Genomic DNA, 69,241 nt, shown 5'->3' with positions numbered 1-69,241 from the left:
CCTAACACGCGTCTATAGTAAGTCGCCGGCGAGGGTCGCCGATCCGACGAGGTCAACACGCGTCTGTAATAACTAATAAGCTATTAGTAAGAACTAAGAAGCATCTGTAGTACTACGTATTGGTATTATAGACACGTGTTGAAAGGCGCGTCTGTAACTAGATGACATACTACAGACATGTGTTGGTATTATATACGCATCTTGACAGGCGTGTTTGTAGCTATATGACATACTACAAACGTGTGTTTAAACAAGCGTCTATATTACTTCTTGAAGCCAAATTATGAATTTTCAAATAAGTACAACTTCAAGTTAGATTTTTTAATACTAAATAATCTCAACTCAAAAAGTCATAATTACAAAAGTTGTTGGACTTGTTAAGATCTACAACTTTTATGTTGCTCATTTTTTTATTTGACAAACTTCGGGCAATTCAAATTTTGAAATTTCAAAAAAATACATCTTCAAACCGGATTTTGAACCCCCAAATGTTTTCAACTGAAAATAATGAATACCAAAGTTGCAGAACTCATCATAGTCTACAACTTTTATATTGATCATCTTTTCATTTGATAAATTTTGGACAACTCAAATTCTGAATTTCAAATAACAATGACTTCAAACCAGATTATGAAGCACTAAATGATCTTAGCTGAAAAAGTCTGAATATAAAAGTTTTTCAACTTATGAATATCTATAACTTTTATTTAGGCTATTTCTTCATTTGACAAAGTGTTAGGACACATTATTCACAAAACTTACATCTTTTATGTAGTTTAAGAAACCATGTGAGAGATACATAAATTTTTTGAACATTGCTATTACCACTTTATTAGATGAATAAATGACCAAAATAAAAGTTGGAGACCTTGATGAGTTATTCAACTTTGGTATTTATCACTTTTTTAGCTAAAATCATTTAGGGTTTCAAAAATCTTGTTTGAAGTTATCTTTTTTACTAGGCTTGGATTAGTTCATTTAATTTAGCTGCTCTATACTATTTAGCTGATTAATTGTTTAGTCAATAAAAAGTGATGAGTTTATTTGCTTGGATATACAAGGGGCATTGTTTCAGTATGTTCTCAGCAAAATGCGGGTGCGTAAGGTGAGGCTCTATGCAACACATCTAAGGAATGCTAGAAAAAATGGCAGTACTACATTACGACTATGCCCAACTCGACATTAGGAGATATATCGGGCATGGCTTGATGGCCTAGTGATTAACGCAGCCAAAGAGATTAGAATGGAGGATCTATTAGTTCATCATGATGTTTTAGATTAAACTATATAATTAAATAAGCGCACAAGGATGCAGAATGTGCAGCTTCATCCAACTTTTGAAACTTGAGGAACCACTACAACACACAAAGAAGATGGATACATTGGGGGGGCTAAAATGAGAAACATCACATATGTAGGATGATTAGAGATGCGTGTATCCATCACATGTCTCTCTATAGTTTGCCAGATCCATGCAGCAACCATATCTGTCTCTGATGTGTGCGTATATCAGAGACTTGTCCATTTAGTAACCGTCTCTGAATATTTTAGAGACACGCACTTTCAAGTCCGTCTTTGTATAGTTCAGAGATGGACATATTTTTAGAGACTCGTGATTTTTTTGAAGAGTCCCCCGGATACTGAAGAAAGGTGAGGCGCCATGCGAGAACCAGCACTCGAACCATGGGCGGGCAGCCTGAGCCCCTGCTTTCTCAACTCACAAAATTTATCCCATGTCTTTTGTATGCTTCAGAGAATGGTAATTAATTAATGATGGTGAAAAATTTTTAACACCTCTCATTGGGGATTGTGTCAAGGACACATTCTCTCATGCCCTATCACTAGTACATCCTTAGGGCACTCACAATACAAGACTCTATCACAGAGTCCAAGACAATTAATTACATATTATTTATGGTATTTTGCTGATGTGGTAGCATATTTATGAAGAAAGAGGTAGAAAAAATAAGACTCCAAGTCTTATTTAGACTCTAAGTCCACATTGTTCGGGGTAATAAATAACTTTAGACTCCATGATAGAGTCTGCATTCTGAGTGCCCTTATATTAGAGATGTGTTATGTTAATACAAGTCTCTAACTAACCGCATGCCCTGCGCCTTGATTGCTCACTAGCTAGGTACCAAGGTTGATTGATCACCTGCCTGTCCAACGCCACTGCCCCACCGAGCCGGTCATTTCTTGTTCAGTTATTATCTCTGGTGTTGCATATCAGAGACGATTTCTTGTTCAATAACCATCACACTAATGTATATACATCATGAATCGTCACTAGTGTGTTAATTTTTCTGTCATAGCAGTGAATGCCTAGTGAGGTGACCTGCAGTTCAGTGTTCATGTAGTAGGATAAAATTGTGACATTCAGTTATGACATAAACCTAATTGTTGTTATGTTGTTCTGGGACTAGTAATTGAATACGCTGTTTTGTAACTGTAACACATACTCGGGTTGTAGGGCTGAACCTGAACTTGGTCATCAGGTTGCAACGGATACATGCATATATTGATTGTTTACATATACCTAACCTAATTTCAAATAGATTCATATTTTTGTTCACTTCTCGAGACCAATTTTTTCCTATGAGGGCTTATTCGGTTATAGCATGCATTTAGAGGCCAGTAACCAATCTGGTAGTGAAAGTTTATATAAGGGCCTGTTCGTTTGAGGCAGTTCAGGAATTGTTTCGGTTAATGGAAGCTTGTGTAAATTGACTAACGTATTCCCGTCGGAATCCTTCCAAACGAACGGGCCCTAAATTAGAATAACAATCTGGCCACAGGAATTCTTCCCGGAGCTCGATCGTTCCCGGTGAAATGAACGTGGCCTGAATGAGAACAACACTCCCGTCGACTCGAAACCCTCCGTCACGAGAGCCTCACCTTTCTTGGCATTCGTGCTAAACTGAGGCCTTGTTTAGTTCCGAAAAGATTTCGAATTTCGGTACTGTAGCACTTTCGTTTGTTTGTGATAAATATTATCCAATTATGGACTAACTAGGATCAAAAGATTCGTCTCGCGATTTCCAGCTAAACTATGTAATTAGTTTTTGATTTCGTCTATATTTAATGCTTCATGTATGTGCCGCAAGATTCGATGTAACGGGGAATCTTGAAAACTTTTTGCCTTTTGGGGTGAACTAAACAAGGCCTGAGAGGAAAACTTGACACACCGTTAGGGAGGCTAGTCCTGGACCCCAAAACACCTCCACCCACTCCTATGCCCTCATGACTGGGGTAGTGGTTCTGCAGGGGGGAAAAGTTGGCAGGGCCGAAGGCAAATGCCAACCTCATGTAAAAATATATAATTACTCATAAATATAATTCTATAAAATATATCTATTAGCTGACATTTATTTTATATAAAATAAATATTAATTTTTTGACAGGGTGTGTGTGTGTAAGGAGTCCTTTTCTTTCTTTATTTCTTTTTTTTATGAAACATGTACCCAAAATTTCAAACATGTGTCTAGAATCACAGGAAAACTACAAACAAAAATAGGAAAATTAGCTTGTTAGGAGCCCATCCAAGATTGTTGTAGACCCAATAAATTAGTAGTTCCTAACCACGGGTGGAGTGAAATCCAACAAAAAAAAATCAGTAAATAAAAGAATAATAAAAGCTTTTATTTATTGTTCAGGCCAGTTTCAACAATACCATTATAACCGTTACAGAGCCACAAGGTCGGGTCGTTTTCTGGTGCTTGTGGATTCAAGAGCTGAAGAAAAGCATCACCAGAAGTGACTATACGTGATGCATGCAGGATGCAGCAGCAGCAGCATGAATGGACTCGATCGGCAAATGCATGGATCCGCAACTACCACTTGAGATCAGTGTTCCGGGCGTTCCACGTGATCGTCGTCGCACCAACACCAACACCAATACCAACCCCAGAGGACGCGAGCCTGCAAGCTCCTATATTATGCCCACGAATCACACCCAGCAAAGCGAAGCGAAGCAAGCAGAGCTAGAAGCAGCTCACACTCCACACTCGTCTCGCCCGGCCATACCCCAAGGCAAGCAGGGGCACGGGCAATTAACAATGGCCACCACCGCCACCCCGCAGCTCCTCGGCGGCAGCGTGCCGCAGCAGTGGCAGACGTGCCTCCTGGTGCTCCTCCCTGTGCTGCTGGTGTCCTACTACCTCCTCACCAGCAGGAGCAGGAACAGGAGCAGGAGCGGCAAGCTGGGCGGGGCGCCGCGGCTGCCGCCGGGCCCTGCGCAGCTGCCGATCCTGGGCAACCTGCACCTGCTGGGCCCGCTGCCGCACAAGAACCTCCGCGAGCTGGCGCGGCGGTACGGCCCCGTGATGCAGCTCCGTCTAGGCACCGTGCCGACGGTGGTGGTGTCCAGCGCGGAGGCGGCGCGGGAGGTTCTCAAGGTGCACGACGTCGACTGCTGCAGCCGGCCGGCGTCGCCCGGTCCCAAGCGCCTCTCCTACGACCTCAAGAACGTCGGCTTCGCGCCCTACGGCGAGTACTGGCGCGAGATGCGCAAGCTCTTCGCGCTCGAGCTCCTCAGCATGCGCCGCGTCAAGGCCGCCTGCTACGCGCGCGAGCAGGAGATGGACAGGCTCGTCGCCGACCTCGACCGCGCCGCCGCGTCCAAGGCCTCCATCGTCCTCAACGACCACGTCTTCGCCCTCACCGACGGCATCATCGGCACCGTCGCGTTCGGCAACATCTACGCCTCCAAGCAGTTCGCGCACAAGGAGCGCTTCCAGCACGTGCTGGACGACGCCATGGACATGATGGCCAGCTTCTCCGCCGAGGACTTCTTCCCCAACGCCGCCGGCCGCCTCGCCGACCGCCTCTCGGGCTTCCTCGCCCGCCGCGAGCGCATCTTCAACGAGCTCGACGTCTTCTTCGAGAAGGTCATCGACCAGCACATGGACCCGGCGCGCCCCGTGCCGGACAACGGCGGCGACCTCGTCGACGTCCTCATCAACCTGTGCAAGGAGCACGACGGCACGCTCCGCTTCACCAGGGACCACGTCAAGGCCATCGTCCTCGACACCTTCATCGGCGCCATCGACACCAGCTCCGTCACCATCCTGTGGGCCATGTCGGAGCTGATGCGGAAGCCGCAGGTGCTGAGGAAGGCGCAGGCCGAGGTGCGGGCCGCCGTGGGCGACGACAAGCCGCGCGTCAACTCGGAAGACGCCGCCAAGATCCCGTACCTGAAGATGGTGGTCAAGGAGACGCTGCGGCTGCACCCGCCGGCGACGCTGCTGGTGCCCCGGGAGACGATGCGGGACACCACCATCTGCGGCTACGACGTGCCGGCCAACACGCGCGTCTTCGTCAACGCCTGGGCCATCGGCAGGGACCCGGCGAGCTGGCCGGCGCCCGACGAGTTCAACCCGGACCGCTTCGTGGGGAGCGACGTCGACTACTACGGCTCGCACTTCGAGCTCATACCGTTCGGGGCCGGCCGCCGGATCTGCCCGGGACTCACCATGGGCGAGACCAACGTCACCTTCACCCTCGCCAACCTGCTCTACTGCTACGACTGGGCGCTGCCGGGGGCCATGAAGCCGGAGGACGTCAGCATGGAGGAGACCGGAGCGCTCACGTTCCACCGGAAGACGCCGCTTGTGGTGGTGCCCACCAAATACAAGAACCGCCGCGCCGCCTAGTGAGCAGAGCCGAGCAGAGCAATGGTCGACGACGACGACGACGACGACGACTGAATAAGCGTGCCAAAGTTTAGTACTACGTACGTACGTACCTACTGCTACTACGTACAGCTAGCCAACAGTCAGAGTTGGACACTGTTGGAGCTATCATCCGGTCCTCTTCTTTTTGTGATACGTATTTGTTATGTGTTTTAGTGCCGCAAAGCACAAAATAAATAAAGCCCATCACAGTCGCGAGTTATATTATCCCTGATCGAATCCATTATCATGGCTCATACTAGTTCATATCTGAAATGCATCTATATATTATATATCTGCACATTGTTTGCTGAGATTGAAAATGCATGCATCTAGTTGCTGTCAGTTCTAATGAAATTGGCCACCAGTTAACTAAATTTTTATAGTTGTTACTTGTTAGGCCATCTGTTAACTGAAATTGGCCATCTATTAAATAGCAATCTGAAAACTGTCATTTTTCCTTCAGAACTGACAGAGTTAAACCAATTCAGAACTCATTACAGGAGCATACATTTTTCCACAGTTAAAACAACTGACAGAAAGCAACCAACTGACAGAACATTTTTCATTTGAAAACCGACAAAAAGCATCCAACAAAATTGCAGCAAGGATACTTGAATTGGACAAGGTACACTTGCTGAGGTGCAGCAAGAGATGTCTATCAGACTGATATGCAGAAATCACTCGCCTGCCCCAGTTATGTTGGCACCTTTGAAACAAGTGTTTCCTGTGGCAAGCGCCCCTTCTAAGTTGGCGTCTGATAAAATTCTGCAAAATGAAACGAGGCAACCAACCACGAGAGTGTTGAAATACAAATCACCATGCTGAAATCTATGGACAAATAGTTCAATCAGATGGGGAAACATGAAGGGACTTGTTTCATCATAAAAATGAACAAAGAGAGGAGCAGGAACAAAATGTGCCCAAATATAAATGCCCGATGTAATGATTTCATGTAAGGTATTTTGAATATAAACATTTACAACTCAGAATGCATATCCATTACAACTCAGCTCCCTCTTCCTCCCTCTTTGGCGACTCCCCACCTCCGAATCTACTGTCGTCCACCACTACCACGCTAACCTAGCTTGTCGGGCTATCACCATACGTTACGCCCCATCTTCCTCCCTCTTTGGTGACTCCCCACCTCCAAATCTACTGTCATCCACCACTAACACGCTAACATAGCTTTGTTGGGCGTCTTCCTCCCTTTTTGGCAACTCCCCACCTCTGAATTTACTGTCGTCCACCACTACCACGCTAACCTAGCTTTGTCGGGCTATCACCGTTACGCCCCGCCCGTCCCCTACCCAACCCAACGGCCTTCCTCTAGCACTCGGTCGACGGTGCCACGCCTCCTGCTGCCCCTGTGCCTGTCACCACCGCTGGTCGGGCCGTTCTCCCTAGTTTTTTTTTTTCTAAACCAACCGGAGTTGGAGAAGAAAGGGAACTCAACCCCAAACCTAACCAAGCTAACCACAAGGTGCAAGAAATCGAGTGTTGGATGCTCCAAAACAACTAAATGTTGTTTAGCATTTGTCTTTTATTACTTGTCAACCATTTTCAAATAGAATTTTGAAAACTAAAGCTCTCAAAAAACTCCTATTGAGACTGATCTAATGAACGACGAACGTAAATAGAATAAACAGAAAAAACATGTCAAAAATGGAATATGCGAGAAAGGGGGAAGGAGGTAGGCACCATCGGCTTCCATCAAACCAATCATCAGTTAAGATGTCTCAAAGGATTGTTACAAACAAAAAATAGTTGTAATGTATCTATGTTTCGGCGTTTAAGCTAGAGAGAGACAATGTAACATGGAAGAGCTGTTGATTCATACAATTCATGTACAATGCAGCAGCATCCTTAAATAAAAACCAACAGATCGATGGCCTACATATTTATAACTAAATAAATAGTCTAAAAATCAAACAACTTTAATTGGCGATCCAGACTCGCGAATACTAAAAGTGATCAGTAGGAGCCAGGCGCTAAGAACAGAGTTGCGATAAATGACCCACGATGAGCCCTGTTTTACCGCCATGTCCTTATTATCTCTACATGAACGAGCGCATGCGCGGCCGGACGATGGACTGAGCACCGTCCACGAATATGGTCGTGCCCGTCATGTACCGGGACTCGTCCCCGACCAGGTACAGCACCATGGACGCTAGGTCCTTCTCTGGATCCAGCCATCTCCGTAGGGGCATCACCACCGCCGTTGCCTTCTCAGCCTTCTCCTTACCCACAGAGACAGGGAACTTGTCCTGCAGATGCAGGCCGCGACAGGCTGCGTTAACCCTTATCTTGTGCTTGCCAAGCTCCATTGCAGACAGCTGAAAAAGGGGGCAAGATTCAGATTGACAAGAATTGGTTGTAGTTGTAGCAATCAAAAGACAAAACACCACTGAACAATACAGAGGCTAACCCTGGGAAAGACAGAGACAGTGATCCTCTATAATCAGTGGCTGTCTATGAAAGCTTTTCCTGAGCTGAACAATCAAAAGGGTACCATTGCATCATCCTAGAGTGGCTGTCTATGAAACTTTTCCTGAGCTGAACAATCAGGGGTACCATTCCATCATCCTTTCCACCTTGGCATATATGAACTTAGCAGTGTTTTCAGAAATTCAGAAACCCAGTGGATGCTGATTGTTGAAAGAGAGGCCCAAATGGTATGTGGGCTGCAGAATTCAGCAGCAGCTCCTTGAATTGATTGGTTATATAAACAGCCTGGGTTGTTTCAGCCTTTCAGGGTTTCAGCATTCTTACTTACTTTTGCTCCGCTGCTACTGTCTGAACATTCAGGGTTGTACATCTCAGGTGGTGGTGGTGTCTGAATTTCGTAGCCAATTGTTACCATGTTAGTGTGTCCATCTATTCGTTTATTATGTCATGTATGTACTTCAGTTGGTACTTTGGTCAGTTGCTCTAAACTGAATACAAGGAAAAATAGATATTCTGCATATCCCTGAAACAATCACCATTGAAGATGCTATTTTTCACGTGCATGTGTGGCATCTAGGAGTATTGAGAAATTAGTATGTCTGATTTGACAAATTGCATACCCACTGCCTCCTGTTTTTATGTGCAATTTAAAGGTGCAAAAACTCATAAACATATGAGAGTTGACTTGTCCAAACTTTGTTGATCATTTCGATGTGGAATTTTTTGCATTGCAACATGATCAGTTTCAGAAGTTTATTTGGACAGCACAGAAGCTGTCAACATAATAAGCATATAGAAAGGGCACGCGTCCAAGTAGTAGACAAGGATACTTACTCGGACCAATTGGTGAATAGCTCCTAAGCTTGTACCATATGCTGCAGCACCTGGATATAATCCTCTCTCAGCACCAATAATCTGAGTCAAGAACACAATAGATCCACCAGATTTTGTATCCTGGAACCGCTTTGCGATCGCCTTCATTAGAAACCAAGGTGTTACCACATTTACTTTGATGGTCTTCCTGTACTCATCTTCACTTATACTGAGACAATCTTGCACCTCCCCTGGTCACACAGTGACACAGACACACACAGTAATGGAACATTAAAAAAAAGAATCGGCTGAAGCAGGATGTAAATGTGGATAAAACTGGCATTTCGTTCTGGTGTTTTCAGTGTTAAGACTACATTCAAACTAGCGATACCCATAGTTCCGCTAGGCGGCGCCTAGGCGCGATTAGGCGCTGGGCGAGGGGTAACCACCTCGCCTAGGGGGGTAGGCGGCATCTAGGCGCTGGGCGGCGCCGAGGCGGTCGCAGAGCTGGGCGAGCCACGAAATTTCGCCCCCGCAGGCTGATGGCGCGGCGCGGAGGCGGACGACGCGGCCTTTCGCACGCGCGCGGATGGCTTCGGCCGTGGGAAATCACGCGAAATCCCCACCGCCTCCTCCGTCCTCCTGCTCCACCGCCGGCTGCTACCCCGCCCCAAGGTCAGTCCCCTCCCCTGCTCATCTTCTCTCCCCACGCCGGCAACTCCTCCCCTGCTCATTTCCCCTCCGCCGCCGGCAGCTCCTCCTCCCCTGCTCCACTTCCTCTCCCCTCCCCTGTTCCTACCAGCGCCTAGGGAAACGCCTAGAACACTTAGGCGCGATTACTCCTGCCTAGGCGCTAGGCGGAGGGTCACCGCCTAGAATCCGCCTAGCGCCTAGCTGAACTTTGGCGATACCACTAGAGCCTCTGCTTTATTTAGGATGCAACATCTCACATGCTGGACCAATGACAATTAAAACAAAAGGCACCATATCTGTAATATGGCACAAGTTATGTAACGGATCAATTCAATTATCAGGGTAATTCAGTTCAAGATATGTCTGAACCATGATATAATATGCAAATTCAGTTCACTGGACCCTGTATTTTCCCCACTCCCACAGTTTCCTACAGTCCTCTTTTTTTATTATTTTGCTAAAGGGTGCGCCCGGTTAAAAGCCATAGTAAAATTGAAAGCGTTAGTAATTGTATATACATGAATCGATTGCGATGTTCGGTTCATACGTGATCTTTGTTCTACTATGTCAGCCTCAACCCTTTACTTCACAACCTATGTGTATATATATATGTAGCTAGCAGCTTCAAAAATGCATGTGGCCATAGTACAGGGTGCTCAGGAAGCAATCTAAATGTTTCTCATAGTGTTTCTGTACCAAACATTAACTGCTACGCTCTTGCTTTGGTGCCTATATCCTGTAATCTGTATGCTCATAACAATTGTTGTTCCTTTCTTCAGTGTTGTCCTTGTCCCACACAACTGAGTACTCCATTTCAACTGATCTGCAGGTGCTCAGGTGGCTTACTAAACTACAGATTTCACAGATGGTCTCCAGCACTTTTTGCCCTGCGTACGTATGATCTTCTACCTGCCTCTATCATATACGCAGTACAAGAACAAAACCAGGGATTCTGTACTTCTGAATAGACAAAACAATTTTTAAATCATCCTGTTATTATGGAACTAAAAATGCAACATATTTCATTGCACTATTGACCCATCATAGTAAATATAGTTCATCAGAGTTCGCATGCCTTCATTTTAAAATTTCATTTACAGCGCTTCATATATATAATTTCCCACTTACTACATATGTGTCTCTGAAATTTCACTACACAACTACCTTTCTTCACCATGCTGCATTGCGACTTTTTTTTAGAAAAAAAATGTGATTACTCAGGCGACATGCTTCTTTTGGTTAATTGCTTCCGCATGACCTACTTAGGCTAAATAATGGATACTGCACTAAGCATGCTAATATATGACTGGGTTGTGTAGGATCCAGATGACCAAAACATTCTTTGAACCACAAATACAGGGTACACAATAACAGCTGAACATGCTGACTACAGAGGTCATGCTTAAGCAGAATATTGAATTGCTTCAGAAGTCATGCAAACTACAGAGGTCATGCTAACTACAGCTGCATTGGGTCATACCTTTCTAAATTTTGTATGGATTTCTGTGGGATGTCGATGCTTAGCAAAATTGCCACTCAAGGGATTGGCTTCATGCTAACAGTTTGCAAATCCTGAACTTCCTTAGGTTCCTCACTTGGACGTCGTAAAATTTTAGCTACAATTACATTCTCCCTGTTGTATTGACATTATACATTGTCTCCACAGGCGTCATACACGACTCGCTCAGAAATACATGGTCCCGCTCAAGCAGGGAAAATGCCATAGAAAGGATTAGGACATTAGGCCTCCTTAATGTACAATTTAAAATCACTAAAGCATTTGATGTAGATATATTTTTCGTGCAAAGATCAACGCTATATGTACCGAACTTTTGTTCCACTATGTACACCCACAACCAGCACTAAATGGTTGTTTCTTTTACCTTTTGGAGAATGAATCATCTCATATCTTGCAATCCCTATACTATGCTAACATTATCCTATAAAGTGCTCAAATCACAACCCATCTCTAACTAATTCTACTAATCTTTTTGTTCCATGTATGATCATATAATGTGCTATAATTCTGCCTTCCTGCCCCGTGTGAAGCACGGGGAGTACCTGCTAGTATTATTAGAATGTGTACTAAATTATAATATGGATTATACCAAATTGTATAAAAAGAATATATAATGGCATACCCTGAGTGAAACTCCTAGGTCCGTCACTGACTCCCAGTGTCCTACAGTCCTCCTTTTTATTATTATTATTATTATTTTTAATTTGCTAAAGGGCGCGCCCAGTTAAAAGCCATAGTAAAATTGAAAGCGTTAGAAATTCAATCCACAGTCCACGAGCATCCCCGTTCACGATTTTTACTGTGGCATAAGCAATGAGCTCAAGGATAAAGAAGCAAAGGCAAACCAACGGCCAATACGGTGTCAGGCGAGTACGTTTGAACTATGCGAATAGTTCATACCCTCGTAGGAGTAGCAGTTGACGAAGGCATCCAATCCAGCGAAGCAGCGCCAGGCCCGATCCACCGCCGCGTCAGCCGCCGCCTCACCGCACGCTTCCAAGTCCAGCCCCACCAATTCGACGCCTCCGCCTCCGTCCCCACAGCGCCGCGCCTCCTCCGCCGTCGCAGCCAGAGCGCCCTCGTCGCCCAATAAGACCAACCTACAAGCGGAATCAGAACCGAGCAATGAGGGGGAAAGTGGGGATCGGATCGAGCATGCGACGACGAGCGCGGGGACGCGGAGTTGTCGTAGCTACCTGCAGCCGTGCTTGGCGAGGGTAGAGGCGATCCCCCGCGAGACGGCGTCGCCGGCGGCGGTGAGCAGCACACGCTTCGCGTAGGCGTCCCCCATCCCCTGGACCACGCGATTCACGCACGCGGCGGAGGCAGATTTTATTTTTTTCCCCCTACTATCTCTCTTGAGCCACGCGCACGCTGAATTCTTCCGGGAGTTGGGCCGCACACCGGATACGGCCCAACGAAAAAGTTGGGCCACCGCACTGAGTTGGGTAGGTTGTTCTGGGCCTGCGTCCGTGGGCCGGCCTTCCTTCTCTCTTCTCGACGGAACAAATGGAAGGAAAAAGTTCACTCAGCCTCCCACAACAGTCGCAGAAGTTAGCTTTTGCTCCCTTCAACTCTAAAACCACATGACCACATGTAGTTCCTCCCTCGTCTCCCAAAACCGGTCACTTAGTTGTTTCCTTTGGTGATTTTTCTTTTTTTTTTCTTTTTATGTTTACTTTGGCTAAATCTTTAAAAAATTATTGTAAATCACTAAAAGAATCATAAAATACAAAATTTAATTGTTTTGAACTCTACATGAGTAGATCTATATAGTGAACATATAATATGCTATGTTTTAGCACAAAGTTTTTTATGTAACTTCTAATCTATGTTTTGTATAATTAATTACTAGTTGCGGTTTCTCTAGTCCAAATATGGTGAAAACTTTTGTGGTGAGCTAATCATTACATGCTTGAGTTGTAATAAAAATTTCATACTCACGGGATCACATATGATTGAGTTATAACTTTATATAGGTTTATGTTTACTAAATAGTTTTTTAAATCAAATTAAATCTATAACACAAACAAACATGATCCAATGAGCATAAACTTTATGTTACAGCTCAATCATGTAATGATAAATCCATCATAAAAATTTCACCATAATTGGACAAAGATAAACTGTAGCTATGAATTAGTTATAGAAAAACATAGATCTAAAGTTATGATAAAAAATTTATTTTAAAACTGTGGGGGTATAAACCCCTATACCCTCATGGGCCTATATGGGCCGCACCATCAGAGGTGGCTCGGCCCACAGGATAAAGACGTGTGGCGCACGACTAGTCGGCGTGCACCGCAAGGCTACAAGATATTGTACCAAATAAGATATTTTGCTTGTAACTCTGTCCCTTCAGGATATATAAGGAGGGGCAGGGGTCCCCTAGAGAACAGATCATACACATGATTATTCTCTCAATCTAATACAATCAGACGCAGGACGTAGGTATTACGCCAACTCGGCGGCCGAACCTGGATAAAAAGCTTGTCCGTGTCTTGCGTCACCATCGAGTTCGTAGTTTGCGCACCGTCTGCCGATAAACTACTACCGTGGGCATACCCCAAGGTAGACTGCCGACCAGCTTTCGTCGACAGTGGCGCGCCAGGTAGGGGATGTGCGTACAGCTCTCCCGACGAACAAGATGGCCATCATCCCCGACTTCGCGGCCATGGCGGACGGCTTCACGTTCACCGTCAGCTTCAACAGCTTCACCACGACCGCGAAGGAGGCGTAGATCCGATCTGTGTCGATCACTTCTTCACCGACGTCGGCTGCAGCTCCAACCACGCTGGCTACGGCTTCGACCACACCAGCAACGTCTCCGACCACGCCGACAACGCGTCGCCGCTTCTCTGCTACAAAGGGAGGCAGATCGACGACACCGACCTGCTCAGGCTATCAACCAAGTTGTTTGGCCTACTTGATCTGACCACGAGTCGCAATAATAATCGCCGCGAAGAACGGCGCTACGACAACCGCGACCACCGTCACGACAATAAGTCCAAAAGCTCGAGGGCCAGACAATTTTGTCGTCACCGACCAGACTTTCGTCCAAAGATAAGTACACTTCTAATATTTTATTTATTTTGGCATAATATTTTTTATTATCCTTTAAAACAACTTTTTGGTTAGCCGACTAGTTTTTTCTTCTACACGAGTTTTTCAGAGTCGGTACTGTCTCCGACTCCTCCCTACACGTGCATGAGATCCGTCCTCTGCGTTCTGGGTGGTCGGCGGTAGCTCTCTGACGCGGCTGACAATCCTACGCGTGCCTAGGTTCCGCACCTCATGCTGATTGTTGGCTAGGCCAGAGCTGGTACAAACTCTAGGACGAATTAACTACTCGTGCTAATTTTATAACAAAAAATCTAAAACTTATCTTAGTACTGATTTTTTATCTAAAGGTTATTTATACATCATGTACTACCAATTCTTTATATTTATTTTTCAGGAGTTTGGCCCAGTCGACAAGCTACGCTCGGAGACTTGTCGACTATTCCCTACGCTGTGCCCGGGGACTGCTCCGACCACCGAGCACGTTTACGTTCCCAACCACGCTTGTCGACTACTCTCTATGCTGTGCTCGAAGACTGTGTCGACCACCGAGCACGTTTACGTTCCCAACCACGCTCGGGGACTTGTCCACCGGTCCCTACGCCGTGCTCGGGGACTGTGCCGACCACCGAGCACTATACGCTCGGGGACTGTTCGACCAGCTCACCAATTTGAGAGTTTTGGGACTGTACCGACCACCGAGCACTATACGCTCGGGGACTGGTCGACCAGCCCACAAATTTGAGAATTCGGGGACTGTACCGACCACCGAGCGTTATATGCTCGGGGACTGGTCGATTAGTCTATTCAATTGCAGACGGACTGGTAAATTCAACTTTTTAGACCTTGCTACAAGGCTCATACTTCGCCTTCCAGCAAGCTCGGGGACTACATCGGTACGATGCATCTGGCGATGCATCTCAGTTTCAGAATTTCTTTGAGAACTTTTCTTTTGACCCTGGCACCACGTGCGTACGTCACCTACTACCAGGCTCGGGGGCTAAGTGGGCACACTTCACCTTGCGGTGAATATGCTTGCTTTTTGAAAGACTATACTTTTCAGAAAAGTAAAGTGGGCACACTTCACCAGGAAAGAAATCTTTTTTGATTAAGAGCACCATGCATTTTTCGAACAACCTACTTCTTCGATGTCAATGTTGATCAACTGTCTTTCGAGTTGGTCAAAATACCGTTGCAACTGTTTGGGCGACTTTCCTACTTATTGAAGACGTCAAGCCTCACTGATCGAAGAAGCTCAAGACGGCGTGCTACATCACAATACATGGTGCTCGGGGATTAGCTGTGGGGGTATAAACCCCTATACCCTCATGGGCCTATATGGGTCGCACCATCAGAGGTGGCTCGGCCCACAGGATGAAGACGTGCGGCGCACGACTAGTCGGCGTGCACCGCAAGGCTACAAGATATTGTACCAAATAGGATACTTTGCTTGTAACTCTGTCCCTTCAGGATATATAAGGAGGGGCAGGGGTCCCCTAGAGGACATATCAGACGCAGGACGTAGGTATTACGCCAACTCGGCGGCCGAACCTGGATAAAAAGCTTGTCCGTGTCTTGCGTCACCATCGAGTTCGTAGTTTGCGCACCGTCTGCCGATAAACTACTATCGCGGGCATACCCCAAGGTAGACTGCCGACCAGCTTTCGTCGACAAAAACATATCATATCTTATGTTTACTATGTAGATCTACTAATGCAGAGTTCAACACAACTGGATTTTCTATTTTATGATTTTCTTGTGATTTACTATGATTTTTTAAAAATTTAGCCGAAATAAACATAAAAGAAAAACCATCAAAAGAGACCGCCATGGATGTCAAGTGATCAGTTTTGAGAGACAAGGAAGTGTATCTAGTTTTAGAGTTGAGGGAGGAAGAGTTGACTTTCGCTAATAGTTGAGGAAGGCAAATTGGACTTTTCCCAAACGGAAAAGAGAAAGAGGTGCCAAACATGTCTTCAACGGACACAACGATCCAAGTTTTAAACATATCAATCTTTTTCTTTCATCGTGGAGCAGATATTCTACAAAATACAATCTATAAAGAGCTCAAACAGTAGACAGACACAGTGGTTCCTATTTTAGATCTTACAATGGTATGTTAGGAGAAGGAAAACAAAAGGCAAATGAGAGTCTAGTGTTTCGAGTGAAAAAAGCTAACCTTAAAACATGGTTTAATGATCAACAAACTAACAACTCCACATCGCATTCAGTGAGTATAAAATTTTTACTACAACTATAGAAGTTGACCATAGCGCTAAGTCTACTCAGCCGAATATGACCTAACAAGCTATTAACTTAGCATGGGAAAGTTGATGATGACCACAACTTCACTGTGGCAACCACTAAAAATCGACCTAGCAACTCACTATAGACCACGTAAAAAAGCACAATTTACCCAACTATAGAAGTGGATGGTTCATTAGAGAGAAATTGGCAAAACATGCAACTAATAAAGACACACACTAGGACAACTGAAAAAAGCTAACCAAGCTTGCTACTAGGAGCTAGGATGCTAGAGGAAAACCGAAGCCTCCTGTCATTGTTTTTGACATCGTCAAACATAATGACACAGATTCTCTGATTTCTCAAAGGCCTACTCAATAAAAACACAACAAAGACGTAGGAAGAACCCCAACAAAGAACTACCAAATCACATAGTGGGTGTTCTCCATGATGATGCCTTCGAATAGGTAAAAGAACTATGTCATGTTTTTTTTAGGTTAGCGCCCCTACTCTTTAACTGCACAATGGATGCAATAGTCTCCAAAGGTTTAGATTCAATACTAGCACAGAAAAAAAAACAGGTTAAAGGGTAAGTGTGTTACATACGTACGTGTATGCATGTGACCAAGCATGTGGTGTTTATACGTCCACACCATTTGTTTTTTTTAATAAAAAATATAGCGATAAATACAGAAGACAAAGTTGAGAAATGCTTTCACACATGTTAATTCGGAACCCGAAACTTGGAGAGTGGTCATCAACTCATCAAGCGAATTGATGCCTTGTTTAGTTCGTAAAAATTTTCAAGATTCCATGTCACATCGAATCTTTGGTCGCATGCATGGAGCATTAAATATAGATGAAAATAAAAAACTAATTGCACAGTTTATCTGTAATTTGTGAGATGAATCTTTTGAGCCTAGTTACTCTTTGTTTGGACAATGTTTGTCAAACAAAAACGAAAGTGCTACAGTAGCTAAAAACGAAAATTTTTGCCATCTAAACAAAGCCTGAATACACTACAAAATGCAGGTACGAATGATTAGGTTGCCTCTGCTCTGAAATTGAATGTGCCTGTTTGGTTAGGGCACTCCCAATGCAAGACTCTATCATGGAGTCCAAGACAATTAATTACATATTATTTATGATATTTTGCTGATGTGGCACCATATTTATTGAAGAAAGAGGTAGAAAAAATAAGACTCCAAGTCTTATTTAGACTCCAAGTCCACATTGTTCGAGGTAATAAATGACTTTAGACTCCATGATAGAGTCTGCATTGTGAGTGCCCTTAAGGCCTTGTTTAGGCCTTGTTTAGTTCTACCTAAAAACCTAATTTTTTTTCAAGATTCTCCGGCACATCGAATTTTTAGACGCATATGGAGTATTAGATATAGACAAAAATAAAAACTAATTGCACAGTTTGGTCAAAATTGACGAGACAAATCTTTTAAGTCTAGTTAGTCCATAGTTGGACAATACAAACAAATAAAAGTGCTACAGTATTGTGAAATTTTTCTCTTCGGGAACTAAAACACGGCCTTAGTTCACCCTAAAAACCAAAATTTTTTCAAGATTTCCTGTCACATCAAATCTCGCGGCATATGCATAAATCATTAAATATAGATAAAAACAAAAACTAATTGTGCAGTTTCTCTGCAAATTACGAGACGGATCTTTTAAGCTTAGTTACTCTATAATTAGACAATGTTTGTCAAATAAAAACGAAAGTACTACAATGTCAAAATCTAAAAAAATTGTATCTAAACAAGGCCTAAATCTCACACACAAGTGGAGAGGAAAGGAACCTTTTTGTTGAGAAAAGTTTTTGCTTTCCTAGCTAGCGTTGCTGGTTTTCTGTCGTTGCATGCATCTGACCACTTGGCTTATTTTCCTGTTCTGAGCTAGATATGCTCAGGGGCTCAGGACAGATCACATGTCGGCCACTTCATAGAATAGTCTATTTTGTTTGGTATAAGCGCCCTCCTTTTTATTTTATTTTTATTTTTATTTCTAAAATGGACGGCAGAGCTTCTTCCACACATACGACGTACTGTACTGCCTAAGAAAGGATACATGTCTACCTATATACCTACTGGCTTCCTGTCACAGAATCATGTTGTTTAGGACTTTTTTTTAACAAACCTTAGAAATTAACTACCAACTTCAATAAGTATATTACACTATTTTAATTAAAAACATGTAAGTTACATGCGTGTAACTATATTAAAACTACTCGTAAAGTCTCGACTTTCGAATAATTTTTGTGTTCCAGAAGAATTGGTGATTAATAAAGATACATGCATGTATATCAAAGACGGTGCAAATGCAAAATGTGAGCACTTTTTACGGGGTAGTATATCAAAGAGACTTTTGAGTGGAAAATAAAGGAATCGTGCGCAATGGCATTGCACGCATAACACAATCGAGGAAAACTCATGCGTGCAGTGCCTTTAGGCGTCGGGAGTTGAAAACTACGAGCTATATTAGGGGTGTTTTGACCGGCCCCCTGTTGAAGTGCAGTATACGTGGTTGCTTGTGTCATTTGGAATTAATTGAAAGTCTTTGGAACGAAAAGGCAACTTCAACTCTTCAAATAAAGTCCATCCATAGCCTGACTGAATTGTTGCACAGACAGGATTATTTTGTTTTATATAGAAAAAATGACGAACATTTCAAATAAAGTCCATACACTCGCTGCTGCGTGCCGGCCGGCGCCTGTGAACAAGTCCGGCTTTACCTTGTTGTGTTGAACACGTGTGTTTGGCTTGCTGTTTCAGGAATCCTCCGTCAAGATTCTCGAAGAAGATGAAAAAAAAACAGTACTGCCTCCCTCCAAAAAGATTGCACCTGGTGAGGTCAAACTCAAATTATTTTAGATTTAATATAATTGTGGTGTATATATAAAAAATATTGTCGACATGGATGACTCTAAATATACATTGAAAAAACCATATTTTTCATGTTACAAATCTGATAATACTTATTTAGTAGGGCAATATTAGTACCATTTTATATAAATTTGATTAAATGTCAAATCATTTGATTTAGGAATATTTTGTAATTGCATTTTTTGTGTGTGTATACACACACAGAGAGAGAGAGAGAGAGCGCGCGCGATGGCTTTTTCTTCTCTTTAATTTACTGTATAGCATGCAGGCTACAACAACGGCTAGATATATAATCCTATGTATCTAGAGCTTACGTTTACGTTTTGTTTCCTAACCAGTTTTTCCTTTAGCGGTGGTAGCCGTTGAATATAGACAATGCACAATTGATGATGTATTGTGCACTGTACTCTACGTATAGATCGAGAGAGGTATCGTATTGGGAATGGAATCCCGGCCGGGAGCAGCGCGCAGGATCGATCGGATGATGTGAGCAGACTTTTGCAATGTGCATGCTGCCTAGATAGCTCTTGTTACAATTGCGTAAGCGAATGCGTTTTGGTTGCTGACATCATCCCTGCAACGTCATCTTCCATTGGTCAGCATGCATGTATATGCATGTGGATGGGTTGTTACTCCTACGTGGCATCATATCGCTACATCGGCTTACTGCTAACCACAAACCAATTAGGGCTCGTTCGTTTGACGTGGATTGAGTCTTTGGAATTATTCCATCTGGATTTGCTTCACTAAATTATATATTATATAGTTTTGATAAGTGGGAATAGTTTCTGGTTCAAATCCAGGATAACCGAACGCAGCCTTAGCGTGCTGATAGTGAACCACATGTCGTCGCCGCATTGGCTTTAATTATATCGTTTCTGGTGCTATAACCATAATCCGTAATGTTGGTAGTATATAGCTGCAACAGTAATATGCTTTCAGTAACAAAGTCCGGCCGGCCTTGTCATCTGTCCACTTCCTGCAACGAGCTTGTCTTTGTCTCTTGTGTCACAAGTTGATGCACTAGTTGCATGCAGGGTCGTCGGTATCTGCTGATCGATGCATTGCATCAACCGATCGATCGGTCCTCCAAAATTTCCAACTGATGGCTGTCAGCGTAATTATAAACCTCTAATATAATAATGCAATGATGTCTGACAGAAACGCATGCAGCTAGCCATTGAATTAGTACCAGAGACGTACGGTAGTGTCTTCTGTTCGTACTTAGCAGAACCCTATTTATAGCCCCCATGGCGAATGGAGATGCCCAAGCCTCAGCAGCTCAGCTCAGCTCGCACCACAACCCTTACCGTTAAGCAACAGCTAGCTAGCAATGGCGGCGGTGCACGTCATCGTAGAAGGCGGCAGCAGCAGCTCGCCTCAGCATCAGCATCAGCAATGGCGGCTCACGCTCGTCCTGGCAGTTGTCGTCCCTCTGGTCTTCCTCATCCTCCTCGCAAGAACAAGAACACGAAGAAGAGCAAAGAGCGGGAGCAGCACGGAGAAAGGGCGGCGCCTCCTCCACCTGCCGCCGGGCCCTCCGACGCTGCCGATCCTGGGCAACCTGCACCAGCTGGGCGCGCTGCCGCACCAGAGCCTACGCGAGCTGGCGCGCCGCCACGGGCCCGTCATGCTGCTGCGCCTGGGCAGCGTGCCCACGCTGGTGGTGTCGTCGGCGGAGGCGGCGCGGGAGGTGATGAAGACGCGCGACGCCGACTGCTGCAGCCGCCCCGACACGCCGGGGGCCCGGCGCCTCTCGTACGGCCACAAGGACGTCGCCTTCTCGCCCTACGGCGACTACTGGCGCGACATGCGCAAGCTCTTCGTCGTCGAGTTCCTCAGCGCGCGCCGCGTCCGGGCCGCCGACTACGCCAGGGAGGCCGAGGTTGACAAGCTGATCGGCAGGTTGAGCTTGAGCAGCAGCGCCGGCGGCAGGCCCGTGCGGCTGGAGGACCACATCTTCAGGCTCATGGACGGCGTCATCGGCACGGTGGCGTTCGGGAACATCTACGGCACGGAGCAGTTCGCGCACAAGAAGCACTTCCACGACGTGCTGGACGAGGCCATGAGCGCCAAGGCCGGCTTCTCCGCCGAGGACTACTACCCGAACGCCGCCGGCCGCCTCTTGGACCGCCTCACCGGCGCCGCCGCCCGCCGCGAGAGGGTGTTCAGGGACCTCGACGCCTTCTTCGACACCATCATCGACCAGCACCTGGTGAACCCGCCGCCCTCACGCGCCACGACGCCCGGCGGCGCCGGCCACGGCCCCGACCTCATCGACGTCTTCGTCGACCTCATGGAGATGGAGGAGCGACAGGTCGACGGCTCTTTCCGCTTCACTAGAGACCACATCAAAGGCCTTCTCTCGGTACGTACGTACGCGTCGTGTTCCTTTCCTTCACACTCACGCACACTACTCAGAATCAGAGACAGATTAATCGTAGCATCCACTGACTGTAATAATTATATTGATCGCAGAACGTGTTCACTGCTAGCGTGGACACGAGCTCGGTGACCATGGTGTGGGCGATGGCGGAGCTGATGCGAAGGCCGGCGATGCTGAGGAAGGCGCAGGAGGAGGTCCGGTCCGTAGTGGGCGGCGGCGGCAGGGAGACGGAGAGGGTGCACCCCGACGACGTGGCGAAGCTCAGGTACCTGAAGGCGGTGGTGAAGGAGACGCTGCGGCTGCACCCGGCGGCGCCGCTGCTGCTGCCGAGGGAGACGCTGCGGCAAGTCAGCATCTGCGGGTACGACGTGCCGGCCAAGACGCGGGTGCTGGTCAACGCGTGGGCCATCGGCAGGGACCCCCGCAGCTGGGGGGACAGGCCCGAGGAGTTTGACCCGGACAGGTTCAACGACGGCGGCGGCGTGGGCTTCAACGGCACGCACTTCGAGCTCGTCCCCTTCGGCGCCGGTCGCCGGATGTGCCCTGGCATGGGCATGGGCGTGGCCACCGTGGAGTTCACGCTCGCCAACCTGCTCTACTGCTTCGACTGGGAGCTCCCGGACGGGGTGGGGGTCGACGACGTGAGCATGCAAGAGGCCGGAGGGCTCTCCGTCCACAAGAAAACGCCGCTCCTGCTCGTCCCGACTAGATACAAATGTCGATCTCGAGATCAGAGTCTCGTCAGTACTCAGTAGTCGTGCCAGTGCTTAATTATAGTATTAGCTACTGCATGCATGATGATGAGTAGTGATGACCATTTTATTAATTAGCAACCCTTGCATTATATATATTATTACAGCAGAAAAAACACTAGCTAGCCATAGCTAGCTCTTAGACGAGATTTATATATACTAAGGGTCTGTTTAGATTTGAAATTTTTTGGCCTAAAGAGAATTCTTTTTGTGGAATTAGAGCCTGAGAACTAAACGGGGTCAAAAAAAAAATTTGGGACAAAAAATTTGGGCTGCAACTGTGCACACACTCCAATGGAAGCTCACCAATGACAAGGAGCATAGTATGTAGCGTTCATGAATTAAATTAAGCGAGGGTCACCTGTGTACAAGAGAGATATTGTAATACTGTAGCTGTAGATGGTATGGTACTGGGTAATTGTTTTGATATATGAAATAATAATGGTGTCATGCATACCTTATAACTTGGTTTCATTTAAATTAAAGGGGTTGTCCACTCCATACTTGGGTAAAACCTTCTAACATGCTACTAACTCCGCACCATGAAGAGAGTGATTCGTGCTGGTTAAACTTTTGTAAGTTTGCCTAGATTTATAGAAAATATTAGAGCTAAATAAATTTACTTTGAAAATATATTTAACGACCTATCAAATAATACTAAATATGTACCAAAAATACTAAACACTTTTTACGGATTGATGGAATATGTCTTCGGTAAGAGAGTGTATAGCAATGGTGGCTGATTTTGGGGAAATATGGCCCCATGGCCAAGTAACAAGTTGATCTTGTGAACGGCTGGGCACGATCAAAGCCTCTTTGGAAAAAAGCCCAGCGATTCCCACAGTCCAAATGCTCCGAATATGATGAGCTTGACGGCCTGCGTCTGCGTGTGTAATGTTCGCTTGGCGTGCGAACCGGATGGGCTACCCTGCCAAAGTGGACCTCATAGCCATACTGGGTTGCCAACATAATAATGAGCGGCGACCGACAACATGGACAACCAATGTCATTCGTGCAGAAAAGAAAAGGTTCATTTTATCTTCCTGAACTATTTTTAAAGTTTAGTTTTTCTCTTTAAACTAAAAAATCAGATACATCACATCTCTCAACTTTTAAAACCATTTATTTTACTTCCTGACCCGATTATAGGTGGTTTTCAAAGGCGGTTTTGTCTTTTATATATTTTTTTGCTGAATATTTGAAAAATTATAAAATAAAAAAATCTAATTTTGTTGGACTCTTGATGAGTAGATGTACACATTAAATATATAATGAAATGCTTTAGTATAAAGATTTTGTTGTAGCTTTAGATCTACACTTTTCTATAATTAACTCATAGTTGTAATTTCTGTGGTCCAATTGTGATAAAATTTTTATAGTGATCTAAAATTTTCTCGAACTAACTAAGGCTTTGTTTACTTCCACCCAAAAATTTTCAAGATTCCCGTCACATAGAATCTTTAGATGCATGTATGAAATTAAATATAGACGAAAATAAAAACTAATTGCACAATTTGGTCGAAATTTACGAGACGAATCTTTTGAGCCTAATTAGTCCATGGTTGGATAATAATTACTACAAACAAACGAAAGTGCCACAGTGTCGCGAAATTTTTTCCTTCGCGAACTAAACACGGCCTAAGGTAGTAATAGGCCTTGAGAAATTTATTGTATGCATTAATTTATCGGGTTTTTTCTCTGACTGACTAAGGTAGTAATAGGCCTTGAGAATTGATATGTAGATTTATTTTGTTGGCCAAATATACTAGGATAACACAAAGATAGTTTTTAATTGTTCATTTTATATTTTACTCACTTGAGCCAAATACTAAGACAATAAAAAATTGTTTTAATTGTTCACTTTATCTTTTACTTAGGGCACCCACAATGGTTAGAGCTAATTACTAGCTTTAAGCCAACTTTTCAATAGTGCTAACTTTTAGCACATAACTTTTAACATGGATAGAATCACAAAAAAACTTTTAACATGGATAGCCACACATGACGTTCTCACATAATCTTGAAATGTGTGTAAGAGCTTAGTTCTTGACCTAGAGCTAACTTTTCTCTTTCTTCTATTAAAATATAAAAAAATGCTTAGAGCTAGCCTAAGAATCAGTTGTTGGAGCTGCCCTCACTTGATTGTGTATCATAGAAGACTATCCAAAATGGGAAAGATGAAAAGTCTATGCTTCGTGAACTAGGAGCACTTTGGTGGCGCCAAACACTCGGTTGATATTCTCTAAAGAACCAAAACAAAATAAAAAAACTTGCAAGAGTTGAACCCATAACTTGCCACTTAATATTCATTTATGTCTATATATAATATGATATCTTTTTATATTAATATTTCGGAATCTTATATTAGATATTTTAGCTACTAATAAATGAACTCAAATGAGAAAACTTTTAACTACAAAGTTTTAAATCTTGCCAAGTACTATAACTTTGGTATAGGATTTATCTCAATTATATTAGAGATGGTTCAAAAAATTCAAAAAATTAAGTCTCAAAAGATTTAAATTTAAAACATATATTTGAGACTCAAGATGACTTTAAATCAAAAACTTATCAATATTAAACATGTAGATCAGGTCGGCCGCTAGAACTTTGGTATTAATAATATGAACATTTGAGATCGTTTATGAATTCTAAATTTTAAATTTCAAAATCTATAACTTTCGAATATATATTTGGGACACTAACATCTTCAAATTAAAAACATTTCAACAACAAGGTTGTAGATTCTAGTGAGGACTATAACTTTCATATAGACCATGCCAACATCTGAGATTGTTTGATAATTTTAATTTTTAATTTTCAAAATATGTGCACTTACAATAATATTTTGGGATCCTAAACAGTTTCAATTCAAAAACTTTTCAACTTCAAAGTTGTAGATCTCATCGACAGCTATAACTTTGATATAAAGTTTATCTTCACTCAAATTCATATAAAAAGTTTTAACCGAGGCGGACATCTTAAGACGCCTGTCTCGGTTAATCATTTAACGGAGGTGATTGCCTTAAGTGCTGGCCTCGGTTAATAACAATTAACAGAGTCATTAATGGAGGTGGTTGGTTTAGGGTAACCACCTCGGTTAACGGACGATTATCCGTGGCGGTTACATTATGTGGTCCACCTCGGTTAAACTATTAACCAAGGAGGTTGTTGGGCTGGCAGTCCGGCCACGATTAACCGAGGCGTGCCGTCAGCCCAACTACCTCTGAGGATATTTTCAAAATATCTCCTAAAAGTTTTTTTAAGTAGTGGCAGTTGCAGCAGCCACAGCAAGGACAACCCATCAGGTTGTATATCAAAAGTTAGATTCTTGAACCACTCTCTAGAATGCATATTCTCATAATCTCTAGGAGACCCTCGATCACACTCAGAATAAAAGGAAACGAGCTCGGTTGGCATGGGCGACTGGAAACACTGCACGCATGTGGTTAATTAAGAAGAAGAAGAAGAAGAAGAATAGTGGCACCAGATCCCAAGCCAATTCTGAATCTCAGGTTATTTCCAAGAGAATTAACCTTGAGAAGAAGAAGAAGAAGAATAGTGGCACCAGATCCCAAGCCAATTCTGAATCTCAAGTTATTCCCAAGAGATTTGCCACCGTCTCTTGGCGGCTTATTAGTACTGCCTCAACAATCCATCACGCAACAAACGTGCAGGGGCACATAGCAGCCTTGCCATATATATATCGATACACCTACTTACTCCAGTAGCGGTGGCGGTTCTTCTCCCCAATCTAACTTAAGTTAGAGAGATACTTGTGTCACTGCCAGCTGGGCTAATTACGATTAGACCGACACGCCAATGACACGAATCCCTCTAATTTCAGTTAGATGATGCTCATATTCAATGGCGAAGCTAGAAGTTTTTAGAAGCCTGAACAATTTTTATTAAGTAAAAATATTTAGCTATACAATTATATAATTATATATAAATATAAAGAAAATTTTCTTTTAAATTTGACGAGGAGCCTGGCCGGCCACGTGGCCGGGCGGTGGCTCCGCCAGTCCTCATATTATAGATGAGAAGGGGCGACGCCTAGGCAAGTAGTCGCGACTAGGATTGGTGGGTTGGATCACAGGATGATGCTGAACCTTGGAGTCGCCCTCAATCATAATCCATCTTTGCAGAATGCAGGGTGGGGTGGACTTGTGGAAGAATTTGTACTACAGACCTTGGCTCTCCAGGCTCCAAAGCGTTGTTGCTCCGTCTAGCTAGCTAGTGCTCTTCTCTTTATTATAGATAGATGATCCAGTCAGTACGATCCGATCCTTTTCTGCTCGATCGGTACTACATGCAGAGTGCAGTGTCCAGAACGCAACGGTCGCAGCCACACCAGTCCTATCTTGGAATTGGAAAGAATATAGGTCGTGTTTAGTTCCAAAAGAATTTACAAAATAGACAATTTAACACTTTCGTTTTGTATGAGATAAATATTGTCCAATTATAGACTAACTGGGTTCAAAAGATTCGTCTCAAACTGTACAATTAGTTATTTTTTATCTATATTTAATGCTTCATGCATGTGATACAAGATTCGATGTGACAGAAAATCTGAAAAATTTTATAAAATTTTTTAGAAACTAAACAAGGCCATAATGAGACAACTGTCACCCTCAGCTCAGTCTCAGTACCTGATCGATGATGATCCTTATCTCCAACATGCCAAGACCATGCCGATTGATATGTTCTTCTTCACATGCACATATATTCGATATGCCTGCCCATGCACGAGCAATATTGCCCTGCCTCTGCCTGCCTGCCAGCTGTGCATGCACGAGTCAACCAATGTGAAACAACTGCGTGCAAATCCCTGGATGCTCTCTAGAGTAGAAAAGAAAGGAGAAGGCAGCCAATACAGATCTCTCATCCAGCTAGCCACCCCAATGGATCTGCTGCTTTTTCCTTGTCAAAGGCCAATATTCCTTCTTGATCGATGTGTCTAAACACGCTGCTGCCCCCCTGGCAAAAGTCGTCGCTAGCTCCAGCTTCCAGCCATGCCTCACCCCTCATGGCATGGCTGGCTCCTCCTTATAAATACATGCCCAGGCATGCAATGGAGAGCACCGGCCAGCCCCACCAGCAGCAGTGCACAAGAAGAAGCAGTGGCTGATCTGAGCGGCAGGCCTCGCATGGAAGTAAGAGGCATCTTTGATAGCCAGGGATGATTTGCCCTGTAGCACCATGCATGCATGCAACCTCTCGCGTTAGCTCCTGCTGACTGCATGCTGCCATGACAAGTTCCACGGGCAAATCATTCCTGGCTAATCTGAGTGCCTCTTATGCTGTCCCATGTCAGGCCTGCTCTTTCTCTAGCTTTTATTTAGGAGCCAACAAAGACTATTCGTTTATTTGGCAGATAAGCTCAAGGGAACAAGTTCTATATACCGGTGAGGTATATGTTTTCGAGTCTACGAACCCTAGTAGTTCAAATATGTTTGGAAGTTTGGTTAGGAGCGAGGTTTGAAAAAAAATATATAAATCTTTTAGTATGTTAGGGACAATATCTACTAATTTGGTTTGGTTATTTTGTAAAAATGATTTGTTTTTTTAAAAGAAAACAATCTTCTTTTTCTCTGTAGATTCTAAGTGTGGTTATACATGAGATCCCTACATGGACTATTCTTTCATCTCACAGGATTTGATTATAGTGACATCACCATAGGTAGTCAAGGTGTTTTTCTCATCGGCACACGAGTGGTCATCTAGCATTAGCATTGATTTTTTTCTCTCTGTTTTTACATTGCACTAGGTTCATGCCCTCGCTATGCTACAGGATAACTAAACATTTATATTAAAAATACACAGATCGTACAATAAGATAAAATACTGTGAAATACCGATATTAAAGTGACACTTAATCCAAAAAAACAAAGTTCATAAAATTAACACAGTCACGACATAGCAGGCTCACAAACTTAAAAGACCTTCTCGGTGTCCGCGTCACAATCATGGCGGCACCTTCACCACGACATCCTCGCCCTTGGCCCCGACTTGTTGTTGTCCCATGCCATGTGCATCACAGCTGACACAGAAGTGCACTGACTTGCAGAACGGTAGCAACGAGTTCATCTCCCCGTCCATCTGCACGTACACATCCCCACGACCACCGTTACCACCCGACGGCCCCTCATACAACATGTACTTCTCACGGCGGAATGCCACCACACCGTTCACCGCCTGACTTAGATACACAATGTGATTTGTGAGGATCACATTACCTATCATAATGTACTCTAGTGCAGCATAACCATAGGTACCCATAATACGAGTTGAAACATGAGACTTATCGCAACTGGTCCATCTTTTGCAAACTCAAAGTCAGATAGTTTTACATTGTATTGCTATAGTTTTTTGGGGTATCAAAGAAGATTTTGATAAGCAAGAAACCACTGTGTCCCATGCCCATAACAAAATGAATGATAGTATCATACTATGTGTGAATTTTTCTTTGTTGCTTGCATTCTAGTTTGTACAGCAACTGACATTCAAGTGTAACAACATAAAAAAGAAGTTACCTCATCTAGCAATATGTTTGATGTCTTAAAGTCCCTATAGATGATTGGTTTCTCAGCTTCATGCAGAAAAAGCAAGTCCTTTTGCAACACCGAGCACAATTTTCATTCTGGTCAACCATGAAACTGGCACCATAACCCCTACATTATAAATATGAATTCTTCAATGATCTGATAAAATACATTGGTTAATCTCAAATGAATAAATAATAATGTATAACTGACCATAGGCCATGCAGAAATTGATAATGTTGCCACTCAATGCAGTGTGGAGTGAAGTTGAATAACGCTAGTTCAGGATAGGAGTGAAGGACAGGTTTATGCTCGTTTTCAGTTAATTCTTTCCAGTTATGAGTATGAGAATTTGCATGAATGCCATGTGTGGATATACCATAGTCAGTGTTATGACAAGGTGATAAGACACTTTAGAAAACCAAGCAACAGTCTATCAATAATAGGAAAAGAATTACTTAAAAACAAATGAACTCCACACTTCCAAGAAGCATGAACTCATAAAGAAGAACCTTGTGGTCATCTTCACTATAATAGCCGATCAACTTCACTAAATTGGGGGAGAGAGCTATCCAAGAAATATAACCTCAGCCTGCAAACACGAAAAAAGCCTTCATATTTGAAAACAGCAAAGCAAAGCATGGCAAAAAGAAATAAAGATAATAACAACTGAAAAAAAATACTTTCAATTCAAAAACAGTAGGTTAATCACCAGCCACTCCCTATGGCCTTGGAAGCTATTGTCACCATCATGGACCTTAACAACAACTCCTCAGGGGCTCTTCTATCTCTAATCCTTCGCAGAGATCCTTGGTGATGAAACCTTTGTAGACTACCAAATACTCCACCCCCTAGTAACGAATCTTGCCTGAATTTTTTGGTAATTCTCTTGAGCCCCTCAAATATGACTGTTATCAAAGAATTGCGGGTTGTATCCTTTCTTAGTGCCTCCACTTCTTTCGAGTTGGATAGTAGCTGGCAGTCCTCATTTTCAGTTCTCTCTATTGAGCTCTGAATTTTGGCAAAAAGAACATCAAATTTCTTAGTGCCTCCACTCCTTATAAACGTGGCATGTGAAGTGCGCACCCGAGGGTGGTTTTACTCTTTTCGGTGGAGTCCAACAACAGGTAGGCCACAAGTGTGCCCGTTGAGTGGTCGACGATAGGTAGAAGGTACAAGACGACAGTGATAATGGTGAGTTGGCATAGACTTCCCCTGAATGAGTGCGCATGGGGGACAAGGAACTGTGCTAGACTAACCGTGCACTCGTTGAAGCAGTGATGGCCTATGTCGATGGGAACGTTTGCGTATGGGAGCTCAAAGCTCGACCATGGTAGATATAGTACAATAGTCTACGAGCGCTGATATGTTTTTTGTGTGTCTAATGAGCGCAAATGGTAGAGGAGACAAAGACAGATTCAGTATAGTTCATCTTTAGGATAAAGGTGAAGCACAAGGCTAGAAACAACAGTGGTAGTAAGAGCTCAGGGTGACCTGTAATGGTGGTGATGATCACTGGACATGAGATAGAGCAGATGTGTGATCTGGGATAAGCATGAGCTCAGCAAATTTAATTCCATATTGACTGCTCACTCCACAAGACATGTTAGACATTAGGGTCAAACAAAAAAATATGGACCAACAGTGCACTTAAAAGGTTTATAGATCCGGAAATCAACTTTTAGAGTTGGCAGACCTAATTGAAATCCTATATAAATTAATGAATTTGATGTATTTAACTCTTTAACAAACATTATATATTGTTCGCTTGATTCCAAGGAGCGTGGGACGCTAGACTTATACCGTGAGTCAACCATGCCACAAAGATGTATGTGCCTACATCGCAGTCGAAGGAGGCCACAAAGGTTCGGATCTCTCTTTTAGCCTTGTATATCCTCCCTCGAGCAACCACAAAGATCAAGCTAGCTAGAACCACTTACTCAATTTCAAACGGAATACAATACAATCTCCATGAACCTACTTTTACAGCATTCAAATTCTACCCTAAAATATAGGTACCTGAGTTCTGATAGGGTTCCGAGAATTGATCTCTCAGAATTTAAAACACCTTTGCCAAACAACTAAGTCCGTTTTGTTTAATTTTTAAATTTAATGTTGCAAACAAATTAATATGTGACAGGCACCGTTCTCCAACAAATGAAACACACGTGCCAACATGCAGCTGTACGTATCGCGCATCTAACTACTCGGTATATGTACTCCCTTCATACTCATAAACGAAGTCGTTTTGGACAACATTTGAGTAAATCATGAATAATTTTTAAGTTATTAAGTTTGAAAATATGAAAATCATATGAATAGATTTGTCTTGAAAAATACTTTCATAAAAGTATGCATATATCACTTTTTGATAAATATTTTTATAAAAAAAAAAGTCGAAGTTAGGCTTTGGAGACCGTGTCGTTGTCATTCTTCCCTGCCACTGCCACCTCCTCGCGCCCTCGCTCTTGCAAAACCAACAACAACAAGGAGCTTGTATATACACCAAAGGCCGCCGCCGAATCCAAACCACCTGCCGCCCGGTCCACGGGGGCACCAGATGGTGGGCGCGCTGACGCACCGGAGCCTGCGCGAGCTGCAGGCGCGGCGGCACGGGCCGGTGATGTTGGGCAGCGTGCCGACGGTGGTGGTGTCGCGACGAGGCGGAGGCGGCGAGGGAGGTACGGTGATGAAGGTGCACGACGTACACGCCGACTGTTGCAGCCGCCCCAACGCCGTCGTCGGCCGACTCGGACTACTTCCCCAACGCCGTCGGCCGGCCGGCCTTCTACGACCTCGCCTCCGGCCCGCCGCGAGACCGTGTTCCGGGAGCCTTCTACGAGAAGATCATGCATCGACGGGCACCTCGACCCGTCCCGCGCGCCGCCACGCTAGCTGGACACAAGGACGGGCCGGACTTCGTCGACGTATGGCCTCAACGACCCGGATGGAGGAGTTGGAGCCGGACAAGGGTTCCACGATGGCGTCGACTTCACCGGGGCGCATTTCGAGCTGCTGCCCTTCGTTCGGCGCCGGATGCCCTGGGCTCGCGCACCATGGCAGCTGCTACGCTCGCCAACCTTCGACTGGGAGCTCCGATCCCGGAGGGCGTGGCAGCGGAGGACTTACTTGAGCATGGAAGAGGAGGGAGGACCGGAGGACTTGCACCGCTCGTGCTTGTCCCCACCACATATAATATATACATACAGGCAGGGGAAGACCACGCGCGCGGATCAACACCCAACCCAAGCAAGTAGTACTGGCTATGGATCCAAGACGACGACGCAAGTAGTACTGGGTGTTTGGGACTGTTGTCCTCCGTGTTTTCCAGTCAAACGGTTCGGTTTTAGCTCTACGCACTCAGTTCGAAGAAAAAGGATGGAGTTATGAGAGCATCTAAAGAAGTACTCCACAAACTCCAGTTTTTTTCTGGAGCTGCTCCATGGTGGAGTTTGTGGAGCAGAGTTTGTGAAGCAGTCCCAAACACCCCCTATTCGATCATTGTGTGACTGGGCCTTGTTTAGCTCCGAAAAATTTTGGTAAATCGACACTTGTAGCACTTTCGTTTGTATTTAACAAATATTGTCCAATCATGGACTAATTAGAATCAAAAGATTCCTCTCGTCAATTCCGACAAATTGTGCAATTAGTTTTTATTTTTGTCTATATTTAATACTTCATGCATGTGTCTAAAGATTCGATGTGATGGGGATTCTGTTGCAAATTTTTTTGGAAAATAAGCAAGGCCTAGACCAAAAAAAATTGTAAAATTGTCACATCGAATCTTGCAGCACATGTATGAAGCATGTAATTTGCGAGATAAATATTTTAAACCTAGTTAGTCTATGATTGGATAATATTTGTCAAATACAAACGAAAGTGCTACGGTATCTATTTTACAAAAATTTTTAGAACTAAACAAGGCCCAAGTAATGTACTGGCTATGGATCCAAGAGATGCGTTATAACTCTTATAAAGCAAAAACCCACTATCTATTTCTCTTGACATGCAATGCGTCCACCTTAGCAGTCCACTATCAACCCCACTATCTATTTCTCTTAAAATACAAAGCGTTCACCTCACCAATCCACTATCATTTGCCACTATCAATTTCTCTTGACATGCAAGGTGTCCACCTCAGCAATCTACTATCATTTGCATTAAAGTTCACTTCCACAAGAATTATAACATCCACATCAGCGAAACACATCATCCACTATGGATACAATTTCCATGATTATGATAATAAAAAAGCTATATATTTATATTCCATCTTCATAACCGCGGCAACGCGTGGGGAATCCTTCTAGTTTTTGACAAAATGAATGTATTTGATAAATATTGTATAATTATGGGCTAAATGAGCTCAAAATATTCGTCTAAATATTGTATAATTATGGGCTAAATGAGCTCAAAATATTCGTCTCGTAAATTAAAGACAAACTGTGTAATTAGTTATTTTTTTTATCTTTATTCAATGTTCCATGTATGTGCCGTAAGATTCGATGTGACGGAAAATCTAAATTTTTTTGCAAATTTTTTTTAAAACTAAACAAGGCCTATATAAATGAAACTTAGGACAAAGTAGCAGCCTCCCCTACCCCTAGTACAAGTAATGGTTCTAAATATTTAACAAATCCTGCTAACCAACCACCAAACAAGCGAAAAACACTTCAAGGCTTAGTTAGTCCAAGGGCCACCTAAATAATTAACCAAGTTAAAGTGTATACACTCATGCATCTCTCTCGGCTGCGGCTTATTGCTCCAACCAAACATAAAAAACACAAAAATAGATCAATTCCATCACTACAACTAGAGATAGAACAATTCCGTTCTCCCATGCTCTCCAACCAAACGCACCGTAGATAGCCGAGAGCGAGTGAATTTTTTATCCACTTTTATGCTTCCATCTATTATGGATGAATTTAAGTTTGAAATTGAGACATTCATCTCAACCTATGTATTTATAAGTTACTTTTGTTATCTTGATCTGGTATAGACAATATGTGTGCTTTGACAGTGGCTCTAGGCGTCAAATTGACGAGCTCCACCACTTGCTAACTACTCTCACTGGCGACTCCCTAGTTATTGCTCGGTCGTATTATGGAGCTGTATTGTGGCGACTCCCCAATGAACTGCTGCTTTAACTTGTCAAAGGCTATTTAACATGCTGCTATGTTCTTCACATGCACATATATTCGATATGCTCACCCAGGCATGACAATATATTTGCCATCCTGCCGGTGAATAATGCACGAGTCAACCAATTTCAAGAACTGGAAGAATATAAGATCCAAATCCCTGGATGCTCTCTAAAAAGGAGAAGGCAACCAATACAGATCTCTCATCCAGCCACCCCAATGAACTGCTGCTTTAACTTGTCAAAGGCCAATATTCCTTCCTGCTGTGTCAAACACGCTGCTCGGCTGCTGCCCCCCAGCAAAAGTCAAAACTCCAGCCGCCCCTGGGCCTGATGGCTACTTATAAATACATACCCAGGCATGCAATGCAGAGCATCAATCAGTGCACAAGAAGCACGAGCGGCAGAAGAGAGGCCTGGCATGGAAGTAGGAGGTCATCTCTGTTAGCCAAGGATGATTTGCCTGTAGCTAGCAACCTCTGAGCGCTCCTGCTGCCATGGCATGGCAGTCAGGGGCGCGTAGTGGGTGCTTCTCCGGGCAAATCATCTGGGCTAGCTGAGTACCTCTTATGTTGTCCCATGTTAGGCCTGCTCTTCTTTGGTTTTAGTTAGCCAAAACACGGGTGAGGTTTCCAGCCTGCAAAACATCTCGCTAATTACCTTGACAAGGAGCACTTGTATTGGTTGGAGGAGAAGCAATCGTACATGCCCAGGCATACAATGCAGAGCATTAGTTCACAAGAAGCACAAGCGGCAGATGAGAGGCCTCGCATGGAAGTAGGAGGCCATCTTTGATAGCCAAGGATGATTTGCCTGTAGCAACCTCTGAGTGCTCCTGCTGCCATGGCAGTCAGGAGCGCCAAGTGGGTGCTTCTCCGGGCAAATCATCTGGGCTAGCTGAGTACCTCTTACGTTCTCCCATGTCAGGCCTGCTCTTCTTCGGTCTTAGTTAGGCAAAACACAGGTGCAGTACTACAAAACACATCACTAGTTACCTTGACAAGGAGCACTTGTGTTGAAGGAGACGCAATTGTCTACAGCTTGAGCTTATGGCAAAATTCTTCACTTCATTTTCCATTGCAGTGTTATCGGCCCAGTGACGTGGGTGTGGCACATCATCTCCCAACGTGCCGCAAAAAGTTCCACCCCGGCCAAAAAATAACTACAGTTTGTTGGGATACTCTCTATTTCTCGAGTTTTTTTCTGGGAAATGTTGTTTTGGTAGATGGCATAAAGGTACCTTGGGCTTAAGTCCCTTCTACCAGAGCCTCTTTCATCCACACAAGTGACAAGCCAAGAACCACTCCTAATCAATAATCCTAACATACTTATACTTACGGCAAAATGTACCAGACTATCATATTTGATAACCATCACATTTTGGAGATGACATTTCAAAAAGACCAAAAAACTATGATTTCAGGATCCATCTGCTACTCTTTGAACTTACAATGTATCAATGCCTCAGCATATCATTTCCTTGCACCTTTCTTGCAGCTGCCCACCACGCCTTAACCAGTAGCTAATAAAAGAGAAGAGAGAAAAATATCTGAGACAACGAAAGGATTGGCCTTAAAGTAACTGACATAGAAACATCAGTTGCCTAATAATCTATAAGTACATAAAAATATCTATCCAGCTTAGATTCTGTTCTTTACTTCATAGATATGACCACTTGTCTCAACTATTCCTCCAATTTAAAATGGTAGCTACCACACAATGGCTCAGCTTGCACAAAATAAATTATTATCTACCTCTACAATACAAAATTGCCACAGAAAAACAGACACACACTGCAAACAGTGTCACAGCCCAAACAAACTACTATTCATTTCCTGGTGGACATCCTGGTATTGCTGTGTTCACCAATAAATTAACTTATAGTATGTCCAGCAGCAACGCGGTTTAGTGCAGTGGCTGGTAGCCAATTTTGTTTATCTACCACATAAACTTTGATGTAGGAGAAAGAAAGTTGAGCATTATATGTCATTATGCATTATACAGCAATGAATGCCTAAGTGATTGTGCCATTTACAGCAACAAAAATAAATGGTAAATTTATTAAATCTCACATAAAAATCGAATTTAATTCATTATGGGTTTGAAATATGGATATAGATATTCATGCTGAAATTAGGACAAAGTTGAGGCATATGAGAGCTCTATTCTATAATGGGAAATGTACATTTAATACATAAGGGATAAGGCATATGAATGCATAGCCAATTAACCAATGGAACTTAAAGAACATAAGCAGAAATGGAAACAGCAAGACTAGGATATAGGCTGTATTTGTTACTAATGCTAAACTTGTAATCACAAATAAAACTCAAATTTCAGTAATTCTAAAAGACAGCATATGTCAGAATTTCACATGTTATAAGCATTCATTGGAACAGAAGATGAACTCTATACATAGGGCAGTATCTTCACAGCAGAGTGATAATTTACATATAAAGGGAGCAGAGGAAGTCTAACCAAGTTCACTTGAAAAGGCAAGTAAAAATCTAGGCAGCCAATTAGAAGTTCAGTTAAAGGACCAAATAATGTCACAACTGGGTGCCTGGGTCCCACAAGAAGCAGAAATGATGGAGTATATCACATAAGGTACACCCCTCAGTAAGAAAGCTTATACGTCCATACAATAATGTACAGTGCTCTTCATCATAATAATCAATGAGCAATTGATGCATTAATTTCAACATAAAATGCATGACAATGATGGAAATAACATTTATGGATGATCCCCAACATCATTTATGCTCAAGATTTACAAGTGCGTTAAATCATGATGCAAAATGTATGAATAAAAAATAACTGTGGCACTTGGCGTTGACTTTATTATCGGAATATGTTAAGTGAATAATTGCTGCTCTCATTCTACAAGGAATAATTCCTGATGGAGATTGTGGGTTGACCTCAATAGCCCTTTAGAACAATGGATTCTGTTCATCAAACAGTGGCCTTAAGGGAGGCTCAAGAGGCACACACATATTTCAAAAGAAATCTTCTTTCAAGCGATTTCTGGCAAGATGGGCAAGGTCAAAACAAAGAAGTCGGTCCCTGCATGATTTGGAGAATATATACCTACCATTTTTATTATCAAGAAAAGATTCAAAGGAAAAAAAAGTTCATTGATGTGCCACAAATGAGAGTATGGATGACACGTTGACTTGTGTTTTCTTTATGTATCTATCGTATCTGCTCTTGTCAACACTGCACATAAAGAACACGTGACGAGATTCTAAAAGGTAGATAGAAGTCACAGCACTTAAGCTCTAGTAGCCACCCATCCGACGTGCTTCACCAATAACTTGAGCTACGCGAGCTTGTCACCTCGGTGTGCATGGGCTCCCGGAGGTGCATTTGCATTTCCCATCTGGTGTAGATATAGGCTGCATGTGCCCATAGGGGCACACTAATTTATCCACTGACATTACTTGAACAATTCAGAAACCAAAAGCAGTGCATCAAATTTTTACTACAGAATCTCTATTATTGTAATTTGTACCGGATGATCCAACCCTATCCTATCATGCATTTTTCACTTGCTGTTGATGATGGCAGTGCAAAATGTCAGCAGAAAAATTGGTTATGAGAGGCACGATTTGCTCTTATTGTGCTTTCTAGCTTGTGCAGAATTTGCATATCCCTCTTTCCAATAACCTTTCCAGTAGCCTTCTGTACAGATAGTGTATAATGGAAGCCAATCTCAAAGATTGATTTATTTATGGCACAGTTCCGATAGAAAGTAGTAAGTATAACAGTGGCATCATGTTAATGCAACTAGTTTGCCTCAATCCATTATTTCAATGTTTTCCAAACTATTCCTTTTTAGCAGCTTCTCAACAGCATCATAATAATACAACAAAGATGAGGCCGTCATCAAACCTATGTACAGCACACTCAGGATTGACGAAAAGCAGTGCTAGTTATTCCCCTTATCAGTAATAGCTCTCTACGGAAAGGAATTAAAAAAAATGAGATATCAGGAGACGCTAAGAGCTCACCAACTCAGGACGCATTGTCGCTCCGGAGCTTGAGGATGGCGGCATACATCTTCCTCCTGGAGCCAACAGCCCCAATGCCCATGTCCTTGAGGTCGTCCAGCGTGAGCAGCGGCAGCACCTCGTCGTCCACCTCATGGATCTCAAACACCGGCGCGTACCGAGAAAGCCCCAAGCCATCGAGCCAGGCCTTGACGCCGCCATACCCCATGGCTGAGGGGAGGCGGCCGTTGGGGAGGCCCCAGTCCGCCACCCCGTCCGACTCGTCTCCGCTGGCGTCGCGGCTGCCCGAAACCCTAGCTCTCGCGGCGGCGGCGGCGGCGGCGGCGGTGGCGGCCGCCGCGGAGTCGGACTGGTCCTCGTCGTCGTAGTAGCGCTCCTCGTCGTCGTCGTAGCCCTCGGCGGCCCCCGCCGAGGCGGGCGCGGCGGGAATCCACGCGGTCCGCGGGCGTCGCTGCGCCGGCGGCTTGGGCCCCCGGCGGCCGTGCGAGTGCGGGTCGAGGTCGTCCGGGTGCGCGCGGCGCGGCGGGCGCGGGTGCGACGACGAGGACGGCTTGTGGTTGCGTCGCGGGGGCGGGGCGTCGATGTCGCCGAGGCGGACGCTGGGGCGGCGGCGGCGCTTGGAGTAGGGCGGCTGCGCTCCCCCGCCCCCTGCGGCAGCGGCGGCGGCGGCGGCGGCGGCCGCGACGGCATCCACGGCCGGAAGCGCGGCGACAACGCCGGCTCCGGCGCCGTTCGTGCCCGGCTCCGGCGGGCGGAGATCGGCCATGGGGGCGGCGGCAGCGAGATGCGTGTAATCCGCAGGCTCTCCTCTCGGCAGCTTCTGGAGTGGGAACTGCAGCACGAGTGTGGCCCGGCGAGAGAGAGAGAGGGAGAGTTCGTACTCGTGCTCGCCACGCTGCGGCGCGGGTAGGATCGCGCCACGTGGCTGGCTGGGCGGTGGGGATGCGCGGGTTGGCCGCTCGATGCGTGACTGGGGATGCGGGAAGTCGTCCAGGGGTTGACTGGGTTGGGTTGATGACGTCCAGCGGGGGACGCGCTCCGCTCCGGTCCGCCGGATAAGGAGGCGCCTTTGCTGCCCACGGGCCGCTAAGAGCGGACTGGGACACGGGCTCCATCCAGCCCAATGGGCTTTTATGGTTTCGGTTGGTCCACTTCTCTTTTTCCTTTTTTTTTTTAATAATCTTCTGAATTCTGAAAACGCAGCAACTGACCCTGAGCTGAGCAGCAGAAACCCCAGGAGAGTCTTCGTCTTGCTGGACAACCGACCTTAGCAACCGTGTTCCCATTTTCAGAGCGGAAATAGGAACTTGGAATGTCATTTTATAATGTGTTGTTTCTGAGACGTAGATGTTCTCGGAATGTGAAATATAGGAACACGAACATGAGCCATGTTCTCATTTCCAGGTTGCTAAGCAACCGATGGAAACAAATTGTAGAGATATTCTTCCCGCGTCCATTTTATCAGTAGTTTCCTTTTCCTTTCTTAAACCTGGATTTCCATCATTTTTCCTCGTCTTCTATGGTGTACTGATGTTCGATATCTCATCACGCCTTACATTCGCTCTGTTAGTCTGAACGTTGAACGGTTGCTGAGACGTCAGACCTGAAATGTGATTTTTTTTCACAAACCTATCCTTCAGACCTGAATTGGTTGTCCATCTGTCACTTTCTTGTCCATAGATAGATAGATGTGGACGCGTCTGAAACTCTGAACGAGCGAGCTGAATGTAGAACATGGAAATTTGAAAGGGTCTGAAGACTGAACTGGAGCATGCAAAATCTGGGCGATGAATCAGTGGTCACTACCTTACCTTACCTTGCAGTTTGGGCGCAACAGAATATCTCCAGCATTAGGCCCTGTTTGGTTAACCGAGATTTTGATGCCCTTCTCCGTTCCTGCCGCGAATTCTGTGCGGCGGTTGGAGGGCGTCCCCTGCCCATCCCAAAGGGTCGTCGATAGGGGTACTACGTCAATGGCGTCCCTTTCACCTTTCAGGCAGGCACATAGCTTTCTCGAGCTGTCCTCTGTCTGAAAATTGCACTTACACGGTTGCACCTCCCACCGTCTGTATCTTTCCGAGTGCAGAATCATAGAGATTACATTACAGAACCAGGTCTTGGCAAACCAACAAGAGCGTCCCCCGGTCTCTAACAACTTGCATAAACAGCACACTACCTGAAGGTAATGTCCAAACGCATGAAAGCTGTGGGCAGTCAGCGTGTTCCGTGCAGATGCAGGTCAGGTCCAACAGTGGCCAAAAGAAAATTGACCACATGTTCAGAGCTCCAACTCCACTTGCTTACCTCAATCTACACCTGTTTAGTAATCCAAGTGCACGATTAACATATATACACAAGATGAAGCAGGCCAATTGCTGGCAACCTCAGCTGGTGTCAATAATGGCAGAGCTACAAGCCTTATTGGCAGGATGAAATTGGCTGGGTTGGGTTTGTGTTGTGTTTGTCTTGTGTGTTGTGCTTGAGATCAGGATGAAATTGGCCGCCTGTTAACATTATTGGCAGGCATGTCTTAGACGGAGTGGACATCTGATTGGCGACAGGGGGAACATTTGTGGGCCTTTGTTGATGCCTAGGCAAACAACAGCAAAGCTAGTACTAGTAGATTGCCTGTTTCGGTGTGCCACGAAACTATGGCCAGTGGAAGTGTACTCAGATACAATTACTGTGCTGCTCCGATCGGAGCCGCAAGATGGCGCTGAAAACACACTGCACAATGGCGCGTTGCATGTTTGCATTGCACGCATAAGCATAAGAGAGTTTCAGGTTTTCAGGGTTGCACAAAACACCAGCAGTCAGCTCAGCAGACCAAAAGGTTTATAAGTCATCGTGTTGCATTATTTGTGCCGTCATAAGAAAACTTTATTCAGGGACATCAGAAGAGGATAATAGTGACTGCACACTCGCAATCCTTTGATATTTACAGTATATCCACAATGTAACAAAATATTTTTGAAAACAGTGAATAATATCTCATAAAAATCTATGAGCAGTATTTTCCAGTGAAGGAACACAAATTTTCTTTCACAACAAATCAGCATAAGCAGCAACAGCTAAATTTCAACGAAACGAACATCTCCATTTTTTTTGTCTATCACTATAAGGCCTTGTTTAGTTCCGAAAAGATTTCGGTTTTTGGTACTGTAGCACTTTCGTTTGTTTGTGACAAATATTATCCAATTATGGACTAACTAGGACCAAAAGATTCGTCTCACGATTTCCAGCTAAATTGTGTAATTAGTTTTTGATTTCGTCTATATTTAATGCTCCATGCATGTGACGCAAGATTCGATGTGACGGGAAATCTTGAAAACTTTTTGCTTTTTGGGGTGAACTAAACAAGGCCTAAGTACTACTCCCTTCATCTCAAATTATAATACATTCCAAGAATCTTGTAGAATCAAAGTATCTCAAGTTTGACGAAAATTATATGATAAGGTAATAATTATTGTATCAACTAAGTATCATTAGATTATTTATTAATTATATTTTCATAGTATATCTATTTGATGTTATAAATCTTTGTAATTCACTTTATAATTTTGGTCAAACTTGAGATGTTTTGACTCTTCAAGATTTTTGGAATATTTTATAATTTGGAATGGAGGGAGTAGTTTGTATTTGCAATGTTAGCAACAGCTATGGTGTTTAGTTCACGCCATTTTTTTAAAAAAAGAACGATTGGCACATGCTTAATTTGCCTTCAAATACCACTCAACGTGGTGATTGGTGAATAGTTTTATTGTCACGCTTATCATGGGATTACACAAAAATAGCATTTTGCTGACACTGACGGAACCAATAATGCACGGGTATTCTAGTAGCAAGAAAAAATCGATAGTCGTAGGTAGGGTCCAAGGGAGATGAATTTGAAATTAGGGCTAGTTTGTTGGGCGCTCTGATCTTCTAAGGCCTCGTTTAGTTCAGCCCGAAATTAAAAAAGTTTTCAAGATTTCCTGTCACATCGAATTTTACGGCACATGCATGAAGCATTAAATATAGACGAAAATAAAAATTAATTACACATTTTAACTGTAAATCGCGAGACTAATCTTTTAACTTTAGTTAGTTTATGATTGGATAATATTTACCACAAACAAACGAAAGGGCTACAATAACGAAATCTAAAAAAAAATCACATCTAAACAAGGCCTAAAACGGCTTCAGCCTGGCTTCTTGGTGGAGCACCTTTTTGTAAAAATGTTTTGGTAAAACAAGTATCCCAAAGAAAATTTCGAAGAAGCCAATTTTTTGGGCTGCAGTTCCTTTTCAAAAAGAGCTTCGGCTCCTTGCTGCCTGCCTGCCTTCATGGAGAAAGCTGGTTTATATGCACCTCACTGGGATGGCTTCTTCAGAAATCAGAACTCAAGCCTTTTAAGATGCTATGGTCCACTTTGGTAAAATTTCTCATGGTTTTAGCTTCACTTGTTGATCCACCAATATAGGGCAACAGATACAGTGCAAACTCATCTCCCGTATAAACTGTGCAAACTTTAATCTGGACCGTAGGATATTGATCCAAGGGAGTGCATGAGAGAGGTGGAAGGAGGGATTTGTAAAAGTGTGCTTAAGAGCGGGCGGTTAAGTACAAAATTACCCAATCTCTCCGCGCTCCTTGGATCAACATCATGTGTCCAGATTAGAGTTTGCATAGTTTGCACAGGAGATGAGTTTGCACTAGATCCGTTGCCCCCAATATAGAACTCTTTTTCTCTTTCTCCTCTCCAACAATAGAAGCTAATAAACCACTATTTTTTATTTCTCTAGCTACCATAGCAATAAGGTAAAAATTAGATGAAGCTCCACCAAAGAGACCTAACAATAACAATAAGAGAGTACTCACGAAGCCGAGTTAGGCCCCCTTGGAACTTTGGATTGTTTTTTTCTATTCATACGTTTATGTTGTGAAAAATAAGCTCATTGCTATGAAATTTCTATACGATTTTTTACGAAATTCCGTTTCGAAGGGGACAAATTTGTGACGTTGATGCGACCATTAATAATCTAACAAACACAAAATGCTTTGGTATTACTCGTGCTAACAAATTCCACTCACTTGATTTCATAGTTGCTGGCGTCGACGTCACCCTCGGAAGAAAAAGGCGAAGAATCCGCTGGCGGCTGCGACTGGCATCATCCCCAAGACCGCGCGCAGGTCCAGCAGCGTCACTTCCACGCGGGGCCCACCCCGCGTCCGCTACCGCTGCTTCTTCATTTTTCTGCGTCCCTCCCTCCGGCCTCCGTCCACTGGTGGGGTCAACGTCAGCCTACCCCACGCGCCCCCGGTGTTTGATCCGCGCCGTCCGTTGGGCGGCTGACCCAACGGCCCACCCCGCCGCGCCGTCCGTTTCCGCGCCGGCTATATAAAGCGTCCCGTCCTCCGCACCCCGCTTCCCCGTCTCGCCGCCACCATCTCCCCTTCGCTTCCCGTTCGATTCGAGCCAGCCCAGCCTCCCCGCGCGCGCCTGCTCCCGCACCGGAGAATTCACAGGCCTCTCGACCGCCCAACGATGGCGGAGGCGCTGCGGTTCCCGGGGGTAGTCGCGGGGGAGTCTCTGGACGCGCCCATCGCCGCCTCCAAGCTCGGAAGGGAGCGGCACTCGGTCTCCGCGAGCGCGAGGCCGGGAGCGCAATGCTGGAGGCGGAGGAAGGGTCTGGCGGTGAGCTGCCAGACGGGCGCCGCCCCGGCTGTTCTCAGGACGGAGGAGACCACGGCCGCGGCGGCGGCGGGGAGCAATGCTCAGGCGGAGTTCACCGTTGTCATGAAGTTCGGCGGCTCTTCGCTCGCGTCGGCCGAGCGGATGCGGGAGGTGGCCGATCTCATCCTTAGCTTCCCCGACGAGACCCCCGTCGTCGTCCTCTCCGCCATGGGGAAGACCACCAATAACCTCCTCCTGGTACCGCCCATTTCTATCTCTTGGGCGGATTGTTTGGCTTGTAGTACTAGCTGGTGTAAAGCTAAATGCGCGTGCCTGTTCCGTTGATTCTGTAGGCCGGAGAGAAGGCGGTGAGCTGCGGCGCCCCCAAGGCGTCCGAAATCCCTGAGCTCGCCGTCATCAAGGACCTGCATCTTAGGTGTGTTTCGCTTTTGTTTTTTGGCCGCCTCTGATTGATCGTGCTGCCATGTGCTGTTCCAGCATCTGGTTCTGACCATGCGTCGTTTTGTTCCTATCAGGACGGTTGATGAGCTCGGGTTAGATAGGTCGATTGTTTCAGGTATGTTGTTGTTTCCTCCACTCTGCTCTCGGTTCTATTCCTCTTGCTCTATCAGGAATGCTTTTGTTAGCCATACAAAGGGACCTCGTTCTGTTTGATGTGCAAAAGTTTTCTCCGCGGACTCTGAATAATAATTCCTGGTGGAAGTTGAATGGACATCACATGATTTCTTTTGCTATGTATGGTGGTGAAAGGCCTTGCGGTCACTGTCAGCACTACAAACCATTTTCCGCATGCACCTTGCCACCAGCCAACATTCTACTGTGTGCACAAAAGGGACACTTTGTTTAAATATTTGCCTTCTCGGTTTAAATATTTGCTAGTCCTCGCACTCAAAGTAAGTTATTGCTATGCTACCAGTCTATATACCTGTTACTTTAGCCAGCATAGCAGAAATGACAGAGTGGATGCTAAGCTGTAATACCACTGTGAACTGTGACAACTTATGCTTTAGTGGTTTAACTGGTGTCCATTATTGTTTTAGTTTTTCTTTGGCTAATTCTCCTTGAAGCACTTATTTATCTTCCAATCAAAGTATCTTTCAGTTTCAGAAGCACTACTCAAACATTGCCTCTGTCAATGTTTATTTCGACAGGTTTATTGGATGAATTGGAGCAACTTCTTAAAGGAGTTGCTATGATGAAAGAGCTGACTCTTAGGACAAGAGATTATCTTGTTTCCTTTGGTGAATGTATGTCTACAAGAATATTTGCTGCATATTTGAATAAACTTGGGAAAAAGGCACGCCAGGTGAGTCAAATGCTATGTTTCTATACGCACATACTATTGCTTAGTGTTTATTATTTTTCCTGTCGGAAGGTTGTTTTTTTTGGTGTTCCAAGGTCATTTAGCACAAGCAACACATAAAAGTTGCCTAGAATTATTTTGAACTGAAAGTTTGGATTCTAGTCAAACAATCAATTCTAACCTGTGGTAGAATAAGTGTGAATGCAACTAGTCCACAGAAGATGGTGTGTCAAAACATGTACTCTGCCCACCGGCCACTCTGGGAAGAAAAGTAGTCTTTGTTTAACCTAACTTTCTTGGACTAAGGAAGGAAGTCAGCTTTTGATACAAACAAGGGCACAGTTGAGAGTAAATATGCCCCTCGTATTTAATAGCACACTTAAATCTGTCCTGGCATAGTACTGCATGTGGGTGCCTTCAAATTTTGGGCAATATTTCTTATAACATTACACATAAACCATGTCTTCATGGTGCTAAGATCATATGGAGTCCCCCCTGTCTTTGTAGACTTGGTCCATAAATAAAAACACCAATTTCAATCCAACAATATTGTAAACTAATTGTTGTTATTTTTGGCAGTATGATGCATTTGATATTGGCTTTATAACCACTGATGATTTCACAAATGCGGATATTCTTGAAGTCACTTATCCTACTGTTGCAAAGAGGCTACATAGAGACTGGATGGATAACCCTGCTATTCCTATAGTCACTGGTTTTCTTGGGAAGGTATGTACTTCTACATGATTTCTTGGGAGGGTGTCAAGTTTACTTTGATTGGATTCGTAATGATGCACATCAATTTCAGGGATGTAAATCATGTGCTGTCACCACTTTAGGCAGGGGTGGTAGTGACTTGACAGCTACAACCATTGGCAAAGCCTTGGGATTAAGAGAAATCCAGGTTTGTTTTCACTTTTCCGATGTTCCAGTTTCAGATCCTTAGACTGTCTCCAACAACCGCGACCCAAAATACAGGACCCATTTGTCCTTTGTGTAATGCTATAGGCAAAAAGTTCAATACCTATTTTTGGTCTTCTCCAACAACAAGACCCAAAAGACAACCCTTTCTGCAAATGGGTCTCCAGGAGAGAGGATATTCAGATTTGGGTTATGCCTCTCCTGACGCCCAAAATGGGTCTTCCATATAGGTACTCTGTTGGAGGCTATAGGTATTATGTTGGAGATCCATTTTAGGTTTGGGTATCCCAATGGGTCTCCTGTTGGATGCATATAGAATATTTGTGCTTGTTTCAGGTTCATTAAGTTTTAACAAATCAATAAGCTGTTCAAGGCTTTAGATCCTCAAATAATATAGTCATTGCTACCTTTTTATGTTTTTGTATAAATTTTCCCTTGATGTACCATGTCATCTCTAGCCTACCCCAACTTGCTTGTGACTAACAGGCTCTGTTGCTAAATACCAAGTTGTTTCATTATTTATGAAAACTAAAAGTCCCCTGTAACTCTATTACTATTTTTTTATAGGTTTGGAAGGATGTAGATGGTGTGTTGACGTGTGATCCTAATATTTATGCAAATGCTATACCCGTGCCCTACTTGACTTTTGATGAAGCTGCTGAGCTTGCCTACTTTGGGGCACAGGTATTTCATCTTTCTTTTTTAGTTATAATTTGTTCATCAAATAAAATGTTACCTGTTGCACCTCAAAACTCAAATTCTAAGCCAGAAGATTTAGTTTAGTTTACATGGTCATTCTCGTTGGCCTTTGTCTTTCCTTTTTGTTTTTGGTTTAGGAGGTCAGTTGTTTTGGCAGAAATTTTAAGAACCAATAAATTTGTTCTTATTATAACTTCTGATGATAGTTGTCTTTTGGTAGGTTTTGCATCCCCAATCAATGCGACCGGCTAGGGATGGTGATATACCAGTGAGAGTTAAGAACTCATACAATCGTCATGCACCTGGTACTGTCATCACTAAATCCAGAGATATGAGCAAGGTTTGTTGTGTTAGTAGATTATGATTCTTTCTTGTGCAATATCTCATTACTGCTTTTGCTGAGTTCCTTGAAATAGACAGAGCTACATTTTTTTTGGCAGAGCATATTGACCAGCATTGTGTTGAAATCAAATGTTACCATGCTGGATATAGTGAGCACACGGATGCTTGGCCAGTACGGATTTTTAGCAAAGGTACATGAAGCAACTGACGTGGCTCATTTGTTTGTTTGTTTATTTCCATTATACCTTTTTGTTAGCTTTTGATTATATTTTTATGTACATGTGCAGGTCTTCTCAATATTTGAAGATTTGGGCATCTCTGTTGATGTTGTGGCTACTAGTGAAGTCAGCATCTCGTTGACTCTAGATCCATCAAAACTATGGAGCCGTGAACTGATCCAGCAGGTAAGCATCTGAGTGAGGAAATATTATTAGTTCAACTTTCAGCAAACAATACAGCCAGTACCTCCAATAACATCCAGTTACCAAATGTTTTACTCTGCATGTGTTATCATCTGTGTTCAATGTTATGATTAAGCTTGGAATTTTGAATTGCTTAGTATTAAATTACACATTTTGTAACTATGTGTTTTGATCTATGGATTCTTGGGGCGGTTGATAACCCACATAACCTTTTTAGGTGCATGTTGAACTTACAGAACAGATAATATATTGAATTCTTTTGCTGGATTTGCTTCTTGTGGTTTTACTTTGCAGGTTTAACCTGGCAAATTTTCAGAAAGTATTTTACTGGCCTCCTGATTCTTTTTTTTTTTACAATGATGTCGCAGGAACTTGATCATGTTGTTGAAGAGCTTGAAAAATTTTCTGTTGTTCATCTGCTCCAGCGTAGATCAATCATCTCACTGATAGGGAATGTACAGAGATCATCATTGGTTCTTGAAAAGGTCAGAGCTCCTAATGATACTACTAGTAACATGACATCTTGTGATTCTGAACTTCCATGCTTTTTTATTCTGGAGAATGGACACCAAAACATGAATGTCTGACCCTTTTGCTGCATGCCAGGCATTCAATGTTCTACGTAGAAATGGTGTTAATGTCCAGATGATCTCACAAGGGGCGTCCAAGGTATCCATCCCCTCTTACAAAACATAAAACAAGCTTTTATGGAATTTCTATATGTTGCAGTAATACTTATTATGTACTCATGCAGGTGAACATTTCCTTGGTAGTCAATGACAGTGAGGCAAAACAGTGTGTACAAGCCCTCCATTCGGCATTCTTTGAGAATGGCTTCTTGTCAGAAGTAGAGGGAGCTGATGTTCCCCAGAACGGCTCCTCTCTGAACTCAAATGGCGCTATCTATGCAAACTAGTCGACTCTGCAACTGCATTCTCAGATTTATGTACCATTGATAGGTTAAATGGCGATTCATAGCTACTTGTTTAGGTCACCCAGGGCCCTGAGCAAATTCCTTGATGTTTTAAGAACTTACTAGGAACTGTTTGCATGGTATGCAATCGTTTACCGTGTGATTGGGTGCTACCAAGTAGTAGCCAATGTCTTGGGGATCTGCCACTTGCATTCCCAAGCTTATTATATGTTGAGTTGTACTGTATGTGAAAGTTATAAGAGAATTGCTTGCGCCCTTTGGGTGGTGATAAAGTTTGTAGTTTCAGACTGAACTCAGTGGATGGACCATTATCAGGTTGCTCATGATATGTAAGCGAATGTGATCTGTTTCTGTGACACCATTATCAGGTCGCTTTCCTCAATGATATGCAAGTTCATAGGCTTGTGGTCAGCAGATAACCTCTGTTTCCTCAACCTTCATCTCATCCATTCAGTGATGAATTTTGCATTTACTCGATTCTGGCACGAGAGCTCAACAAAATATTGGCTTACACCAAGACAAGCTACAATGTCTACTCAAACTGCTGCTGTGCCTTTTGCCTCTCCAGTTTCTGGATCAAAGCGTTCTTTTCCTCTTCAGGGAGCGCATTGAACATGAAAACAGATTTGTCCCCAATGTCGTCCTGAATGGTGAAGAAGAATGAAATTGCCAGATTTGAACCAGGAAGCAGAATATCAGCTACAAATGGAGATACATGCAAATCACTGGGAGAGATTGTACCTTGATGGGCTGCTGGAACTTTCTAGCTGCGAAAACCGTGAAAAGAAGCATCCACACTCCTAAAAGGGTTGTCTTTGTGCTGTTATCCATTAAACCAGACTGCGCATAAAAATTGTCAGATGAGTGCAGCAGATACCAGCAATATGAGACTTTAAGATAAACCTCGGTGTTTCTGACTCACTAGATGTCCAAGAAGCAGCCCAGGGATAACAAACGTTAAGATGCCAGCTTCCAATTTTCCATAGCAGAGACCTGTGGATGCATTACTGTCAACATAATTGAGAAATTGGACAACTACAATATGCAAGGTTTTGGCACACTAGACTATCATGAGCATGGCATCATTGCTACTGCAGTCTTCACATCATCACTGTATGTAAATCAGGTAGTTGGGAACAAATGACATGAAAATGCAATGCATGAGGTGAAATGTAAGCAGAGAGGTACCAAGTACCAAATGGAGATAGATAAACCAAGTCTGCAGTCCCACCAATGATAAGCAGCACGCGCAGCATTTGCATACCTTCCTTGAAGACGAGGCCAGTGAGCGCGGCGAACGTGGGGCCGACGAACCAGAGCGCGGCGGGGTGGTCCAACACGTACTGCACGAGGCCCTCGTCCAGCGGGCGGGCGGCGACGAGGTAGGTCCCGAGGGAGCCGAGCACCCCGACGGCCCACAGCGCCTGGAGGAAGCGCTTGATCGGGGTGACGTAGATGTGGATGAGGAGCAGCGACAGGCCCAGCCCCGAGGCGCCGACGGCGTACAGGAGGTCGGCGGCGCCGGCGCCGGAGGCGGGGTTGCCCTCCGGCAGGAGCGCCGCGGAGGCCGCGGCCACGAAGGACGCCGCCGCCGTCACCAGCCCCGACCGGTACAGCAGCACCTCGCGGACGTCGGAGTCATCCACGGTCCAGGGCCCGTAGGCGCCGTTGTAGACCGTGGTCTGGTCGGAGGTCAGCCCCGCGCCGGGGCCGTCCCCGACGGCCCGGAGCCTCGCGCCGCGGCGGCCGAGGGGGTAAGACGTTGGTCTCTTGATGAAGGTGAAGCCGGGGGCGAGGCTCGGGTGAGGAGGGAGCGACACGAGCCGCGGCGAGAGGAGGAGCGCGGCTGCCATGGTGGTCGGTGGCGTCGCGTGGTTTCTAGAGGCTCTCAGTGACTCTCAGCCAGCAGATGCGTCGGACGCGATATTTTGGGCGTTCGTTTCGTTTCCGGTGACGGTGCACGGTGGTGGCCAGTGGCCGCTTCCCGGATTCACAGTGGGCTTATGGGCTCCTGCGTACTTGGCAGGGCTCCTTGCAACTGGTCTCTCCATTCTAAAAAAAAAAAACAGATTTTGAACATGGAGGCCCAAGAAGGGATCGTCACATTGATGAGCCCGGGATAGTTGACACTTGACAGACTATGTTTCTCTCTCTAAAAACAGGCCTAATGCTGTCGGTGTCGATTCACGAATAATTCATGCATTTCTATCTAATCGTTTTGCCTTTTCAATATATATGTTTTTTATTATAAATCATCAATAAAAATAAAGAGAAAAAAAAAGGTGATTGAACATCTAAGCCGAAAGCCTGAAACTTGTTCCATTTTATCTTATATAAGACAAAAAAACTCAAATGGCTCCGTGGTTTGTGAGACGGTAGAAACAGCCACCGGTTTGGTGCAATTCTGCGGGCCGTGCTATGGGCTGGTAATGTACTTACTAGTAGGCAAGGGCACTCCCAATACAGAAACTATCATGGTTTCTATAGACATTAATTACAGTGCCACGTAAGCATTTCGCTGATGTGGCAATGTAGTTATTAAAGAGAGAGAGAGAGTAAAAATCATAGAAACTGGGTCTAAGTTAGAAACCATGTCTACACAAAATCCAAGACAATGAGTGATATGATTGGCTAAGAATGGAGAGAGAATGAATGTGATTGGATATAAAAATATTCTATAGAAACTATCCATTGGGGTCATAGTTTCTATATATAGTGTCTATAAAACTTAATGAGTATAGAAACTGTATGTAGTTTCTAGCATTGGGAGTGCTCTAAGGGCACTCACAATGCAAGACTCCATCACAGAGTTCAAGACACTTAATTACATATTATTTATGGTATTTTGTTGATGTGGCAGCATATTTATTGAAGAAAGAGGTAGAAAAAATAAGACTCCAAGTCTTATTTAGACTCAAAGTCCACATTGTTCGAGTTAATAAATAACTTTAGACTCTATAATAGAGTCTGCATTGTGAGTGTCCTAACATTACCAGCTTTGCCTTGCCTTGCCTAGCATAGCAGGGTCCCCAAGTAGAGTAAAAGTGAGCATGGTTGGTCACTTGGTCCTGTCCTGTGTGTGATCCTGCCTGAGCCTGTCCTGTGTTTTGCATTGCATGTCCACGGTCCACCGGACCACCTGCCACCCATTCATGCATGCTAACTGCAATTCAGGCCGGAAGCCGGACAGAGATGGGCTAAAAGCTCCCTTTCAGCCATCAATGGCTGGTCCTCCGCCTACCGTCTTCCTGCCCAACGTCCCTGTACTACATACATCTATGGTCTATCACTGCCTTGAATTTCCAGCGACCCAGTCCAGCAGGCATCACAAATTGCGTTCACAGTTTCTGACCAGCCGGCCTTCAATCTGCAGGTCAGCACAAGTCGATTTAGACCGGCCATGGCACATGTAGGCCTTGTTTACTTCCACCCAAAAACACAAAATTTTTCAAGATTCCCCGTCACATCGAATCTTTAAACGCATGCATGGAGTATTAAATATAAACGAAAATAAAAGATAATTGCACAATTTGGTCGAAATTGACGAGACGAATCTTTTGAGCCTAGTTAGTCCATGGTTGGACAATAATTACCACAAACAAACGAAAGTGCTACAGTGTCACGAAATTTTTCACTTCGGGAACTAAACAAGGCCGTAGTTTCCATGATGCTGCAGTTAGCTGCATGCAGTAATGATCTGAATTTCCTGGCAACAATCGTATACATACAACAAACTAATTAACAGTCAAACGGATAACTCATATGTCGTAATTTTTTCTATAGTTAAACAAATGTTTACCGAACAATAAAAAGAATCAGGCACCTAAATATAGAGAAGTGTAGTAATAATCTTATTTGCACTCATCACCGGCTGGTTACAGTACAGAGGACAGCATACAGAAACCATGCATCTTTCATTCCGCGTGTCTTGTACAAGATGACATGTCGTCACTTGCAATTGCTAATTCTCCTAGCTGCTACGATTTACATACATATATATTTCTCTGACCCGTACGTATTCGAGCGTCCGTCCGTCTAGCTCGCGTACTGTACTCTGCTGCTGCATTCTCTCTGCTCTGCTCAGCTGCATTGCAGAGTTCATGGGATGGATCCGTTTTCAGTTGTTGCCGTTTAATTTGCCGGCGGCGCGACGAGTTTGAGCTTGCCGCCATAGATCTCGGCGAGCTGGGAGTCATCAATGGCCTCCCGGAGCGTCCTATCAAGGTCCTTATCCGCCACAAACACGAACTTCTTCTTGGTGTTGTCGTCGATGAAGGGGTAGACGATCTTCCAGGCGGCCATGAACACGTAGGGCACGTGGATGAGGAAGACGCGGCCGAGGCGCTCCGGGTAGTAGCTCTGCATGATGTCCAGCGCCGCCAGGTACCCCCGGATGTCGCAGTTGGCGTAGCCCCAGCCCTTGAGGTCGGCGACGGCGGCGAACTTCTCCTGCCGCCCGGGCCCCGGCGGCGGCAGGCGCGCGACGGTGGCGTCCAGGACGTGCACGACGTAGCGCTTGAACTCCTCCATGTCCCGCCGCGCCGGGTGGTGCCGCGCGCCGAAGCCGTAGATCAGGGGCCGCCCTTCCCTGTCGTACCCCTGCAGGCAAAGCTTCGCCTGCGCCACCTCCCGCGCCACCTCCGACGCCGGGATCTCGCCGCCGTGGGGCTTCGCCGTCGGCTTCCACTTGAGGTACTTGAGAAGCATCGCCGACGCCTTGCCGATGTTGTGGTCCCGCGCGCGGAGGAACCGACGCAGAGTGTAGTCGTCCTCCTCCTGTCATGTGTGTGTGTGCGCATTACGTCGGTTCGGTGAAGGGAACAATTATTGCATAGCTGATCGAGCTGGTTGTTCAGTAGTCCACTTTCATTTTTCTTCTTTTAAAATGCGTTTTCTGAGATGCATGTGCATGAACAAAATAAAAAGAGTAAAAAGCTAGCTAAACTTTTATCTAGTGATTCAAAACTTCCTCTCACTCACATTTTTGTGCCCAGTCCAAAGATGTAATTGATGGACTTCTTCCCCATCGCTGCCAAGATTATGATTAAGAGCCCATGCACTACTACAAATCCTGAATTGGGCATATCTAAAAACTTATCTGGCAGAGCTCCCAGGACATCTTCTAGGCTCAATTCAGAAGAAACTTTGTCAAACAGTTCTCTCTCTCTCTCTCTCTCTCTCTCTCTCTCTCTCTCTCTCTCTCTCTCTCTCTCTTACTGTAAAGTGATTCTTTGCTAATTTTGTGCAATGATTCTCTAAAGTGAATTAACACAAGTTGAGAGCTACAAAAATTAGGCATATGGACGTCACACAGTGATAGCCTGGCGAGATTGAATTATCATGAGAACTAACGGTGTCATAGTAAGATTAGAAAAAAAAATAGTAATGGTTTGCCCACATAAAGCATTCAACAGTTCACTACGCAAGAGTCAAATAAAATGGATTTGGGTGGCAGTTCCATTTCATCGTCATCACGTCGTGATCAGTTGGTTAAGCCGCTGTGACGTGAGATTTATTATAAGAGGGAGGGGGATTGACAGACGGGCTCCCAGATGCCTGGGCAGCATTTATGGGGGGCTTTTCTGTGCGCCACGAGTGATGCATGGCCGAAATGAAATGAAGCCACCGTTCACCACACCACACCACACGGCTGCGTGGCGTGCGCCATCCACCCAACAGTACAAGTCGTAGCTGTCTACAGGTATAGCGGATATTTTTATTATTATTTATTGGGGTTTAATATCTGTGCACATTTTCCATCACACACGCTCTGAAAAAAAGAAAAAAAAAAAATCATATATAGCTATCTGTTGCTATCATCATAAATATACTTGTCTGAATTTAATTAGCTATTGTGATGATGAATCAAGCTAGCTAAGGGGTGAAGGAGGAGAAGTCAATGGAGGAGGATAGCAAGTTAGTAGGTGCACAAGCACAATCGCGTGCATTGATCTGTGGCTGGATTTTTCTTGGCCTGGCACACGTGATTAGAAAATAAATAAAGTCGTTGTAGTGTACGATACGAGTTGAAACAGGCACACAAGCTTTTACCGGTCAGTCAGTTCCTTTGGGTTTTCTCATTTTCCATCCCTCGGTTTCACATCAATCTTAGTGGAGTTTTATAAAGTTTCATAAACATTAGATAGACTGATGTATCATTTTATTTATGAAGAGAGATGATAAGAATTTCATAAAAGCAGAAAGAGTTTTATATTAGGACTTGAAACAGCCATGCTCCTTTGTTTAGGGGCAGTATGACGCCAGGATTCATTCCGGCTAATAGAATCTAATATAAATAAACTAACGATTCTGATCGGGATATGTTCGTGGGGGTGATTCATTCCGGCTAATAAAATCTTTTATATAAAGGAAAACAAGGCGTCGTGCAAGCAGTTTGTAATAAAGGAAAACAAGGACGACGCAGGCGGGGAGGCACGGGCAGCGGTGGGCGGTGGATAGGAGGTGGGTGGGTCAACCAGTATTCTACCAGTTGTTGGGCGTTGCATTGGCTGGGCAGATGTGCAGCTACAACTACCTGGAGTCCTGGACACGGATGCTGATTAACCACCGCCGGGGCCGGGGCCGGGGCCGGCCACAAAATGAGCAAAGTGTGATAGACAGGCCCGGTCCGGGGCCGGCCATCAACGCCAAAAGCGATGGCCAATAACGACCGTACCCGGGTACCACTTGGGGGGCATATGCAGGCAGCCGGCTGTGCCAGAGCAAAGAGGGAGCTGAGGAAGCAAATGGCGACAGGCTCTAATTAACGTAACAGTGCCGATGATGATTCATTTGTCTGCAGGCTCATGCCAACTGCCAATAATCAGCATGGTTTTCAGAGGCTCCCTGATCTAGCTAGGCTACGACTGCAGGTTGGTGTGTGTCTCGATCAGTGCCTGCTGTGTTCATTCTGATGACCCAATTATATGCTCGCTTTAAGTAACTAAGTACTAGCAATAGTAACTACGGATTACAGTAAATTATCTACGTAACTCAAAGTTTGATGCGTAGGTATGTTGCTGGATGATGATGATTCGCAGAAATTTAACCGTACGTCCACATGGCACTGTCACTAGAGCGGCAGAGCCATTCATTCAGTCATACTACAGTATGCTAGCCATAGCCAGTAATTATGCTATTGATCAGTTTGCTTCTCTTTTCAGGCCTGGCAGCCGGCAGTGTTTTTTCTTTCCTAATAAATTAGCTAATTGTGGATCCCATTCAGATTCAGGCAAAGCCACGCCATATGCATGCTGAGTATGTGATGACTGACGACCCACGAGCAATGGATGGAATCATGGAACGGAGAGATGAAGCGGACGAACCTTGCAGGAAGGATCCTGGGCTTGGGTGACGGCCCTCAGCTCCGCCACCTGCTTCCACTCCGCCGCGTCGTCGCTCGCCACCTGCTGCAGCTGCTGGAGCTCCGCCATGGCCGACCACCTCGATGTCCACGTATGGTATATGGGCGACGTGGAGCCGGAGAGACCGGGTGCGCAGGGGAGGGGGATTTTATAGGGAGGAGGAGGAGGAGGAGGAGGAGGAGGAGGAGGAGCGGGCCGGCTGCCTGCGACGACTGTGCTGTGCGTGCTGCGGCGGCCTCCAGCTCTGTGCTGTGCGCCCGCCGCCGGCCCCGCTGAAAACCAAACGAAACGCAATTGCTGTTGCTCGCCTGCCCGCCCGCCTATTTATGGCACTGCCTTGCCTGATTCGTCTCGCGGCCAGCCTTTTAAAAAAGTTAAAATATACTCCCAAATTATAAGGGCATGTTAAGATGTCAAATCTTTACATCCCAAAACTTTTAGCTGTAAATTTTACATTTAAATAGGTGTTTAGATGCTTCCCAAATTTTTTGGTCAACAAGATACATGACACGGGTCTCTAAGCAAGTTTATACAGTTTTGGGGCTCCAAGGTCCCAAATTCCAAATTTTTACAGCCAAGTTTTACAATCCCCTGTTTAGATCCATTCTTCCAAAAAGTGCTCATTTTTCCAAAAGTTTTGGTTGTTTGGTTGCATCTAAACAGCCCTTAAGTCATTTTAAGAAACTTGGAGAGTTAAAGTTTTTCAAGTTTAACCAAATTTATATAGCAAAATAATAACATTTTTGGTACCAACCAAGTATCATTAGATTCTTTTATTAGTTATATTTTCGTAGTGTACCTATTTTATAATATAAATCTTTATATTTCTCTCTATATTTTTTGTCAAACTTGAAAATGTTTTGACTCTCCAAGATTTTTAGAATAACTTATAATTTGTAACAGAGGAGTACTGTAAGTTTCGGATCGAACTTTTTTAAAATTATTAAATAAACGTACAATAATGTTATTAGCATTTGTATATTTAAATAGACATATTATAAAAAATATTTAATAATTAATCTGATATACTAGTACTAATTAATCTTCTGTATATATGTAGTCAAAATTTAAAAGATTTATTTTGCCATGATAGAAAGTGAGAAAATGCACTCTTTGTGCCACGGATTAACCATTCCAGAGTTTAATGGGATTCATGTGAACAAAAGATACTCTAATTGAATTCATTTTTTTAGAGTCATATATATTGATAATGTTCTCTGTAAACGTAATCAAATTTAAGACAGGTTAGGTTCCTCTCGTCTCCGGTCCTTGAGCCGAAGAAGCAAAAAAAGAAAAAAAAAAAAGCTACAACCGTGGTAGTGTTGTAGCCGGAGGTGGAGAAAGTAATTAGTTTCTCAAAAGATTCATCACGTAAATTACTCTAATCATATTTTAAATTTTAAAAATATTCTATATTTAATACTTCATATATCGCCCGTAACCAAACATGCTAAAGCCTTCTGCAATGGGAGACATCAATGACAATGCTTGAAACGTCGTATCAAAAAAATACTAGCTTCACTAGTATAATTGCAGTGTGAAGCACCACTCTCTTTTCTTGTGGGACCCAGAATTTGTAATTTAAAAATACTCAGTTGCTTCTTGTGTATTTGTAGTGGTACAACTTTTGAAGACTAAGGCCTTGTTTAGTTCCCACCAAAATCTAAAAAGTTTTCAAGATTTCCCATCGCATCGAATCTTGTGGCACATGCATAAAGTACTAAATTATAGACGGAAACAAAAACTAATTACACAGTTTGCCTGTAAATCGCGAGACAAATCTTTTGACCTTAGTTAGTCTATGATTGGACAATATTTGCCATAAACAAACAAAAGTGTTACAGTAGCGAAATCCAAAAATTTTTACATCTAAACAAGACCTAACAATGATTAGGCCTTGTTTAGTTCCCAAAAATTTTGCAAAATTTTTCAGATTCACCGTCACATCAAATCTTTAGACGTATGCATGGAGTATTAAATATAGATGAAAATAAAAACTAATTGCACAGTTTGGTCGAAATTGACGAGACGAATCTTTTGAGCCTAGTTAGTCTATAATTAGACAATATTTGTCAAATACAAACGAAAGTGTTATTATTCCTATTTTGCAAAAATTTTTTAAAAAGTAAACAAGGCCTAATTTAACAGCAAGCATCCTGGAAATCTTTTTCAAGCACCGGCAGCTGCAGTGTTGGAGCACCGGTATAACTGATGCCTCAAACTCGAAAAGGCATTTGGAGAAAGTAACCGGAGGCGCTGAGAGCGTCGTCTTGGCTTTGGTTCTCGAGTCTCCCTCGTACTCGTACCCTGTAGAGCAGAGTACAGACGCAGACACATCCCACAGCATGCATGGAATGGCCGAATCAGAAATTTCCGCTCGTGCCGTTTGAAATGGCTCTTGGACAGTCTCAACGCCCAACCGCCAGCTGCCCCGTTCGTCCACACCATGAGAATGATGAATGAATGCCCGTCAGCCCCCCGTGTGTGTGGCGCAGCGCGCGCCACGACGCCGTGGTTGGCGTCTGGAGTTGCCACCCAGGCCAGGCCAGGCTCCTCCTCCGTCCACTTCAACTGATCCCCGCCTCACCATTCACAGTCACTAGTGTGGCCAAGGTGGTACGTGACATCCAACACGGACCAGCTGCAGCTGCAATAGTATTGCACGGCGATTCACTGCTGCTATCACCTGCACGGTCGACCTGCCCGCCCGTCTCCATCGTTTCTGAGGGCTTTGTTTAGTTTGCAAAAATTTTCAAGATCGAATCTTTGATTGAACATTAAATATAGACAAAAAAAAATAAAAACTAATATAGACAAAAATAAAAACTAATTGCAAACAGGCGGCACAGCCATATCCATATGCATGCACCGGAGTACCGACAGGATCATCACCATTCACCTCTCAGCTCTGAGTTTCGCACGCCGCACCGTCACAGCTCTAACCACGACTCTGAGCCCTATTTGCTCCTTCCCCAATCTCATACACTTACAGTGTTCCTTGCCATTGCCATCCTCATCTGCTTTTTTCCAGGCCTATCACTGCGCCAAATGTTTACAACCGGATCCAATGCAATGCAAAGCAAAGAGCAAAGCTGCTCCATCCCATCAGTTATGGCACTACTACTACTAGTACCATGCTTCGCTTCATTTGGTCAGAGATAACAAAACACAGGCAAAACATTACTGCACAATTGCTTTATAAAAAGCAGAGTTAATCTCCTTAAAAGTAAAAACATTACCGCACAAGAGGCAGTGGTACATGAGGGCATGTAAATCATAGCCACCACACACCCTGTTTACACCTCACCTCCATGCCCAAAGGCCACCAAAGCTCTACCGGGGGACCAGGATGGGAACATAACATTAACATGGCCGCAAGATGAGTCCTCACAGTCACAGCACGCTCCTGGGGATGAAGCTGCTGCTGCCATGATGCCCACCATCAGAGATCTCGGTGGTGGTCTCGGCGGCATCGGCAAGCCCACCACCGTCCTTGGTGAAGCAGTACTCTGGGGCCTGCCACGCTGCGTCCTCCAGCACCGCTCCCACCTCAAAGCTCATCACGTACGCGATCCTACCTGCACATCGGCAACAAAAGGAGTACCATTACCAATTTACCATACAGCCATATGTATCTCTTGTCAGTGTCACTGGACACTGCAGCCTAACAAGAGGCGTGTCAACATTCTGTCGTCCACAAAGTAACTTGGCTGTCATGGTAAAGTGCCATTTTTGTCCCACCACTCAGCTCTAAGGAAACTAGTGTCAGTAGCTTCAGGGACAGCAATAAAACAAGGAGTGTGCCAGCAAAAATGACTAGCATAGCACCCATGGAGGTAAAGAAGAAGTATAGCTTCATTTGATTTTCCTTTTCTGGACTCCTGAGCATGGCAAACTTAGCTGAATCTACTTGCTGTATCACTTTGGTGACACCTTAACCAAGCTAACTTCACAACAAGAATTTGATATAGTAATAAGCAATACAGAAAGTTCTCCCTCAAAGCCAACACAGAAAGAAAGACCTCTGCTACTTCAAGTGACAGCTAGATGGTCCTCACGCCATAACCAAGTTAACATGGAAAAAAACAATGTGACACACTTGATTATACTTTATCATTGAAGAAATGACAGATAGGCTGATGCCCAGCGATAATGAGGGGTCTCAGACTAGCATAGACAGTGCTGTCCACTGTCCCAATGTTTTGGACAGCTCTGCGTACCCTTCGCAAGATGACATTAAGAAAAAGCTAAGCATACAAAAAGAACTTTCTGTAGGGGTATGTTACAACCAATGTACATGGGTCAGTGCTTCGCTAAATGGAAGCATGCACATAAATGCTAACATGATTGAGGGTCAGGCGGTCAGCTACCACAAAATTTGGACGAATTTCAATATCAAGTAGGTTTGTGAGCCAAAGCTCCTAAACAAGTTCTTCAGAATCAGACAGAAAAAATGACAAAATGGGCAAAACAATTGGAGCAAATCCAACTGGTAATAGTCCAAAGATGATCTACAGTCCTAGATATTCCTGAAAGAACAAGCATTGCTGTAACATGGAGAAAACAAGACCCTGAGTAATAAATAATGAAAACATTCCTCTGGGTCTTGCTGGCTATATTGATTCAAGTGGAGTATTTACTGGGAATCAGTTAAAATTCTAAATTAAATGCTAGCTCAACCCCACTTCATTCAAACAAAATAGCTATGGTTCTGGAAAGAATACTGTGGCCAATCTTCCCTCCAGTGATTTTTCAGACAGCACTTGGTGTACAAGCTTAAAGAAATTAGAAGCCAGAGGAATAGTAAATGTAACACCTTAATGAAGCTAACTTCACAATAAGAATGTGATGCAATAAGCAATATAAAAGGCATCTGCTACTTCAAGGGACAACTAGATGGTCCTCATGCAAACACGCCTTAACCAATCTAACTTGGAAGAAAACTACTTTACATCTTCTACTATAAGGGACAACCAAAACCAGTAGAAGCTCGTACAAGATTTATCAATGAAGAATGACAGGTAGGTTGATGCCCAATAGTAAGTCAATAATGAGGAGTCTGATAATTGCATACACAGTATTTTCCATTATCCGAACCTTTGAGTTGAGACAGCTCTGCATGCCCTTTGTAAGATGACACTAAAACAACAAGCTAGACCTACAACTATAAGAGCTTCAAAATGTGTCAGTGCTTGGCTGAATCAGAGCAACCAATATTCATGGATCAGTGCTTGGCTGAATGGAAGCATGCACGCAAACGCAAATATGATTGGGGGCCAGCTACCACAAAATGTGGACAAATTTCAAAATCAAGTTTATGGGTCAAAGTTACTAACAATGTTGCTCAGAATAACATATTTTCTACTTACTTGGTGATTGCCTTCAAGCCTGTTAATGAAACTGACAAAATGGGAGCAAATGCGACCGATATAGTCCAGAGATGACCTAGATATACTTAAAAGAACAAGGTGGAACTAAAAACAAGATACCGAGTGAATAGTGGAAACATCTTCCTGGCCCTTGCTCCCCATTTTGATTAAATTGGACAATTTATTGGGAATTAGTTTACATCTAAAATAAATGCTAGCTTAGACCTACTTCATTCAAACAAGAAAGGTATGTTACTGGAAGTAATAATGAGACCAGTCTTCCGGCGATTTTTCAAATGGTGCTTGGTGCACAAGCTTATAGACATAGAAGCACCAGACCTCATGAATAAAATTCAGTCTTCTAGAAGACGTTAGCAAGAAATAAAATTCACGCTTCTAATAAAAGATGTAGCCAGAAATGAAATTCCAGTCTTCGTTTACTTATTTAGGCCACACCATCATCAGTGTCCAGTATATGGTGCACTTTTTTTTTTTTGGTAATTGGCATCTCTTTGATGTCCTTTCTGTAAGATAGACTCAATCTTTGAATGAAGTATAATTGATATAGAAAAAAAGTGCATAATGTGAGGAGGGTACCATTGATCCTTGGAAGGAAAGCAATGCACCCAAGTTAGAAGAGTAATAATACTACTATATAATAGTCGGTCAAGAGATTTCAGGTGGCTCCATGACATAGCATTCCTCCAATTTAGCTCCTTCCCACACTAATTAAGCAATACCACTGTAACAATGTACCGGCATTTTAAGCATTGCCCTTTTCTACAATCAAATTAGATTAAGCATTCCCGTGGAATTTTGTTTCTCCCTAAACGGGAAAATAGAGGGCATGTATAGCTCAGCGTCGCGTGTAGGATCCTGCAAATTCGCTCCTGCCGCTTTCAAAACGGCACACCAATTGTGTTCGAGAAGGGAGGGAAATCGATGAAATCCATAACCATCAGTTACCTGTGTAGAAGACCCACTTGACAGGTCGCTTGGTCTTGACGTCCTCGTAGTAGGTGATAAAGTCGGCCTTGGCCCAGACGTGGCAGTCGAATCCACCGGCGTCACGGCGGCCGAGGTAGACGGAGCCAGGGCGGAGCCAGTCGGGGCGGAGGATGCCGACCCCGACGGCGGCGGAGCGGCAGGTGCGGCGCGCCGGGGTGTAGAAGAAGGAGGTACCATTGTTCCACTCGTTGTCATAGTAGGGCGCGTCGGCGGCAAGCTGGTAGCGGATGATGTGCAGGTTGCGGCCGCCCGGCCAGTCGTACCAGAGGTCGGCCACGGACATGTTGCCGTGGTACTCCATGACCAGCGTCGCGTGGAATTGCGGGGGCCATGGGGTCGGGGTCGGGTCAGCGGCGGCGGCGGCAGCGACTGAGGTCGCCGGGAGGCAGAGGAAGAGGAGAAGGACGGCGACGGCGACGGTGACGGGGAGGTGAGGCGGCGTCATCTCCGTCGCGGTGGTGGTAGTGGACTGGTGGTGGTAGTTGGTCGGAGGCTCGCAGTCGCAGTGGCTGACTGCGGAGGAGATAGGCAGAGCGCGGGCCGCCGGGCCTGTGGTTCAAAAGGCCCAAAACCACTGTATGGGCTTGGCCAATGATAAATGACCAGCGGTCCAAAAGCCTAAACCGTTATACGGGCTTGGCCCATAAAAGTTCAGATTTTTTTTTAAAAAAAACTAAAAAGTTCAGAAAAATAACAACACACTATTCTCTTTATGATGGAAAAAATCCATTTTACCTTCCTAAGCTATTACCCTAGTCTGTATTCTCTTCTTAAACTAAACCAGACATTCATCGCCAAACTCAAAAAACTATTTCAGGGGTGTTTAGTTCCTCATAGAATCCAAAATGCAAAACGTCAACTACTTTGGAGTGATGAAGTGTAAAATGCTAAAATTTTCAGGATATGTTTAGTTCCATCCAAAATACAGAATTTATTGCCCTCATGAGAGCCTCTTGAGGCTCTTTTTGGGTTTTTTGGCCTCTTGAGGCCAAAATCCAAAATAAAAAATAACCATCTTTTTGCAGAAATTTTTGCATGGTGTTTAGTTCCGTTTTGCAAAATGATAGACCAAAACCTAAAAAATTTTGGGAAAAGGGAGAACTAAACACCCCCTCAAACTACTTTCCTGTCCAAGTGGCCTTGAAGATGGTTTTGTTTTTTTGTAAAAAATCTAATAAATCCTTAATATATGAGATTATGATGGATCCGAATAAATATCTAGAGCTCATAAAATATATCAAGAACCTTCTAAAATTATATTTAGTTCCTAAAAATAAATTAGATAAATAAACTAGAAGAAATCCCAAAATATTAGTTTTGATGTGGAAACGTGTTTTAAAAAAATTTATGATAAAAATATGAGATGCAACCAGCATAGATGTAACTTACATTAATGTTGAATGCACTCATGTTGGTTGTGTCTTATATTAATATATTGTGTTAAATGTCTGAAAAATCCAATACTAATCATGAGCGTTCCAATAGCGACAACCAACTTAACATGCACCCCCTCCATTCTAAATTATAAGATGTGTCATTTTTAGAACCTTGGGGAATCATGCATGAATAGTTCATTCTAGTTTAAAGTAGAGATGGTAACGGGTATAAACCCGTTGGGTTTTGTTAGCCCAAACACATGCCCATGAACATAAATTTTGCCTGCTAAAAAACCCATGACTCATGACGGGTTTTATTTGGTACGCGGATCCATGCCCATTGGGTCATGGGTACCCATCGGGCCGCCCAAAGGCACATCATAGCAACAAAAAAATAGAACATAAAAATCATGTCTCAAAACATGAAATTGTATTCATTTCTTCTCATTTTTCGCTTAAATGCACATACCATCTTGTATATGTCTGTAGTTTAGTAGAAAAATTTAGAATATTGTCGACTGATATGATTACTTCACTATGATAGATCAGGGTTTTAAAACCCATGAGTTTATGGGTTTGGGTACTACATCCCAGACCCATGCTCATATTTTTGCCCATTAACAAACCCATATGCAGAGAAATTGACCCATACCCTTGCCATAATAGAGTAAAAACCCATCGGGTTCGTATTTCGGGTATCCGTTGCCATCTTGAGTTTAAAGGGTCTACATATACTTATTTAAGAGCAATAGAAACACTTCAAAAAGTTATTGGAGAATCATTTGAGATCCATAATGTCTCAGTAATACAAGATAAATGGTTTCACAAGGTTATGCATTGAGAAAATTTATTAAATGAGATTGATAATTATGGTTTTATACCATCACTTTGAGTATCTGCAAATGTTAGATGATGTTTAGGTAAGATTTATATTAAAATGCACGATCCAGACGTTTAGATTAAAGGTCAATGAATCTGATGGCTATAATAGCTAGCTTCTGTTGTAGTTGATCTTTGTGCATGGGGTCGTGGTCCAGGTTATGAATAGTTTATTTTTTGAAACTTTAGTATGATATGATTACCTTTTACGGCTGCAAAACTGACGCATTTGTGTTGCATAAGAAAAAATGATCCACAAAGAGGAAATGATATTCTAGGCTCTAGCATATAATAAAAGATAACAGTTTTTTTAGACAAAATAATCCAGTCTGTTTTTCAGAGAAAATACAATTTTTTTTTGAGAATTACGCAACACATCATACTCATCTCTAATCTCTATGAATATACGTACGCGAATTCTATCCCTATGAGTACCTCCGAAGGATTAAGCCGAGGTTTATAAGACGTTTAGTTATTAATGGGGACATCGCCTACAACCGAAAACATACATAACGATAAAAAACTGTTTGTTTCTTGTAAACGGGAAGGGTGTATATGGGATTTATAAAGCCTTTGCCTCGCACAAATTAAGAACATGTAAATATGAAGTACCGGCCCAGCCCACATCCCTGAATCTAATGGAAAGAAGCCAGGAGTTTCCGATGGGCGGCCCATTGAAAGCCACGGTGACATAATACGTAGAACTTCAGGGACTTGAGTGGAAATTTGAAAACCCTATAATCCTCCCCAAAACCTACCGCCCATCTCGCGCCGCCGCCGTCTCCTCCTCCCCCACCCCATCCCGGAGCTCTCTGCTCGCGCACCCTCACCTGCCCGCGCCGCCCTCCACCACCACCAAGGTCAGTCATTTCTCTCACTTCTCCTCAATCGGACATGGTCGTACCAAATCGGAGACGGCGACCCCGATTGCTGGGTGCGCTAGAACCGATTCGTTCTCGCGACAGATCCGTGCTCCCTGCGCCGTTTGACCGACTGGTTGGTTCCGTTCCGTTCCGCAGATGAACAAGGAGAGGCTCATGAAGATGGCCGGCGCCGTCCGCACCGGCGGGAAGGGAACCGTGCGCAGGTAGGTGTTACTGACCGACTCGATTCCCATGTATTGGCTTCCGTGTTGTTCATCTGTAGCTTCGAGCCCAGTGATTAAAAAAAAATGAGCTTTGGGTTTGTAGGAAGAAGAAGGCTGTCCACAAGACGGGCACGACCGACGACAAGAGGCTGCAGAGCACGCTCAAGAGAGTAGGGGTCAACACCATCCCTGCAATCGAGGAGGTGAACATCTTCAAGGACGATCTCGTCATCCAGTTCTTGAATCCCAAAGGTATATGCCACTCCTGCTCTGTTGTTGCTGGCCACTACTACATGTTGTAGAAATGAGGAATCCTGGTGTTATTATTGACTGATTTGTCTGGTGCTTTCTGCTCTACCCATGCAGTGCAAGCTTCTATCGCGGCAAACACATGGGTGGTCAGTGGATCTCCACAGACGAAAAGTAAGAATACTCATTCTTCGTTTACACTTGATTGACCAGTCATGTAGTAACTTGTTACTCTCAGAGCTATAGCGTTTTCATGTCAGTGAATGTTCTACCTATATGATCATTGGTCGCCCAAGTACAGCAGCGCTTTGCTGAATCTTTAGAATTCTGCACCTGGTTAATCTGTACACAGTTGTAGGTCCTTTTGTTTCTTTCAAAGCTACATTTTTATTCAGTAAGCTGCTATTTGAGTGGCTTTTGTTCTCTGGTTTCTAAAATGGTATACATGTTTGTAAAGCCATTGATGCATGTTGCATGTACTTACATAAAAAAAAGCTCAGCTTCCCCTTTGAAGTACAGTGTTTCTGTTTCATTCTATTCTTTTTTATGCTGCTGACTTATTCAAATTGTTATATATTGTGTATCGACAGAGCTACAAGATGTTCTGCCTGGGATCATCAACCAACTTGGTATGTTACACTCTGTACCCTAATGTTTAGGTTGTTATCCAAAAAATGGTTATCCTGTAACGTATTTGAGGATTTGTGGTTACACTTGATTAGGCAAGTTGTGCTCATCTAACTCCTCGTCATCATTTAATGTCCTGGTCTTTTTCTAATGTTATCAGAAATACTTGTTGCTGCATCCCATCATTTCCTGTTTGATCTTTTCTTGCATTCTCTCGATGGTTAGCACTTCTAGACACATGAGAATGGATACATACACTTTGCATATTTTATCTGTTGCCTTTATGTTCAGCAGCTAGAGTTTCTGTTCTGCCTGCCCTGTTCCTTTCTGTGTTTCAATCAAATATAAAAAGCAACAAGTGTGAAGCAAACAGACGCTTGTAGCCAGGTTACTAAGGATATGAAAGAGATAGTTAAACACTGTTTTTTTTTTCATTCTTCCAGGCCCGGACAACATGGAACATCTGAAGAGGATTGCTGAGGAGATGCAGAAGCAGGTGGCTGCTGCCGGTGCTGCGGCGCAGGTCAAGGAAGAAAACGATGATGATGTTCCAGAGCTTGTTCCTGGAGAGACTTTTGAAGAAGTAGCTCAGGAGGCAAAAGCCTGATCATAGACTCCAAATAGTGAAATGTTACTCGACCACCCCTGTGAGGTCATGGTTTTCGTGTGATGGCACTCTTGCTCCACCCCCTTCCTCCCCTCCTAGGCCAGCACCATCCACTCTTTGTGTTCGCAGTCTGGAAACTTTTAGTTTCTCCATCCAAGCTTTTACCTAAGGTTGTGCATGTCGAGATGCCATGGAATCCATTTTGCTGGTTTTGATGATTATTGTTACGTTTGTGGTTGGTTCACAACATACATGAGCACCAGGTTGTACTGGGTCATCACTCTATAATGTTTGTGTAGTTGTACCTGGTGAGTTTCATTTTTTGCAATTGTTGTATAATTGTGATCTGCTATCTCTTCAACAGTGTTTTTCTCTAACAATAAATCAGCCAATTGTACTTCCTGCCACAATAAATCAACCGAACAAGTCGCTGGAAGATATCACTGACATTGACATGTCAGTTATTGGGGAGCAGTGGATGTTAAGCTTATGATTAGTACAATTTACAGAACCAGTTGCATTGATGTTTTATGAATTTGCATTGGCGCCGGCATCAGCAGCACAAGCAGCTCTGCTGACTCTCTCAGCCTGGGCCTTTTCCTGCCACGGACATCATCTCATCTTCTCCCGACTCAAACGATCATAGGAACTCGGAAGCAAGCAACGCCAAGATCGATCGACTCGTGAAAAACCATTATTTTTTTTTTCACTAAGATCAATCGAAAAGCCGCATAATGCTAGCAAGAGCTCACTAAGATCAATCGAACCTTTACGAAGATTTTTTTCGAAAAGCCGGGTAAGGCTGTGGCACTGATCCGCAAGACAAGTGCCACAAAAGAAAAAAAAAAATCTCTGCTCGAAGAATGAGCATCCCGCAAAATCTCTGCTCCAAGAATGAGCACGAACAAAATCTCTGCTCAAAGAAGCATGTACAGGGAATGAGGACGCCCTGGATCATCGTCGTCCTCGAGCGCCGGTGCCATGGGCTTGGCCTTGGCGGGCGTGGGGCCCTGGATCATCGTCGTGGCAATGACGACGCCTCCTTTGCCTCGAGCACCGGCGCCATGGGCTTGGCCGGCTTGGCCGGCGTGGGGCGTGGCGCGAGGCGGATGTGGTCGGCGGGCTTGCTGACGATCTTGCCGGCGAACATGTCGCTGAGGTCGGCGGCGTACTTGACGGTGCAATGGTAGGCGTCGGGGGAGGAGACGACCCGCGCGCGTAGCCACAGCAGGATGCGGCACCTGATGTTGACGTTGCGGGGACGGAAGGTGGTGCGCACGTAGACGGCGGTCCCGGGCGTGAGCCGCCGCGCGGGGCGCACGGTCTGGGCGCCGCGCGGCGCCATGAACGCCGGCCTCCCGGTCCCGGTCCCGCTCTTGGCCGGCGTGGAGGGCGGGCGCGGCCTGGGCCTGGCGGCGGCGGGGAGCGCCGTGAGGTCGGGCGCGGACGCCGGGCGCGCCATCTTCTTGGCGGCGGCGGCGGGAGCTGACTGAGGTTGCGGCGGCGGCGCCCTCTTGGCGGCAAGGACGGGGACCGAGCTCTCGCGGGCCGGCGGCGGGGGCCTAGGCCTCGGCCGGGGCGTGGCGTGATCGGAGGGCAGCTGCGGCGGCGGCGGCATTGCTCTCTTCCTCGACGGCTGGCTGGCTTGATCTGCTATTCTCCTCCGGTCGGCGCCTCTCGGGATAGGGTTTTAGGGCGGGATTGGATTGGATTGGTTTGGTATGGAACCGAATGGGCTGGGGATCAGAATTCAAGAAGCGGCATTGATCTATGGGATCGGGTCGCTTGGGATGAAAAGATCGATCGCTGGAGGGAGTTGCAGTTTGAATCGGAGTCGGAATCGAGTCCAAATTGTGATGATTTTGTGAATGTGAACGCAGCCCAATCCAAGCAAGACTGCAAGAGCGGCAGCAAGGCATGCAGCCAGCGTGCTCTCCCTCCACCTTCCAAGCGCGCGTCATCACTTCCACACGGCATCTACCCTAACGTAGCCGCCATCAGTGCCGGCCCTGAGTTTTTAGAGGCCCGGGGCGAAAGAAAAATCCAGAGCCCTTTATACATATACATAGGTCTTATTTAGTTAGGCCTTGTTTATTTCACCCTAAAAGTCAAAAACTTTATAAGATTTTTGGTCATATCGAATCTTACGACACATGCATGAAGTACTAAATGTAGTCAAAACCAAAACTAATTACACAGGTTG

At 44.4% G+C, this 69,241-nt stretch overlaps 9 protein-coding genes across 10 annotated transcripts; 4 read left to right on the top strand and 5 right to left on the bottom strand.

Annotated features, from left to right (window-relative positions):
- LOC8060873 (4-hydroxyphenylacetaldehyde oxime monooxygenase) lies at positions 3,796-5,922 on the top strand. The gene has a single exon (XM_002466052.2). The coding sequence runs from the start codon at positions 3,801-3,803 to the stop codon at positions 5,652-5,654; it is 1,854 nt and encodes a 617-aa protein (XP_002466097.1). The 5' UTR covers positions 3,796-3,800; the 3' UTR covers positions 5,655-5,922.
- Positions 7,367-12,481, bottom strand: LOC8061411 (oxidoreductase UcpA). 2 transcript variants are annotated; one of them, XR_002451398.1, is made up of 5 exons: positions 12,342-12,481; positions 12,046-12,245; positions 8,955-9,184; positions 8,101-8,508; positions 7,869-8,008 (listed from the first exon to the last, which is right to left on the bottom strand). XR_002451398.1 is itself a non-coding variant. In XM_002463471.2 (4 exons), exons 1-4 carry the CDS (start codon positions 12,434-12,436, stop codon positions 7,730-7,732), a joined length of 804 nt encoding a protein of 267 aa, XP_002463516.1. In that variant the 5' UTR covers positions 12,437-12,481; the 3' UTR covers positions 7,367-7,729. The 2 variants fall into 2 exon arrangements, 1 of the variants encoding a protein (XP_002463516.1); XM_002463471.2 differs by lacking the exon at positions 8,101-8,508 and having other exon boundaries at positions 7,367-8,008.
- Positions 20,596-22,939, top strand: LOC8060872 (4-hydroxyphenylacetaldehyde oxime monooxygenase-like). The gene is made up of 2 exons (XM_002466051.2): positions 20,596-21,708; positions 21,819-22,939. The coding sequence occupies exons 1-2, from the start codon at positions 20,674-20,676 to the stop codon at positions 22,479-22,481; spliced, it is 1,698 nt and encodes a 565-aa protein (XP_002466096.1). The 5' UTR covers positions 20,596-20,673; the 3' UTR covers positions 22,482-22,939.
- On the bottom strand, positions 35,113-39,116 carry LOC8061410 (transcription factor Sox-1). The gene is made up of 2 exons (XM_002463469.2): positions 38,174-39,116; positions 35,113-35,685 (listed from the first exon to the last, which is right to left on the bottom strand). Exon 1 carries the CDS (start codon positions 38,937-38,939, stop codon positions 38,178-38,180), a length of 762 nt encoding a protein of 253 aa, XP_002463514.1. The 5' UTR covers positions 38,940-39,116; the 3' UTR covers positions 35,113-35,685; positions 38,174-38,177.
- On the top strand, positions 43,579-48,810 carry LOC8060870 (aspartokinase 2, chloroplastic). Its single transcript, XM_002466050.2, has 13 exons — positions 43,579-44,088; positions 44,184-44,266; positions 44,367-44,407; positions 45,003-45,157; positions 45,734-45,883; positions 45,963-46,058; positions 46,643-46,759; positions 46,995-47,114; positions 47,215-47,307; positions 47,404-47,520; positions 47,907-48,023; positions 48,145-48,207; positions 48,293-48,810. The coding sequence occupies exons 1-13, from the start codon at positions 43,702-43,704 to the stop codon at positions 48,452-48,454; spliced, it is 1,701 nt and encodes a 566-aa protein (XP_002466095.1). The 5' UTR covers positions 43,579-43,701; the 3' UTR covers positions 48,455-48,810.
- Positions 48,898-50,421, bottom strand: LOC110431735. The gene is made up of 4 exons (XM_021451194.1): positions 49,737-50,421; positions 49,395-49,465; positions 49,214-49,312; positions 48,898-49,115 (listed from the first exon to the last, which is right to left on the bottom strand). The coding sequence occupies exons 1-4, from the start codon at positions 50,323-50,325 to the stop codon at positions 49,005-49,007; spliced, it is 870 nt and encodes a 289-aa protein (XP_021306869.1). The 5' UTR covers positions 50,326-50,421; the 3' UTR covers positions 48,898-49,004.
- LOC8060869 (random slug protein 5) lies at positions 52,301-56,142 on the bottom strand. The gene is made up of 2 exons (XM_002463468.2): positions 55,798-56,142; positions 52,301-53,248 (listed from the first exon to the last, which is right to left on the bottom strand). Exons 1-2 carry the CDS (start codon positions 55,903-55,905, stop codon positions 52,604-52,606), a joined length of 753 nt encoding a protein of 250 aa, XP_002463513.1. The 5' UTR covers positions 55,906-56,142; the 3' UTR covers positions 52,301-52,603.
- Positions 58,992-62,779, bottom strand: LOC8061409 (uncharacterized protein At4g14100). The gene is made up of 2 exons (XM_002463467.2): positions 62,172-62,779; positions 58,992-59,414 (listed from the first exon to the last, which is right to left on the bottom strand). The coding sequence occupies exons 1-2, from the start codon at positions 62,656-62,658 to the stop codon at positions 59,230-59,232; spliced, it is 672 nt and encodes a 223-aa protein (XP_002463512.1). The 5' UTR covers positions 62,659-62,779; the 3' UTR covers positions 58,992-59,229.
- LOC8060868 (basic transcription factor 3) lies at positions 65,170-67,366 on the top strand. The gene is made up of 6 exons (XM_002466049.2): positions 65,170-65,328; positions 65,488-65,555; positions 65,659-65,807; positions 65,922-65,978; positions 66,395-66,433; positions 66,875-67,366. The coding sequence occupies exons 2-6, from the start codon at positions 65,488-65,490 to the stop codon at positions 67,036-67,038; spliced, it is 477 nt and encodes a 158-aa protein (XP_002466094.1). The 5' UTR covers positions 65,170-65,328; the 3' UTR covers positions 67,039-67,366.

The sequence above is a fragment of the Sorghum bicolor genome, chromosome 1 (assembly GCF_000003195.3).
Source record: "Sorghum bicolor cultivar BTx623 chromosome 1, Sorghum_bicolor_NCBIv3, whole genome shotgun sequence".
In the NCBI taxonomy this organism is placed as follows: domain Eukaryota; kingdom Viridiplantae; phylum Streptophyta; class Magnoliopsida; order Poales; family Poaceae; genus Sorghum; species Sorghum bicolor.
This window is presented reverse-complemented; position numbering and strand designations above follow the sequence as displayed.

What these genes read in the sequence shown, in the direction of transcription:
- LOC8060873 (XM_002466052.2), top strand. Translation starts at nt 3,801, where the DNA reads ATGGACTCGATCGGCAAATGCATGGATCCGCAACTACCACTTGAGATC.
- LOC8061411 (XM_002463471.2), bottom strand. Translation starts at nt 12,436, where the DNA reads ATGGGGGACGCCTACGCGAAGCGTGTGCTGCTCACCGCCGCCGGCGAC. An exon ending in CAACTGCTACTCCTACGAGG is followed by an intron (nt 9,185 to 12,045) that starts GTATGAACTATT and finishes CTGTGTGACCAG; the next exon opens with GGGAGGTGCAAGATTGTCTC. An exon ending in CTATTCACCAATTGGTCCGA is followed by an intron (nt 8,009 to 8,954) that starts GTAAGTATCCTT and finishes CCCCTTTTTCAG; the next exon opens with CTGTCTGCAATGGAGCTTGG.
- LOC8060872 (XM_002466051.2), top strand. Translation starts at nt 20,674, where the DNA reads ATGGCGGCGGTGCACGTCATCGTAGAAGGCGGCAGCAGCAGCTCGCCT. An exon ending in ACATCAAAGGCCTTCTCTCG is followed by an intron (nt 21,709 to 21,818) that starts GTACGTACGTAC and finishes TATTGATCGCAG; the next exon opens with AACGTGTTCACTGCTAGCGT.
- LOC8061410 (XM_002463469.2), bottom strand. Translation starts at nt 38,939, where the DNA reads ATGGCCGATCTCCGCCCGCCGGAGCCGGGCACGAACGGCGCCGGAGCC.
- LOC8060870 (XM_002466050.2), top strand. Translation starts at nt 43,702, where the DNA reads ATGGCGGAGGCGCTGCGGTTCCCGGGGGTAGTCGCGGGGGAGTCTCTG. An exon ending in TTGGGAAAAAGGCACGCCAG is followed by an intron (nt 45,158 to 45,733) that starts GTGAGTCAAATG and finishes TATTTTTGGCAG; the next exon opens with TATGATGCATTTGATATTGG. An exon ending in CATCATTGGTTCTTGAAAAG is followed by an intron (nt 48,024 to 48,144) that starts GTCAGAGCTCCT and finishes GCTGCATGCCAG; the next exon opens with GCATTCAATGTTCTACGTAG.
- LOC110431735 (XM_021451194.1), bottom strand. Translation starts at nt 50,325, where the DNA reads ATGGCAGCCGCGCTCCTCCTCTCGCCGCGGCTCGTGTCGCTCCCTCCT. An exon ending in TGGCCTCGTCTTCAAGGAAG is followed by an intron (nt 49,466 to 49,736) that starts GTATGCAAATGC and finishes ATGCATCCACAG; the next exon opens with GTCTCTGCTATGGAAAATTG. An exon ending in AGTTCCAGCAGCCCATCAAG is followed by an intron (nt 49,116 to 49,213) that starts GTACAATCTCTC and finishes TTCACCATTCAG; the next exon opens with GACGACATTGGGGACAAATC.
- LOC8060869 (XM_002463468.2), bottom strand. Translation starts at nt 55,905, where the DNA reads ATGGCGGAGCTCCAGCAGCTGCAGCAGGTGGCGAGCGACGACGCGGCG. An exon ending in CCCAGGATCCTTCCTGCAAG is followed by an intron (nt 53,249 to 55,797) that starts GTTCGTCCGCTT and finishes CACACATGACAG; the next exon opens with GAGGAGGACGACTACACTCT.
- LOC8061409 (XM_002463467.2), bottom strand. Translation starts at nt 62,658, where the DNA reads ATGACGCCGCCTCACCTCCCCGTCACCGTCGCCGTCGCCGTCCTTCTC. An exon ending in CAAGTGGGTCTTCTACACAG is followed by an intron (nt 59,415 to 62,171) that starts GTAACTGATGGT and finishes GCCGATGTGCAG; the next exon opens with GTAGGATCGCGTACGTGATG.
- LOC8060868 (XM_002466049.2), top strand. Translation starts at nt 65,488, where the DNA reads ATGAACAAGGAGAGGCTCATGAAGATGGCCGGCGCCGTCCGCACCGGC. An exon ending in GGGAAGGGAACCGTGCGCAG is followed by an intron (nt 65,556 to 65,658) that starts GTAGGTGTTACT and finishes TTGGGTTTGTAG; the next exon opens with GAAGAAGAAGGCTGTCCACA. An exon ending in TGGATCTCCACAGACGAAAA is followed by an intron (nt 65,979 to 66,394) that starts GTAAGAATACTC and finishes GTGTATCGACAG; the next exon opens with AGCTACAAGATGTTCTGCCT.